This window comes from Hyla sarda, chromosome 13 (assembly GCF_029499605.1).
Source record: "Hyla sarda isolate aHylSar1 chromosome 13, aHylSar1.hap1, whole genome shotgun sequence".
Taxonomy (NCBI): domain Eukaryota; kingdom Metazoa; phylum Chordata; class Amphibia; order Anura; family Hylidae; genus Hyla; species Hyla sarda.
The window spans coordinates 36,114,439-36,178,916 of record NC_079201.1 but is presented as its reverse complement, the minus strand read 5'-3'; the positions used below and the strand labels follow the sequence as shown (position 1 = coordinate 36,178,916).

General features: G+C 42.3%; 1 protein-coding gene across 1 annotated transcript; it reads right to left on the bottom strand.

Moving 5' to 3' along the window:
• Positions 1-8,728: 8,728 nt before the first annotated feature.
• Positions 8,729-57,635, bottom strand: SLC16A5 (solute carrier family 16 member 5). Its single transcript, XM_056550304.1, has 4 exons — positions 57,403-57,635; positions 18,719-18,862; positions 10,655-11,467; positions 8,729-9,606 (listed from the first exon to the last, which is right to left on the bottom strand). Exons 1-4 carry the CDS (start codon positions 57,587-57,589, stop codon positions 9,383-9,385), a joined length of 1,368 nt encoding a protein of 455 aa, XP_056406279.1. The 5' UTR covers positions 57,590-57,635; the 3' UTR covers positions 8,729-9,382.
• Positions 57,636-64,478: the final 6,843 nt, after the last annotated feature.

The window sequence follows — 64,478 nt, the reverse complement described above, 5'->3', positions numbered from 1 at the left end:
TGGGTTTACTAAGGATAGAAGTTGTCAAACCAATCTAATTTGCTTTTATGAAGAGGTGAGTAGAAGCCTTGACAGAGGAATGGCTGTGGATATAGTGTTTCTGGATTTTGCCAAAGCGTTTGATACGGTCCCTCATAGACGTCTGACAGGTAAGTTAAGGTCCTTGGGCTTGGAAACTTTAGTTTGTAACTGGATTGAACACTGGCTCATGGATCGTACCCAGAGAGTGGTGGTCAATGATTCATACTCAGATTGGTCCCCGGTTATTAGTGGTGTACCCCAAGGTTCAGTACTGGGCCCGCTGTTGTTTAATTTATTTATCAATAATATAGAGTATGGTATTAACAGCTCTGTTTCTATCTTTGCAGATGACACCAAGCTTTGTAGCACAGTACAGTCTATAGAGGATGTGTATAGGTTACAAGATGACTTGGATAGACTAAGTGTCTGGGCATCCACTTGGCAAATGAGGTTCAATGTGGATAAATGTAAAGTTATGCATCTGGGTACTAATAACATGCATGCATCGTATGTCTTAGGGGGGATTAAACTGTCAGAGTCACTGGTAGAGAAGGATCTGGGTGTACTTGTAGATCACAGACAACAGAATAGCATGCAATGTCAGGCTGCTGCTTCCAAAGCCGGCAGGATATTGTCATGTATAAAAAGAGGCATGGACTCGAGGGACAGGGACATAATACTCCCCCTTTATAAAGCATTGGTACGGCCTCACCTGGAATATGCTGTTCAGTTTTGGTTGCCTGTTCATAAAAGGGACACTGCGGAGTTGGAAAGGGTGCAGAGACGCGCGACTAAACTAATATGGGGCATGGACCATCTTAGCTATGAGGAGCGATTAAAGGAGTTACAATTGTTTAGTCTTGAGAAGAGACGTTTAAGGGGGGATATAATAAACGTATATAAGTATATAAATGGCCCATACAAAAAATATGGAGAAAAACTGTTCCAGGTTAAACCCCCCCAAAGGACGAGGGGGCACTCCCTCCGTCTGGAGAAGAAAAGGTTTAGTCTAAAGGGGCGACACGCCTTCTTTACCGTGAGGACTGTGAATTTATGGAACGGTCTACCTCAGGAACTGGTCACAGCAGGAACAATTAACAGCTTTAAAACAGGGTTAGATACATTCCTGGAACAAAATAACATTAATGCTTATGCAGAATTATAAAACTACATCCCTTTCCCTTATCCCCTTACACCCTTCCCTTCAACTCCCTGCTTGGACTTGATGGACGTATGTCTTTTTTCAACCATACTAACTATGTAACTTTCTGGAACCAGTTGATATAAAAATAAAAAAAAATTGTTTTCCACCGGAGTACCCCTTTAATGGGTTAAATTGTCTGCATCTTAAGGCCATCTGAAACACAGCACATTTGTTTAGTCAGCATAGAACAGGTAGAAATAAAGTCATGTATTTTATAATAATCTCATGTTTAATCAAGTTGTTACAGCTCTTCCTTTTATGAAGACAGCAAATAAAGTGCATTACAATTGTATTACAGTCATATTCACTGGTCATTACATACAGATATAATATTCATTGTCTACACTGACACAATGACCCTCATTTACTATTGAATTTCCATGTAAGTTTTGAAGAAAAAAAGTCAGGGGAAATGCATTTTCCTATATTTATTAAAGGGGTACTCCGCTGGAAAAAAAAACATTTTTTAAATCAACTGGTGCCAGAAAGTTAAACAGATTTGTAAATGACTTATTTATAAAAATCTTAACCCTCCAGTACTTATCAGCTTCCACATGCTCCACAGAAAGTTATTTTCTTTTTTAATTTCCTTTCTGTCTGACCACAGTGCTCTCTGCTTCCACCTCTGTCCATTTTAGAAACTGTCCAGAGTAGAAGCAAATCCCCATAGCAAACCTATCCTGCTCTGAACAGTTCCTGACATGGACAGAGGGGTCAGCAGAGAGCACTGTGGTCAGACAAAAAGGAAATTTAAAAAGAAAATAACTTTGTCTGGAGCATACAAAAGCTGTTAAGTACTAGAAGGACTAAGATTTTTTAATAGAAGTAATTTACAAATCTGTTTGCTTTCAGTCATCAGTTGATTTGAAAAAAAAAAATGTTTGCCAGTGGAGTACCCATTTAATGTCATGCGCCTGATATGCCCCAATGTTAGCCTATTTTTCTAACCATTCAGTCATTTATGTTTATTTTTTCATGAAATGTGAGTGTGGTTTTCATTTATATCACAATCTGTGTCTTTATAGGCTGCAGATTTTTTACTTTCAATAGGTCGGTTAAATGACATGAAAAACCCCATTCATGAATATAATGGAAAAGTTAAATAAAATTCTATATATAAAAGGGAAAATCATAGTACATAAGACCCAGTGTCTTTTGGAAATTATTGTGAAATGATGACAGCAATATACAGTATTTGGGTTCATTCACATGCGCATTTGCAGGTACAGGATCTGCTGCAGATTGCATGCTGTAGACATCAATGCAACTAAATGATTAAACACAGCATCAAATCTGCAGCAAATCATGTAAGTGTGAATGTACCTTTACATTATATCTATACAGGTCAGGAGAAAAAGATAATAAATTAACACAATATAACCTTCATTTGTTACACAAGTACTATCTCTAAATGGGAACAAACAAGTAAATATACAGCTCACACATCTATGTCTGGTTTTCTTTCACAGATTATCATATGCTACTATGAAGCATCATTAAACAGGATACAGCTTTTCTGAATGTAGAGGCTGATTCTGAGTTCATGATGACAAAATGAGACACAGACCTAGAGAATTCAAAACACCTACACCAGTAACACATAAGTGTAAAACTCTTCCATCTAAGTGTATTTTTCTCAGAGATGGAAAACTCTATTTAAGTTTTTAAAATGCACCCCTTCCCACGATTTGTAAAGTGCAAAATATCTGTTGAATGGACCATCTTCAAGCCCCCCCCCAAATTGCACACTCACACAAGCGCACATACACACTCATCCTTTCCTACTAATCCCTAGCATTCATATTAATACATACTCACCAGTTTTCTTTCCCCTTTTAGGCTAGGGCTACACAGTGGCGCTGGAACTCTCTACTGTGCGCTAGTGGTCTCCAACCTGCAGACCTCCAGATGTTGCAAAACTACAACTCCCAGCATGTCCGAGCATGCTGGGAGTTGTAGTTTTGCAACAGCTGGAGGTCCGCAGGTTTGAGATCACTGGCATACAGTATAGAGTTCCAGCGCCCAGCGCTGTATCCCTATGCCCGGGCTGCAAAAGATAAAGAAAATAAACTTTAACTTACCTACGTCGGCCGCACGTTGGGGACGGGAACGTCGGACAGCCGTCAGCCTATCACCGGCCGGAGCGATGTCCCGCCCCGGCCAGTGATAGGCTGAGCCCACTGTCATGTAAGGAGCTCTGGTCGGCTTCTTACATGACAGTGCGCTCAGCCTATCACTTAATAAATAGGGGTCTTTGTATTTAAAACACGTCTCCCTAAAATTCATTGGCACCATTTACACACAAAAAAGAAGCACTATACATTTCTGCTATCATTATGCACCAGTTTATTTGTATGACCTGGCGAGATCCTAGAGGACTGGAAATGTGTTTAGTTCTTGTATTCAGTGATTTCACCGTAGGGTGAAGGTGTATATCTAGTAAACCTCGGGTATTTCAGCTGTGAGCTGCACACATATTGGCCCTGATTTACTATTGTAAACCCGACATGTTATGTCGGGATGGGCACCAGATTCTGGCGCATTGTGCCAGAATTGAAAAAAAAAAAACCTGACTGACTCTCCATTATACTGAGAGAAACCGAAAAAGGGGCATGGCCTCCGGGAAAGTGGTCGTGGTCGCCGAAAAGGGGGCATGGCCCGGCATTTTTACAAAAGAACAACATATTTACAAAGGCTTCCACAGAAAATGTAGTAGATTTGAGCTGAAGAAAACCTGACAGATCAGAGCATGTGTAAAAAAAGCAAAATGTAGGGAAAGTGTAAAATGTAGGGAAACCTTAGTAAATACCATGGAAAAAAATTGTACGGGATTAAAACCCACAAAAAAAAAAACTACACAACATTCTTTAACCCCATCCAACTTAGTATCCATTGTGGAGACTGCTAAACAGCATTTATTAACACAGCCCCTTTTGGCCTTAAAGGACATCTGCACCATTATAACACTTATATGTGTTTGATCACGAGGGGTTAGACTGCTGGAAACCCCCACGATCTCCTAAACGGGCCCCTGCATTAGCGCTCAGTGAGAGCACTAATGCGCGTAGCCTCGACCAAGAAAGGTAGACTGTTACGCCCCCTCCTCATACAGTTCTATGGGCGTGGTGGGGAGGCACGAATGCTGCCTCCCCGCCTCTCCCATAGAACTGCATGTCAGGAGAAATAAAGTATATCCGCACTCACCACCGGGATCGGCTGTAGGCGCTCCTAAGTACAGTAATCCACGGGACCGAGACTGCAGAGACGTTGTAAGCACTTTAAGGCCAAAAGGGGCTGTGTTAATAAATGCTGCTTAGCTGTCTCCACAATGGATACTAAGCTGGAATGGGGTTAAAGAAGAAAACAATGGCCCTGATTTACTAAGAGTGTTGTTTACTTTTTTTGGGTGTTTTTTTTTTGTATTTCCCTACATGGTATTTACTAAGGTTTCCCTACCTTTTTACGCTTTTTTTTTTATGCATACGATTAAATTATACCCATGTTCAAATGCTTTACTATTATTATACTACTTAAAAAATAAAAAAAACTCAAACTTTTGTAAAACAAATAAATATGTTTAAGAATGCCCTATTCTTATTCCCTGTAACTTTTTTGATCGCTATGTATTACTTTTTTATTTTTTTCTGACGGGATGCAACCAAAATTCAGCAATTCTGGTGTTTGGATTTTTTTTTACATTAATGTTGCTCACTGTGCAGGATAGAAAATAAGGGGATAGTTCATGTTTTTATTTGCTCTTATATATATTTATATATAAATTTATAAAAAAATATATATATAGATATTTTTTTCTTTTTTACTCATGTAATATGTAATATCATAGTACTGAAGAGTACTATTGGTGATCTTCTTGTGTACCCTGGCTCTCCAGGCTGCACAAGAAGCTGATCGATCCTGCACGCCGGAGGGAGGTAAGAGACGTCTAGCGACCATCTACATTTTACAGACCTGTGCAATTGCACAGTAAGGGTCCGTTAAGCCCACTGGAACCTTTGGTTTTGCTATACTGTAGATGCCGTGATCTACATTGATCATGTCATCCGTAGGGCTAATAGGGCTGATAGCAGCCAGAGCTTATCCACTATGTAGTGAGCACTAAGTTACTCGCTGCTGTGCCGTACATTTGTGGTGCGTGTCCTTAAGGGGTTAATGGCCCCTATTATGTCATGCAAGGTAGCTTATTTCACTGGATCTTCATAGACCCCAGAATACATTTTTGACTTATTCCATACAGAAACACTATCTTGCATCTTCTTACTCCCTATTACGCTGTAGTGATATCAATGCCAGCAATTAACACCTGTGACTGATTAGGTATAAAATCCTCCACATTGACAAAGGATTCTCCCTCGTCATCCAGATCATGCTTAACAAGATTAACTTGTATAGAATTGAACATAGTTTTCATGCGTTTGTAAAGACATGTGCATTTGACTAGAGCAGGTCATCTGTGCAGAATCAACCATAACTCAGTTTTTCTCACTCTCACTGCAGTCATCCAACTTATGAGCCTTTTTATGCCTACTGGTATCATTGCACTTCTGGGCCGTTTGTACAGAGCTTTTCATTTTCCAATGACTTGACTGGCAGTGTTGGATCCTTTCAAAGAAGAATCCCCTGCAAGTCTTTCCTTTTCCTCCTGTCTGGTCTGCATCTCTTCTGCCAGGGAACAAGTCACAGCAGTCCTTGCCATGAATGAATCAGCTTTTATGTCTCCTCACTTCCATACTACTCTTCTCTACAGAAACAGGGCCTGGGAAACCAACTCCTTGTGCTCACACATCTGGCCACAGCCTTGTCTTTTAAAACCGCCTTCTACACCAGACCCGTTTGGTGCCAACTCTCTCCCAAGTTCCCTGGTGAGTCAAGCTATGTGTACGCCAGCATGGTACACAGCCTCCGCCACCTCTGCACACTATTCAGCACCTCACAAACTACCCACAGCCTCCGTAGTCTAGCCCAGTCCCTTTCATAACGGTACACAACCTCTCCCTGAGCTCTGAGCACACACCAAACACAGCGGCTTTCATGCTCAGACTAGCCCCACCTGCATAAAAAAAAATCTGATGTGCCAATCTAGATAATCCTTAGTGCTTACTCAGCATTAAATGGCATGTGGCTAACTAGTTTGCTGTTGCATTATATTGCATAATTACAATCATGGCAATGCAAATGTTTCCATTCTATATACATCTCTGCAATACTGTTTGCTTACCTAGAAAAGCACATCCTGTTGCACCGACATGAAGGAGAATAACAAACATAGTTCAATACAAACATTGCAAGTATATTAGCTACCACATCATGACTACATTTATTTGTACAAGAATAAATAAATTGCAAATAACAGTTCTACTTTGTATGGAAATTTCATGTGTTGGGGGAATGGATTATCTAGGACTTTAAAATTGATGGCCTATCCTTAGGATAGGATATCAATTTCAGAGGTGTGGTGGGCCACCTGCAGACACCTCTGCTAATCAGATGACTGAAAGGACCCCTAGCTCTCCAGCTAAAAGGGATATCAGGAATTGAACTCAACACTAATCTGATATTGTCAACCTATCTTAAAGGGGTTATCCACCATAAGATGATTTTATTACGTACCTGGCATGCAGTAATGGACATGCTTAGGAAGGATCTGTGCTTGTCTTGGGGCTAAATGGCTATGTCATGAGATTACCATAACACTGTGGCTAGCTTTTTGTGAACTTGTATTTCCTGTTTGACTTTTCTTTTTTTGACTACAAATCCCACAATTCCATCTACCTCCTTCCCACACATCAGCCACCCCACCCATTGAAAGATAAATGAGCTGCATCCATACAAATCAGTGTGGTTTTCAATCAGGGTGCCTACAACTGTTGCAGATTGATCTCTCTCCCACCAAGCGATCCCTCCACCCATTGAATCAGACAGGCTCCCTGTCATCAGCTGACAAGTGAGTCAGGTCTCGGCCGCATTGCAAGCTGGGAAAAATCTGAGACAACAGTCATTGTGTATGCTGGTAAAAATAAATATTGAGTGAAAATCACAGAAGAATTGTGAGAAAACCGTCACACACAGGTACAGACACTATATTATGAAATACATAGTCAAATTAAAAAAAATCCTGGAATACCCCGTTAAGGTTAGGCCATCAATTTCACGTTATGGATACATTTCTAGCTATTAGCTGCTAGCCATACTGTGTTCATTTAATTCCACATATTTCCCTGAGTTCTTTGTAGGTTGTAATAAGGCACTTGTTTTGGGATATTATCAAAGCAATTGTCTGGTTTACAGTACCCATTTTAATATACCCTGTTAGAGCTTTCTGAGATAATAGAGGCCTCATTTGGGACCTTCATCAATTACCCCAATTGGTGAAAAGCTAATAAATAGCACTGCTGTAGTACCCAGCATGCTTGGCCACTTTACAAACATTCCATTGATCACAATAACACAATTAAATGGTTAATTTACCCTTTTTGGCACTGCAGAAAAATTGGATGCATGCTGTTAGGTTTCCCTAAAGATTACAAATTATGGACAACCCATTTAAAGAGGTTGTCCCACCAATGAAAGTTATCCCCTATCCACAAGATAATCGTAGTCTCAAGAACAGGGATCTGAGTCTTTCATCAGAAAATTGCAGTGGTTACATGCACGTACTGGCATTTCATTAAGTCTCTATTGCAGCTGCCAGAAATAGCTGAGTACAACACTGTCATAGAGAATAAGTTGAGCAGCGGTCACACATGTACACTGCCGCTCCATTCTGATGGTCCCTGCTCTCGATAACTTTCTTGAAATCTCACCCATAGGTCAGACCTCTCCCCCCCATGATAAGACTGTTATTCGCTCTCCACAACTTCTAAAGGTGTCACAACCTCATTAAAGGAATTTGTCAACAAAAAAAAAGATGGCTCTGAGCCTGTATTGCAGCCAACAGAGATTGTCAGAAATCCAAAAACAGACAAATCGGCTATCTTAAACAATTTGCATAACTACCATTAACATTAATAAGGGTTGTCTAAAAGTGTATCCCTGTGAGCTACAGTGTTTATGTGCCAGAGTTACATGAAAAGCATAGCTCCTGGTGATATGCAATTTACGCAACTCCCATTAAAGTGGTATTCCAGGAAAAAAAAAAATTCTATATCAATTGGCTTCAAAAAGTTAAACAGATTTGTAAATTACTTCTATTAAAAAATATGAATCCTTCCAGTAGTTATCAGCTTCTGGAGTCGTTCTCTGTCTGACAACAGCGCTCTCTGCTGAAATCTCTGTATGTCTCAGGAACTTTCCAAAGTAGGAGCAAATCCCCCCCATAGGAAACCACTTCTGCTCTAGACAGTTCCCGAGACAGATGGTGTCAGCAGAGAGCACTGTTGTCAGACAGAAAAAAAAACAACTCAACTTCAGCAGCTGATAACTACTGGAAGTATTAAGATTTTTTTTTAAATCAAAGTAATTTACAAATCTGTGTAACTTTCTGGAGCCAGTTGATATAGAAAAAAAAAAGTTTTTTTTTTCCTGGAATACCCCTTTAATGTCAACTAGAGTTACACAAATTGTGAAACACTGGCCATCTTATGGCACCTGCAAACAGGCTGGTTGGCTTTAGTTGGTCAGGAAAGGCCTTTTTAAGGCTTAGAGTACTGAAATTACAATGTATTAAATAACAGATGCATCATGATAATACATTTTTTTCCAAAAGAGGTAATTGATTAAGCATTTTTCATTGAACTTTTGTAGTACAAAATAGTTGACTATGCATCAAATTTACATATCATTTCAGCACTTTTTTTAAATAGCAGTTTAACACTGTGTTATTATGGGAATTTGTAACATTACATGTGTGTGGGAGAAGCTTTCTCCATTGTTTGAACCACTTGATCAGCCATCCCAAGTTAAAACATCAGTGAACTACTCTTCAGTTCTCTTGGCCCTCAGTTGCACTGTTTTGGTTTTCCAACCATAATAATGGTTCAAAAAATAAATAAAAAAAAGAACCAACTATGGAAATCTCCTGAGAGAACAGCCTTTTTTAAGGCATCTCACAGATCTCATAGATATAGACTTCCTTTATAATATCCTGGAAGATTCCATTTGGTGAGAGCATTGGCTGGCCATTCTTCATATTATGGCCACTCATATTACAAAATCTTCTTGTTTTGTTGCTGGGCGATAAATAATATTTTGGTGCTCAGTAGTAATGGGATTAGCATTAGAGTTATTGATTTTTATTTCAGTCCTCCTTTCTTTTTTGTCAAGTATGTAAGATGCCAAACACATAAACATTCCAGATGAGGTCACAGCAATACAGCTGAAGTAGAAAACTAGGTTATATTGACCAGTGATGTCCACCAGTAAACCTGTGGACAAAACAGAGGAAAAGACAGGTATCTGATAAAAGTACTAATAGAAATTTAGTTGGCAAAATATAACATCATAGGCTAGTCTTATTTTATATAGTCTCTGCAAGTAAACTTTTCATGCTACCTATTTCTTATTAGGCCACAAAGACAACTTGTATGGCAGGAAAAAATTCTTTGCAAAAATTTTTTTCCAGCCATACAAGTTTTCTTCATGTTCTACCGACCCCCTTCGAGGAGACCAGTCCAAAAATTGCAGGCTGCAGCTCGAGATCCCACATCTGTACCCCATCATGGAGGGGTTATATGCATGAACCCAAGGTTCGCCTAAGATGAGCACAACACCAACGTACGGAATTACGCGAGGCGCTGTCCTCCTCTTTTTTTTTTTCTCTCATTTTATTCAGTAATATATACAGGACAGGCATAAATGTCGCTTTCTACATTGTGACTGCATATTGACAGTAGTCACAGAAGTAAAAATATATTTTTCTTAATTCCATTGGAATTCAATTATTACAAGGGTTTACATAATAATTTGGTAGAAATAGGGGAGAACTCTAGTTAACCACTACGGGAGGCGCTGTCCTCTGTTTTTTCTCTCTCATTTTATTCAGTAATATATACAGGACAGGCATAAATGTCCCATTCTACATTGTGACTGCATATTGACAGTAGGCACAGAAGTAAAATATATTTTTCTTAATTCCATTGGAATTCAATTATTACAAGGGTTTACATAATAATTTGGTAGAAATAGGGGAGAACTCTAGTTAACCCTTTCCTATAAGCTGTGTAAATCCACACAGGTCCACTCCTCTATGCAAAGGCAGTAATATAGGCATAAAAGTAAGGTTCACATCCAAAGTAGTACATTCCTATTTGTGTATAAGGGAATGGGGTGAGTCTCCTATTCACAGAATGGAAGGTTTTAACGGTATACACCACTAGGGAAATAACACCTTTACCTCTATTATAGACATCTGCTGGATGTAGATAACTTAATGTTGATAATTATTATAATAATATAAACATTCATTTTGCTTACCTGCTAGTGGTGGTCCCATCAAGATAGTAACACTTGCCAGGATGGTAAAAAGTCCAAAAGCTCCAGGAAATCGCTTCATGCCAACTATATCCATTAGTACTTGAAATATAAGGGATCCAATCACGCTCATAGAAATTCCATACAAGGCACAATAAATAATAAATGCTGAGAAGGATGAAAAAGCTGCACACACCAAGTTGCTAAGACCATTCACAATTACTGCCCCACTAAATAAGTAAATTAGCTTTCCAGAAAATATCCGATTCTGAGACACAAGTCCTGACACTGGACGTGCAAAAATATTGATGAAGCCTATAAGTGAAAGCAGAAGTGCAGCTGTTGATTCTTCTATGCCTTTGCTGGTAGCATGTGGTACCAAGTAGAAAAGAGGCAAAACAAAGCCTAAAACCATCCAGGTGACACCTATGGTGTAAATCTGATATCGTCTATGCTGAAGAAGTAAGTCAAAAGCCATGTATCTCTGCAGGCCTTTACCACGTTCGCCTTCTTCAAGGCTGCTGGCAACTCCATTGGCTGTTGATAAGGTTCCATCTTTAGAAGGGGCCACTGGTAAAGCTTTAACAGGCCTCATCATGGCACCACACACACAGCAGTTTAGCAACACGCCACCAAAGATCATAAAGGAACCTCTCCATCCCATTGCCTCCAAGAGATGCTGGGATGCAATGGGCCAGAGGGCCATTCCTATTGAGGCCCCTGTAGAGGCCAGAGCATTGGCTAAAGTCCGACGTTTAACGAAATAGTAACCAAGTACTGTGACTGCTGCTTGAAAGCAGAAACAAAGTCCCAAGCCTGTGTGGAAAACAGTACAAGCCATTACTTCTATTTATCTTTAAATATATGAAAGATAATTTGAGTCAGTTTTAATAATGGAAGCTATAACTTTGTATGAAGTATAGTATATACCAAATGTGAAATAAACAGTACATTTGAAGAGATTACAGTACCAGAAATATGGTTGCGTTTTCAAAAACATGATGGAATCTTTTTCAGAAATTGACTTGTTCACTCCTTTCAATGTCTAGGGGTGAAATCCATGGTACATGTGCATCAACTGTGATTTATGGTAGGAAAAATCTGTTGTGTGTGGATTTACCGTAACAGAAAAACTTTTACATTTGCAATTTATTTCAATTATCTTTTAGGTAAACCAATGTAAATAAGCACCAAAACAATTAAGGTTCATATTATTTCTAATAAAATATTCAAAGAGGTTATCCAGCAAAATAGTATTTTCAATAAAAGCAAAAAAGTTCAGCAGAGACCGGATGTTGTGATGCCAGAGGCTACAGGGGGGGGGGGGGGGTGAGTACAAGATTTTTTTTATGTTATTACACATCCTGGGCACCTGTATTGAAATAAACAACAAGAAGGAAAAACGTGGTCTCAAAAAGCAGGAGGTGCTCAACCCCAAATGCAGTTGTGCATTTATGCTGGGAGAACAGATCCTGCGCTTGTGGTCTGTTGCTAAGGGCCATCCGCATACAATGGGGGATGCCTGCAGCAGACAAGTGCCACAATGGCATCCTACACCCGATGAAAAGTGTGAATGTGTAACATATAGAATAATAAATAAAATTATAATAATTTTTTATTATTCTCCTGTATTGAAAGAAACTATTTTTCTCTGTAACCCTGTATGGCCTCCCTCTAACCAGTATATTGTCATTATACCACAAAAAAAGGGATAAAATTGCTTAACCCCTTAAGGACGCAGCTTATTTTCACCTTAAGGACGCAGCCCCTTTTTGCAAATCTGACCACTGTCACTATATATATATATATATATATATATATATATATATATATATATTTATATTAATAACTCTGGAATGCTTTAACCTTTCATTCTGATTTCAAACATTTTTGTGACATATTCTATTTTAACATAGTGGAAAATTTTGTCTTTACTTTCATGCTTTCTTTGAAACTCTCTGCTTGTAGGGAAAATGGATATTCCTAATAAATTATATATTTATTCACATATACAAAATGTCTACTTTATGTTGGCATCATAAAGTTGACATGTTTTTACTTTTGGAAGACATCAGAGGGCTTCAAAGTTCAGCAGCAATTTTAAAATATTTCACGATCGGAAATTTCAAATTCAGAATTTTTGAAGTGGATTTGAAGTTCAGTTTGAAGTGGATTTGAGGGGCTTTCATGTTAGAAATACCCCATAACTTACCCCATTGTAAAAAAAAACTGCACCCCTCAAAGTATTCAAAATGACATTCAGAAAGTTTCTTAACCCTTTAGGTATTTCACAGGAATAGCAGCAAAGTGAAGGAGAAAATTCAAAATCTAAATTTTTTACACTCGCATGTTCTTGTAGAGCCACTTTTTGAATTTTTACAAGTGGTAAAAGGAGAGAAATCCCCATAAAATTTGTAACCCGATTTCTCTCGAGTAAGGAAATACCTCATATGTGGATGTAAAGTGCTCCAGAAGTGCATTAGAGGGCTCAGAAGGGAAGGAGAGACAATGGCATTTTGGAGAGTGAATTTTGCTGAAATGGTTTTTGGGGGGGCATGTCACATTTAGGAAGGCCCTATGGTGCCAGAACAGCAAAAAAAAAAAACACCGAGGAACGTAACAGGGGATACAGTGAGCCTTAACACCCCACAGGTGTTTTTAGGGGGGAGAAAATGCCCCCCAACATTTGTAACCCCATTTCTTCTGAGTATGGAACTATCCCATATTTGGATGTAAAGTGCTCTGCGGGTGAACTACAATGCTCAGAAGAGAAGGAACGCCATTGGGCTTTTGGAGAGAGAATTTGTTTGGAATGGAAGTCGGGGGCCATGTGTGTTTTCAAAGCCTCCATGGTGCCAGAACAGTGGACCCCCACCCCCCACATGTGACCCCATTTTGGAAACTACACCCCTCACAGAATTTAATAAGTGGTGCAGAGAGCATTTACACCCCACTGGCGTTTGACAGATCTTTGGAACAGTGGGCTGTGCAAATAAAAAATAAAAAATTTTCATTTTCACGGACCACTGTTCCAAAAATCAGTTTCCAAAATGGGGTCACATGTGGGGGGTTCCATTGTTCTGGCACCATGGGGGCTTTGTAAACACGTGGCTTTCAATTCCGGACAAACCTTCTCTCCAAAAGCCCAATGGCACTCCTTCTCTTCTGAGCATTGTAGTGAACCAGCAGAGCACTTTACATCCACATATAGGGTATGTTCTTACTCAGAAGAAATGGGGTTACAAATTTGGGGGGGCTTTTTTCCTATTGTGAAAATGAAAAATCTACGGTAACAAGCATTTTAGTGAAGAATTTTTTTTTTTCATTTTCCCATCCAACTTTAACATAAATTTGTCAAACACCTGTAAAGTGTTAAGGCTCACTATACCCCTTGTTATGTTACGTGAGGGTTGTCGTTTCCAAAATGGGGTCACACGTGGGTATTTTTTTTTTGCGTTTATGTCAGAACTGCTGTAAAGTCAGCCACCTCTGTGCAAATCACCAATTTATGCCTCAAATGTACATAGTGCGCTCTCTCTCCTGAGCCTTGTAGTGCGTCCGCAGAGCATGTCCACATATGGGGTATTTACATACTCAGAAGAAATTGCGCTACAAATTTTGGGGTCTTTTTTTCCTTTTACCTCTTGTGAAAATGAAAGTATGGGGCAACACCAGCATGTTAGTGTAAAAAATAAAACATTTTTACAATAACATGCTGGAGTAGACCCCCAACTTTACCTTTTCATAAGGGGTAAAAGGAGAAAAAGCCCCCCAAAATTTGTTAGGCAATTTCTCCCGAGTACAGAAATACCCCATAGGTGGCCATTAACTGTTGCCTTGAAATACAAAAGGGCTCCGAAGTGAGAGAGAGCGCCATGCGCATTTGAGGACTAAATTAGGGATTGCATAGGGGTGGACATAGGGGTATTCTACGCCAGTGATTCCCAAACAGGGTGCCTCCAGCTGTTGCTAAACTCCCAGCATGCCTGAACAGTCAATGGCTGTGTCTGAAAATACTGGGAGTTGTTGTTTTGCAACAGCTTGAGGCTCCGTTTTGGAAACACTGCCGTACGAAACATTTTTTATTGGGGGGGGAGGGGGGACAGTGTAAGAGGGTGTATATGTAGTGTTTTACCCTTTATTATGTGTTAGTGTAGTGTAGTGTTTTTAGGGTACATTTGCACTGGTGGGGGTTTACAGTGAGTTTCCCGCTAGGAGTTTGCGCTGCGGCGGGAAATTTGCCGCTGCTCATACTTGAAGCGGGAAACTCACTGTAAACCCACCCATGTGAATGTACCCTTTGCAAACCTGGGGCAAACCTCCAGCTGTTAAAAAACCACAACTAGCAGCATGCACTCACAGACCGTGCATGCTGGGAGATGTACTTTTGCTGGTACTGGTTGGAAATCCTTCATTTAGGTTCTGTTACCTAACTCAGTATTTTCCAACCAGTGTACCTCCAGCTGTTGCAAAACCCAGCATGTACTGATCCCCGAAGGGCATGCTGGGAGTTGTAGTTATGCAACAGCTGGAAGCACACAACTACAACTCCCAGCATGCCGAGACAACTGTTTGCTGTTCTTGCATGCTGGGAGTTGTAGTTTTGCAAGATTTAGAGGGCCCGGTTTAGAGACTATCGCACAGTGCTCTCCAAACCGTGGCCCTCCAGATATTGCAAAACTACAAATCCAGCATGCCCAGACAGCAAACTGCTGTGTGGACATGCTGGGAGTTATAGTTTTTGCAAGATCTAGGGGGCCATAGTTTAGAGACCACTGCACAGTGATCTCCAAACTGTACCCCTTTAAATCTTGCAAAACTACAAATCCCACCATGTCCAAACAGCAAACATCTGTCTGGACATGCTGGGAGTTGTAGTTTTGCAACACCTGGAGGGCTACAGTTTAGAGACCACTGCACAGTGGAGGATCGCCGCCCGATGATCACCGCCCGGTAAGGGACCTCCACAGCCGCCGCCGCCACTTGCATCACGGTTCCCCTGCTCTGCCCGGACTACCATGGGTAGGCAGAGCAGGGGAACCGAACTTTAACCCCCTCCCCCCCGATCTGCTATTGGTCGGTCCCTTCTGACCGGCCAATAGCAGGGATAGGAGGGGTGGCACCCCTGGCACCTCACTCCTATCCCTTCCGGGGGATCGGGGGTGTCTTAAACACCCCCGATCCCCCTTATTTTCAGGATCACCGGTGACCCGTATGTCCCGGAATCGCAGCAGATCGCCGGTCTGAGTGACCGACGATTTGCGGTGATCGCCGACCTGGGGGGGGTCTCACGACCCCCCTCAGCGATGTGCCAGGATGCCTGCTGAGTGATTTCAGGACTCAGGATGCAGGGCATATGCATACTCCCTGTGTCATAACATATTAATTTTAAATATGGTTAACACATATAATATATATACAAACAAAGGACAGGGGGGCACTCCCTCCGTCTGGAGAAGAAAAGGTTTAGTCTCAAGGGGCAACACGCCTTCTTTACCATAAGAACTGTGAACTTATGGAACAGTCTACCTCAGGAACTGGTCACAGCAGGAAAAATTAACAGCTTTAAAACAGGGTTAGATACATTCCTGGAACAAAATAACATTAATGCTTGTGAAGACATATAAAAACCCATAAACTATGAGAGACAGAATGGGGGGGGGGGGGGGGAGAATACAGGAAATCATATTGCAGGATTTCTAATGAATTAATTGGTAATTTCCTCAGTAAAATAAGTATTTGGTCACTTACAAACAAGCAATATTTTTGTCTCTCACAGACCTGTAACTTCTTTAAGAGTCTCCTCTGTTCTCCACTTGTTACTTGTAGTAATGGCACCTGTTAGAACTTATCAGTATAAAATTCACCTGTCCACAACCTCAAACAGTCACAGTCCAAACTCCACTATGGCCAAGAGCAAAGAGCTGTCAAAGGACACCAGAAACAAAATTGTAGACCTGCACCAGGCTGGGAAGACTGAATCTGCAATAGGCAAGCAGCTTGGTGTGAAGAAATGAACTGTGGGAGCAATTATTAAAAAATGGAAGACATACAAGACCAATGATAATCTCCTTCCATCTGGGGCTCCACGCAAGATCTCACACCATGGTGTCAAAATGATCACAAGAATAGTGAGCAAAAATCCCAGAACCACACAGGGGACCTAGTTAATGACTTGCAGAGAGCTGGGACCAAAGTAACATAGGCTGCCATCAGTAACACACTACACTGCCAGTGACTCAAATCATGCAGTGCCAGACTGCTTTAGCCAGTACATGTCTGAGCCCATCTGAAGTTTGCTAGAGAGCATTTGGATGATCCAGAAAAGGATTGGGAAAATGTCATATGGTCAGATGAAACAAAAGTAGAACTTTTTGGTAAAAACTCAACTCGTCGTGTTTGGAGGAGAATGAATGCTGAGTTGCATCCAAAGAACACCATACCTACTGTGAAGCATGAGGGTTGAAACATCATGCTTTGGGGCTGTTTTTCTGCCAAGGGACCAGGATGACTGATTTGTGTAGCAAAGAATGAATGGTGCCATGTATCGTGAGATTTTGAGTGAAAACCTCCTTCCATCAGCAAGGGCATTGAAGATGAAATGTGACAATGATCCCAAACACACTGCCCGGACAACGAAGGAGTGGCTTTGTAAGTAGCATTTCAAGGTCCTGGAGTGGCCTAGCCAGTCTCCAGATCTCAACCCCATAGAAAACCTTAGGAGGATTTGAAAGTCCAAGTTGCCCAGCGACAGCCCCAAAACATCACTGCTCTAGAGGAGATCTGCATGGAGGAATAGGCCAAAATACCAGCAACAGTGTGTGAAAACCTTGTGAAGCCATTGCCAACAAAGGGTATATAACAAATTATTTGCAAATAAATTCTTTTAAAATCAGACAATGTGATTTTTGGATTTTTTTTTCTCATTATAACTCTTATAGTTGAGGTATACCTATGATGAAAATTACAGGCCTCTCTTATCTTTTTAAGTGGGAGAACTTACCACAACCCTTTACCCTTGCTTATTAGCCAAGGCAGGGAAGGGAGAAGGACCCTGTGGCAGGTAGCGCACCACTGCACCACTAGGTACATAGCACACCACTGTATACAGTACTGGAGCCCGTGCTCCTAGCAGGTGTGCCCGCCACTATACAGCCTCAGGTTCAGCTCAGGCTAGACACATTGTATACCTCCTGCCCAGCAAGAACATACAGTAAAGCAGCAATCTATATAGATCGCTAGTTTACTGTAATTTCTTGTTTGGCTGAGCACTGTGCACAGGCCCAGCAGGGAAAGAGACAACACAACACCCCAGCATGGAAACAGTTGAAGAGGACCAAAAAATGAGATTGCATTGTCATTAAATAGCTTAGGCTGCCCTGATCACACACTTTTACAGTTTTTTGACATGCCCTCCCATTCCCAAGATAAGTGAGCTATATTGTTTGTCTGACAATTCAGGCAAACAGTCAGATGAGCGTTAACTAAATTTTAATAACGGGTGTGGACATTAGGTGATGGGTTGGGTTATACAGTCTGGGGGTGTGTAGGCATACACACCACTCATTGTAAAACATTCCTACCCCCTGACTGTATAATCCTGTTCATGACCTGATATTCACTCTCATTATGGAAATTAAGTTCACACCCATCTGACTGATTCCTTGAATTGTCAGACAAACTATGAACCCTCATATCTTGGAAAAGGGAGGGGATATGAAGAAACTATAAAAAATAAAATAAAAGTGTGGAATCAGGACACCCTAAGCTATTTAATGAAGTTAAAAACATGCTATGCGGTTGGCCACAGGTCCTCGTTAACTAGCGTGCTGAGCACTACTTAGGGGGTTAACATTCAGTAAAGCAGGGATCTGTATAGATCACTGGATTACTATAACTCTTTGCTGGGCTAAGTGCTCTGTTATAAATGTAAAATGTGAACAGACCCTTATGCACTTTCCCCAGGGGAAATATGTATAATATATGATATATGTCCATGAGAACTGTAAATTGCATGGAAAAATTAAATTCTGTAGTAGAAATGCTTTATTTTGAAGCACAACTCACCTCCAATAACTCCAGCACTTAGGTATAGATGAATTGTAGTCTGAGAAAAAGAACTGCTGACCATCCCAATCCCACATAAGAGACCACCAACCATTACTGTTACTCTGCAACCAAGTTTTTCTACCATAATGCTGCACAATGGACCTGTAGGAGAAAAGAACATATCAAGATCATGAGGACAAATAAAAAGACATTTTACTGGCGAAAGATACTTCAAAACATTGTTACAGACTTTGTACAAGATACTCTATGTCTGTATAATGTTCTGGAATTGCTGCTAATGCCCAAATTAAAATACCCATTTCTTTGGAATTATGTTGTTGCCTCATTAAATTCCAGCTATCCCTCTCGTACAACCAGGTATAATCCACTGAGGAATGTGCATTAAAATTTCTCTTTCAATAAAATTGTTTGCTTGCGATAAGCCCAGCATCTAGTGGCGTAGCAAAGCCCTCCCCCCCCCCCCCCCTCGGTCTAGGTAGGAGTCCCAGGCCAGCCCTACTATTAGCAATGGTCAGACTAACTAGCTGGTCCATTTGGGCGTGGTCCGAGGGCCAGGTCAGGGAAAGTTCAACAACCTTTGAGGGCTTACCCCCTCGCGGGGAATTAACCCTTCACTATAACCCCCCTTAAAATCTTTATTGATATCTTGTTAAAATATTACCCCTTTTCACAAATGTTAAAATTAAAAACAAGGTTAATGCATGAGAGATCTTTCAGATGCACATAAGATTATGTGCATAAGGTTAATGTCATTAAATGTGCATCTTATCAAATTTCTATCCTTGCTACCCATATACCCTGCTATCTCGCTACCCATATACCTGACTACCTGGCTACCTTGCTACCAATATACCTGGCTACATTGCTACCCATATACCTGACTACCTTGCTACCAATATACCTGGCTACATTGCTACCCATATACCTGACTACCTGGCTAAGGTGAGCTCAGGGAGGACAGAAACCTCTCTTGGAGAAGAAGGGCTACCCATATACCTGACTAGCTGGCTACCTTGTTATCCATATACCTGGCTATCTCACTTCCCATATATCTGACTACCTTGCTACCCATACTACCTGACTACATTGCTACTCATATACCTGGCTACATTGCTATCAATATACCTGACTACATTGCTACTCATATGCCTGGCTACCCATATACCTGGCTACCTCACTACCCATATACCTGACTACCTGGCTACCTCACTGCCCATATAACTCGCTACGTGGCTACACAGCTACCCATATACCCTGCTACCTGGCTACATAGCTACCCATATATCTGGCTACATAGCTATCCACCTGGCTACATGGCTACCTACCTGACTACATAGCCACCTTCCTGGCTATGGCTACCTACTTATTTCCTACCTACCTGGCTACCCACCTGACTACATAGCTACCCATCTGACTACATAGCTACCTACCTGGCTACACAGCTACCTACCTACTAACCTATATATAGCTACCTACCCCAATTTTTACCTACCTATATTTTTACCTACCTACTTATGTACCTAGCTACCTACGTTTTTTTTTATCTACCTACTTACATGCCAAGCTACCTACTTGGGCCCTTGTTGGCCCTTGTATACTGTTGATCTGTTTATATAATCTAATATATATCTACATACACACATTTTTTGTGTTGGGGTGGGGCATGAGAAGCGATTTGGGGGGAATAGGGGTAGGACAGAGGAGCTTAGGTCTCGCAGGGGCCCACAAATGTATTGTTACCCCACTGCCAGAATCAATGTAAGTTCACACTGGCTGAAACAAAACTTCCTAAACTATTAGCTGAGTACCCTGCGTTGCCCGTTTTTTCCTAATCCTTGTTGGGGAGGAAAATCAACAAAGGAGGAAGCTTTTCCCATCCTCATATATTGTTGTCATATCCCAACCCCATATACCGTCCTTATATCTCAACCTCATATCCCGTCCTCATATCTTGACCTCATATCTTGACCTCATATCCTGTCCTCGTATCTCTTCCTCCTATCCCGCCCTCCTATCCCAACCTCCTATTCCTACCTCCTATCTCAACCTCATATCCCGTCCTCATATCCTGACCTCCTATCCCGTCCTCATATCTCGACCTCATATCTCGTCCTCATATCTTGACGCCCTCCTATACCGACCTCCTATTCCTACCTCCTATCTCGACCTCATATCCAGTCCTCTTATTCCGTCCTTATATCCCGACCTCATAGCCCGTCCCCATATCCCGTCCGCATATTTTGTCCCTATATCCTGACCTCATATCCCATCCTCATATTCTGCCCTCATATCCCATCCTTATGTCCTATCCTCATATCCTGTCCTCAGGTGGGACTGATTTGTAATGAAGATATTGTAAGCTGAAAATAAAAGGGGACGTGGCTTTGTGGGACTTGACGTGATTTGCAAGCCAGACCAATGCACAAAAGGGTAGAGAATAAAAGGGTGGGGCTTAAGCAGTGGGCATGTCTTTTAGAGATGGGGTGTGGCTTGAAAGCCGGACTGACAGATTCACCAGGAGATGCAGAACGGAGCTTGTGGAGTAAGGTACTGGAAGCCCCATATACTTGCATGGGACTTGAAAAAAAAAACATCTTTTATATAAGGGTGTAGGTAAGGGTTAATTTAACTATCATATATTTTTATTTGATACATAAGTAATATGTGTACCAGGTATGCTTGAAATATCTCCAGCCGTACGGAAGTTATGTGGGAACATACATTTCCCATAGATTTGCATGGAACTGTAAACAAAAACCCGACCCACACAAATGGGGGTAGTTAAGGGTTAAATTAACTATCCTATATTTTAAGTGGACATATTAGTAACATGTGACCAAGTATTATCGAAATATCTCCAGCCGTTTGGAAGTTATGCAGTAACATATCTTTCCCATAGACTTCTATCGGACTTTAAACAAAAACCCTTATCCTGGCAAATGGGGGACAGTAAGGGTTAAATTACCTATCCTATGTTTGTTGTTGATGTATAAGTAGCATGTGTGGCAAGTTTAATGTTAATATCTTTAGCCGTTTGGATTTGATGCTTGAACATACATACACACAGATTTTACCCCTGTTTTGTGTTTACATTTTTGCACAAAATTTTGCACAAAATTTTGCACAAGCTGTTTTTTTTGCATCTTTTTTTTGCGTACATTCTGGTGGAGCATTTCCTCCAGATGTGTAGGTTTCGGAGTACCTTGGAGTCACATATTTAGTACGCACACATTTATTAACTGAGTACATTTCTTTTACCCACAGAAATCTTGCGCACTGACCATATTTTTTTATGCAAATATAAGCCACCTTGGACTACATGTAGCAAGATGCTCTAAATCATCGATTTCATTTTTCAAAGAGTGGAGGTATGAGATTACTATATTTGCCTGAAATTTATGAAACTCATTGTGCTTGATTGATAAATTTAGCGCTTCTGCGCATAATTTAGAATTCGGCAAAAGGGGTAAACTGCTTGTACCATACACAAATAATGATACATGTCCCCCATTGAGTTTTATATATATATATATATATATAGAGAGAGAGAGAGAGAGAGAGAGAGAGAGAGAGAGAGAGTGATAGAGAGAGAGAGTGATAGAGAGAGAGAGTGATAGAGAGAGTGATAGAGAGAGTGATAGAGTGATAGATACTAGTAATATGTGTACCAGGAAGTTATGTGGGAACATACATTTCCCATAGATTTGCATGGGACTTTAAACAAAAACCCCAACCCGCACAAATGGGGGTAGTTAAGGGTTAAATTAACTATCCTATATTTTAAGTGGACATATAAGTAACATGTGACCAAGTATTATCGAAATATCTCCAGCCACTTGGAAGTTAAGCAGTAACATAAATTTCCCATAGACTTGTATGGGACTTTAAACGAAAACCCCGACCCTGGCAAATGAGGGTGAGTAAGGGTTAAATGACCTATCCTATGTTTGTTGTTGACATATAAGTAACATGTGTGCCAAGGTTCATGTTAATCTTTAGCCGTTTGGACGTGATACTGGAACATACACACACATACACACATTGAGTTTTTTACATATAGATATAGAGCTTTTTTTTGTCAAATTTTTAACGCAAAAAATTTGCGCAAGAGTTTTTTTTTCTGATAGAATTCTTCATAGCCATGCCTACGGTTAAGTTTACCATAGAGCACTTTCTACTGTAGAATCAAATTTATTAACTGCGTGTTAATAAATTTATTAAGTGCAAATGCACTTTTCTTGCGCAAATATACACCACCTCAGAGGACATGTACCAAAGTGTTCTAAAGCATCTGAGAATTATATTAACTATTTTGGGACAGTTAGGACTACTACTCCCATCATGGACAGACTCTTCCCATGATGGGAGTTGTAGCCCAAGGGCTGAGGGGCAGATCGCACCAGGTCATTCTCCAGAGACCCGCTGCGATCCGCATTTATAAACTATAAAAGCCAGCGCACAAGCGGCTACACTGCGCTGCCCACCGGCTCCTGTATACAGCTGTCACATTTCATAATCCCCGCCCGGGAGACAGGAGCTCTGATTGGTGAAAATCTGCAAAAAAACAGCTCTACACTTAAGGGCTTACAAAAATGGAAACATATCCAGCTTGTCATTTAAGCCAAGTGGACCTTGCGCATTAAAGCGCATGATCCAGCGGGCTTCTGCCCGTAATAGTCTAGTCTTTCTATTTACTCTGCTATCTTCAGGTCTAAATATTTCAAAACCTCCAAATGTAATTTCTTCTATTCTGCCTTGATGTACGTCTCTCATGTGCTGTATAAAGCGTGGGGCTCCATGACCAGTATGTATTGAATGCAGATGCTCGCGAACTCTGATGCGGAATTGTCTTCCGCAAAATAGTTTTTCCTATATAAATCGCATGCAGCTACAGAGTAGGAAATATACAACATGAGTTGTCCGACACATAATTAGTTCAATATATGCTTCCTAGTCGACCAGAGTTAGTAGAAATATTATATTTGCATTGGGGACAGTCCCCACATAGCAAAAAAATCCATCTTACATTATAAGAGTTCACAGTCAATTCCTCTGTTTGAAAAGAAACAACGAAGACCCACAGATTTATACAGAACAAGCTATGGAGCTAGCGTCGAGATTAGAAAGAAGAGGATATCCTCGTGCCATAATCGAGAAAGGGTTACAGAAGGCCGACTCAGAACCCAGAAGCTCTCTCCTGACCACCTTGAAGAATAAGAAAATGACAGCTCAGGATAAAAGGTTTATATTTACGTTTGAGAACAGCGATATGAACTCTATTATAAGAACAGCTATAATAAAGAACTGGCACATCAATTAACTAATTATGTGCCGGACAACTCATGTTGTTTATTTCCTACTCCTGTAGCTGCATGCGATTTTATATAGGAAAAACTATTAAACAATTGCGCATCAGAGTTTGCAAGCATCTGCATTCTATACATACTGGTCATGGAGCCCCACGCTTTATACAGCACATGAGAGACGTACATCAAGGCAGAATAGAAGAAATTTAATTTGGAGGTCTAACCTGAAGATAGCATAGTAAATAGAAAGACTACACTATTACGGGCTGAAGCCCGCTGGATCATGCGCTTGAATGCGCAAGGTCCACTTGGCTTAAATGACAAGCTGGATATGTCTCCATTTTTGTAAGCCCTTAAGTGTAGAGCTGTTTTTTGTAACATAGATTTATGTTCTAGGGTAGTATTCTCAATTTTGTATTAACATTTGTATATATTACAGGGGTGTGGAAATTTTTATAAAAAACTACTTGTCCACAGGACTAAAATGGAGCAAAATCTACTTGTCCCTCATGACAATCCACTTGTCCGGCCAATTTTCGCTTTTACACTCTCGTTTTTTCCTCCTCGCCCTATAATAGCCATAACTACCTACTATAATGATACCTTTTAATTTTTCAATAACATATTCTCCGAACCAAAAATATATATATATTAAGGGAAGTGAAATTGAAATAGTAAAAGATAATTTTGCAGATTTGGTGGTTTTTCTTTCCTGCGCCATTTACCTTGTGGTTGAGGTAACATGTTAGTTTTATACTTTAGGCCGCCTGATTACAGTAATACCAGATTTGTATCGTTTACGTCATGTTTTACTAATTCTGGACTTTTTCAAAAAAATTTAATTGCCATTTTTTAACCCCTGTAGCTTAATTTTTTTTTCACATACCAGGCTGTATGAGGGCTCATGTTTTGCGCCATAATGTGTTTTTTGTATCGCTACCATCTTGGTATTGATCTGACTTTTTAATCGCTTTTTAACTTTTTTTTCTGGGATATTATAAAAATTGCAAATCTGTGATTTGGTATTTTTTTACATTTACAGTACGGGATACTTAATGTTATATTTTCATAGGTTGTACAATTACGCACAAAGCGATACCAAATATGTTTATTTTTATTATGTTTGCATGTTTTAATATAGGAAAAGGGGGTGATTTGAACTTTTAACATGGAAGGGGTTAATGCAGCGGTCTTCAAACTGTGGCCCTCCAGATGTTGCAAAACTACAACTCCCAGCATGCCCGGACAGCCAACGGCTGTCCTGGCATGCTGGGAATTGTAGTTTTGTAACATCTGGAGGGGCACAGTTTGAAGACCACTAGGTTAATGTGTGTCTTTCAAACTTTTATTAAAACTTTTTTATTTTATTTATTTATTTTTTTACACTTTATTACATTTATAGGAGGAATCATTAGATTCCTCAGGCAGATTAATAGAGTTCTATTGAACTCTATTAATCTGTGTGCTCTGCGATCCATTGATAGAGCCTGGTCCAGCCAGGATCTATCAATGACAGAGCGGGACAGGAGGAAGCAGAGGTAAGCCCTCCGGCTACCTCCATAGTGGATCGCCCCCCCTTCGATCGCACTGCGGGGGGGCGATCCACCCCCACCAGCCCACCAGGGAGCATTCACATGTCCCTTTAGACGCCGCTGTCAGCGGCGATCTAAAGGGTTAATAGCCAGCCGCGGCGATCGCCGCATGCTGGCTATTAGCGGCGGCCCCCGGCTACTGAGAACAGCCGGAGGCGGCAGAGTATGGAGCGGGCAGGAGTCCGGAGCCCGCTCCATACTCCCCTGTGAGCGCCGCATACAGTCTCCCCGTGCAGATGTGCGGGGAGCGACGGCAAAGGACGCAGGTCTGCACGGGGAGAAATAAGCCACGCCCCCTCATCTCCCCCCGCACGTCTGCAGAGCAGGGGAGAGAAGACACATACACAGCTTCTCATCTCCCCTGCTCTGCTTCCGAGGACACAGGCTGCAGCGTATGGAGCGGGCAGGAGTCGGGATCCCGCTCCATACAAACTGCAGATCGCCACCGCACTTGTCAGGTCCGGCCCTGCTTGCCCGAAGCTGGGCTAAGGGCCGGACAAATTCACCTGCCTGGCGCCCAAAACTGCTAGTCCCGGGCGTCGGGCGATAGAAATTCCACATCCCTGTATTATAACTACCTATTTTTTCTCAGTTACCCAGTGGAGCTCACCTGGACTAGTCACATGATTCATTGATGAGATCCAACACTATTTCACACGTTGAGCGCAATGACGTACTGAGGCCGGAAGAAGCGCTAGTTTGCGCGAAAGCTGGCGGTTGTTCGCCTCTGAGCGCCCACACTCTGCAGTCCGGTCCCCGATCCATCCCGTGAGAGGAGCATCGGGTTAATAGCTGAGCGGTGAGTGCAGGAGTTCTCTATGTTCTTGATTTAGAATTCCTGAATAATGACAGTGTATACAGGAGCCTGGAGCCAACAGGGAGTGTGGTTGTAGCCGCATGTGCCGCCGGCTTGCGGATTTGCAACCGCTCTCTGGAGAATGACCTGCTGTGATCTGCACCTCAGCCCCTGGACTATAACTCCCATCATGGACAGAGTCTGTCCATGATGGGAGTAGTAGTCCTAAAAGTCCCGCAGCCGGGGGATGTGCAAGTGCCATCCCTCAGTGCTGTGGTACTACAACTACTCCCATCATGGGACGGACTCTATCCCATGATGGGATGCCCATGATGAGAGTTATAGTCCAGAGGCTGAGGGGCAGATCGCACCGGGTCATTCTCCAGAGACTCACTGCGATCCGCATTTACGTGCCACAGGCTTTTACAGTTAATAAATGCGGATCTCTGGAGAATGACCCATTGCGATCTGCCCCTCAGCCCCTGGACTATAACTCCCATCATGGACAGAGTCTGTCTATGATGGGAGTAGTAGTCCTAAAAGTCCAGCAGCCAGGGAAGTGCAAGTGCCATCCCTCAGCGCTGTGCTACTACAACTACTCCCATCATGGGAAAGACTCTATCCCATGATGGGAGTAGTAGTCCAAGGATAGAGGGACAGATCGAGCTACACAGTCCAGGCCTGACTCTGTTCTGATTATGCGTTTTGCCTAATGGAAACAGAGCCTTTCTGGCAGTGTGTTCCCAAACATGGAGAGTTGTAGTTTAGCAACAATTGGAGGCTCCCTGTTAATGAACACGCTGCAGTATGTGCGCTCTCTCCAGGGGAGAGCGCAAAAAATGTACTACACCATATTTCTTGTTTTTCTTTTCTTCTCATTTCAGATACCTGAATGCAGAGGACTACTTCAGATTTGGAAGACTGTGATGATGACCAGCATTTTTTATTATTTCAATAAAATGGTTAATAAAGGCTGTGGGGGAGTGTTTTTTTTTTTAAATGAAAATCTTTTTTCCAATGTGTTGTGTTTTTCTTATAATTGAATTAATTACCATGCCAGGGCTTAGCGTTAGCCCCAAAATCAGCTAACCTCTAATTATTACTCCGGTACCCACCGCCTCAGGGGTGCCGGGAAGAGCCGGTACCAACAGGCCCGGAGCGTAAAAAATGGCGCTCCTGGGCCTAGGTGGTAACAGGCTGGCATTATTTATACCGGGGAGGGCCACCCTCGCCCACCCTGTTAACATAAGGTTGTTGCTGCTTGGTTGGTATCTGGCTGATACTGAAAATAGGGGGAACCCTATGCGTTTTATTTTTTTAAAATTATTATTTTAAATAAATGAATAAAAAAAACTCTGTGTGGTTCCCCTATTTTTTCATTATCATCCAGATACCAACCAAGCAGCAACAGCCTGACGTTACCGGGGTGCGAGAGGACCATTGTTACTGGCCCTCCCCAGCATAAATAACCCCAGCCTGTTACTGCATAGGCCCAGGAGCACCATTTTTAACCCTCCGGGCCTGTTGATACTGGCTCTTCCCGGCACCCCTGTGGCGGTGGGTACCGGGGAGCAATAATTGGGGGTTAGTGCTAACTGATTTTGGGGCTAACGCTAAGCCCTGGCTTAGCAATGAATTCTGTCTACAAGACGGCTTCCACTACTAAGCCTGAAAATTCAATTATAAAGAACACAACACATCGAAAAACAAATTGTATATAAAAAAAACACTCCCCCACAGCCCTCATTTAACCCTTTTGTTGACATTAAAAAAAAACGCTGTTCATCATCGCAATCCGCCGTATCTGACATTGTCCTCCACATTCACTTATCTAAAATGTGAAGAAAACAAAAACAATAAAACTACAACCATTTCTGTGATTTCTACACTATCAAAAAGCTGGTGTAAATTTTTGATGTAAACTGGACTCATCCCTTTGAAATTATCATGTAAAGCAGACAATTTAGGTGGACACACCCACTTTTACAAAACTGATGTGAACAGTGTAAACCGCGGCACAAAGCTCTTGTGGTCGATACTTTTCGCGCCAAAATTGGTTTGTTTGTTTTTTTTTGGTACAAAATTCTTTGAGAATCTCCCCCTCTGTGTACTTTTATAAAGATTTATGATTTTACTATTGTGCAGAGTTTTGTTTGGTACACACTGCTGCTCCAGCACTTCTAGCTATGTGAGCAGTGTACCATGGGAAAATGCCACAGCTCTGTGATGTGTGAGATAGAGAAGGAGTGCACGGTAGAGGGGGGGGGGGCTTTCTATATTTGCATAAAATTTATCAAAGGAGTGCACAACTTTAGTAAATCTTGAGCAAGAGTGTAAATTAGACAGGCAGTGTAAAGGGGTAGATCTGTGTCTAAAATAGACACCTAATGATAAATCTCCCCCCATTGAGTTTTTATATATTTATGTGTGTGTGTGTGTATATATATATATATATATATATATATATATATATATATATATATATATTATCTCCTACAAAAGACTGACACTGTCTATGAATACTACAAATCTTTATTGTGAATCAAAATACATACAAAAGGACCCTCCTACATTAAGAATACCCACCTCTAAACCACATTTCTAACACTGCCTAACAGCTGCAAAGCCCTCTCTAACACTGATAAGTATTCAAGTACTAAAGTGTAAGGCTAAGTAATGGCAACATGTGGTAACTCATGGTAACTAACAGCTTCTTGAATGCGCTGGCTGATTTTTGAGGCTTATTCACACTAAAATAAAGCTGCATCAAGTATCCCTGGTAGTCAGCAGATAACCGCCGGTATTAAAATGCACACTGAGGTATCTGAAGCAACTGTAGCTTTTTCCAAATATCCTTTTTGGGAGTAGCAAGAGCTTTTTAGTCTTCTAAGCAAAGAAGATGGCATAGATTTTTCCTGTCATTCAAAAAATGTACCCTTTTTGGGAGTAGCAAGAGCTTATTAGTCTGCCAAGCGAAGAAGATGGCACAAATTTAACCCGCTGTTCAAAAAAATTATCCCTTATTGGGAGTAGAAAGAGCTTTTTAGTCTGCGAAGAAAATGGCACGGATTTCTCCATGTGTTCAAAAAATTATCCCTTTTTGGGAGCAGACTGGTGTTACTGGCAAGCCATAAGTTTAATTTTTTATTGAAAAAGAGGAACCCTGCAAGGTCTACCTGTAAATGACAAGCCTTGGCAGTATGGGATGGAGTCAGAATAAGCCAGGCCCTCAGAAAAGCTGCCAAGGATGGCTAGCTGCATGTTTTCTTGCATGTGCAGTGACAGGCATATTGCCAGGTTGTGCTGGCAGAGGTCCCCGTTTGATGCCTAAAAGCTGTGGCAAACTGGTGACCCAGAAGTCCACGTAGTCTGGGCTCATGGTGTCAGAGAAAGTGTACTGCTGAGGTAGGCCTCAACCTGGTTGTTCAGGTGGTGGTTCACATCCCTATGATGGCGATTGATGTCAGGGGAGAATGCCGGATGCAGAAACTTTATCATGTTTTCAAGCGTGAAAATGGGGCTGGTGCTGCTGCTACTGTTCCTTCCTCTTGCAGGAGTTGTGCTGGCAGAGGGAGTGGAGCGTTGACTCAGTGGAGAGTGGAGACTGGACCCCTGTTTGATACTGAAAAGCTGTGGCAAACTGGCTGAGTAGCTTCTCTTTATAGAATTCCAATTTTGCCTTCTTCTTAGAAGGCGAGAAAAATTCCCCCATTTTGGAGTCACTTCTTTCCTTTAACCTGCCAATATGCCTGTCACTGCACATGCAAGAAAACATGCAGCTAGTCATCCTTGGCAGCTTTTCTGAGGGTCCGGCTTATTCTGACTCCATCCCATACTGCCAAGTTTGGTCATTTACAGGTAGACAATCTGGATAACCTGGCAGGGTTCCTCCTTTTCCATAAAAAATTTGACTTATGGCTTGCGGCGCATCACCCGAGTATACAAGACCGCTTTATGGACGTGTTTCAAAGTACTCTTCCTTCTTTCTCAGGTCCGTGTTACATCAAACAGAGTGATACACACGCACACACACACACACACACACACACACACACACACACACACATATATATATATATATATATATATATATATATGTATGTTAAAATTCAGGGGTCAGGAATGATGTCAGTTCCTGTGATGTGGTCTGTTACTGTTTTAGTAGTTGATAATTATAACTACTGTATATCACTTAGATAATCTGCCCATTGGTTTCAATAGGCACATTATAGCCTATGGAGGGTTGGTGGTACGGCTGTGAAGTTAAGAAGAAAATATGAAGCTGAGTTGTGCATGGGAGACCATGGGCCTGATTCAAGTCTCGGGGTATACCTACATTTTATGATGTGGTGAGGACTTGATTATAATTGAAAGTAGGTTAGTAGATTCCCCTTATAAGGAAAAAGGGGTTCATTATAACTGATACAACTAGGTCAGTAGGTTAATGGATACCCCTTAAAAGGAGAAGGTAGTTAATTGACAATAAACACATATGTAAACCAGTAGCATAGGGAGAATAAAGAACCTTCAATGTGTATATGCTTCCCTAAGACCAATATAAGCAGAGCGTAGGGAAATTTAACTCATAGTGAGTTTAAATGGCAAACAGCAGAACGTTAAGACTGTGTAGGATACATTGTAGCAGTGTGCCAAATACTAAATGTGGATACTAAATAAGTCGCTGATTGATAAAAGCTGATAATGCCCCCTCTACATGTTTCGTTGCATCAGCAACGTCTTCAGGAGGGATACTATAACTATTAAGGAGTATAACTTTATGAATATTTATTTATGGTGGAATACAAAACATCACATTTCATGTAATGAGGATTTTTATTAGAAGGTGGCTTTAGAATTGTCAGGGAGGGGAGAGGGCTGTAGTGACTGTTGGTAGGGGATCATCTGATGAGCTCCATGGCTTCATTCATCCTTAAGGGCTGGAGTGTTCCAACCTTGAAGATACAATACATTTCTCTCCTGATAAGGGTTTGGAATCTATTGTGATCATGGTTGAGGATATGGTCGATAGGACAGATAGCGATAGGATTTGAAACCTCTGGATGTTGTTTTGCACGGTGTCTTGATACACTGTGCAACTGGAATTTGCGTTTAATATTGTTCCTGTGCTTATTCAGCCTGAAATGCAGCTCTTGGGTGGTCCTTTCCACGTATTGTTGCCCACAGACACAAGTGATGACATAGATGGCCAATTTGGATTTGCAGGTTAGGTGACTTTTGATTGGGAAAGTTTCACCTGTGGATGCATTACTGAAGGTATCTCCTATTGCCACATTTGTATGCACCCTTGGGTGCAATTGAATATTCTGAGGTTTTCTGTTTGTTTTTACAGTGTAGCCATAAAGTGGGGGCTCTTCTCTATGTGATTTTAGTTGTTTTTTTGGGAGAATGGTTTTCAGGATTGGGTCAGTAAGTAATATGTGCCAGTGCTTGTCCAATAGGGAGTGGATGTGATTATGGGCAGAGTTGTATATTGTAATGAAATTGTGGTTGGCCTGTTTATTCTTTTCTTTATCCCAGGTCGGTTCACAATGGGTTTGAGGTTTTAGGCATTCGCCTTGGGTAAGGTGTTTTAGGGCTGGGCGGTATACCGGTTCATACCGAATACCGGATTTTTTGGGCTGCACGATATGAATTTTCCCCCATACCGCAATTCCGGTTTGGCCCCTCCCCACATTGGGGAACTAATCCTATGTTACCCGCCAGCACTGTTCTGCACCCCCCCCCCCCCAATTAATGATCAGCCCAGCGGGGTACTACTCACATATGTCACCCGCAAGCACTGCCCTCCTCCTCTTTATTGGGGGCCGCCGGGCGCTGAAACTCTGTACTGTACGCCAGTGGTCTCCAACCTGCAGACCTCCAGATGTTGCAAAACAGTTTTGAAACAGCTGGAGGTCCGCAGGTTTGAGACCACTGCTGTACGCTGTATCCCTATGCCTGGGCTGCAAAAGATAAAGAAAATAAACTGTAACTCACCTACGTCGGCCACACGCTGGGGACGGGAACGTCGAACAGCCGTCAGCCTATGACCGGCCGGAGCGATGTCCCGCCCCGGCCAGTGATAGGCTGAGCCCACTGTCATGTAAGGAGCTCAGCCTATCACTGGCCAGGGCGGGGCATCGCTGCGGCCGGTGATAGGCTAACGGCTGTCCGACGTTTCAATCACCAGGGTAAGGCCGACGTAGGTAAGTTAAAGTTTATTTTCTGTATCTTTTGCAGCCCGTGCATAGGGATACAGCATACAGCAGTGGTCTCCAACCTGCGGACCTCCAGCTGTTGCAAAACTACAACTCCCAGCATGCCCGGACAGCCATTGGCTGTCCGGGCATGCTGGGAGTTGTAGTTTTGCAACAACTGGATGTCCGAAAGTTGGAGAGCCCCCAACAAAGAGGGAGAGGGCAGTGCTTGAAGGTGACATATGTGAGTAGTACCCCGCTGGGCTGATCATTAATTGGGGGGAGCAGAACAGTGCTGGCGGGTCACATGAATTGGGGGGGAAGCCGAACACCGCGCGCGGGTCACATGTTTGGGGGGGGGGGGGGGGAGGTGGAAATACTGTTATATACCATAGAACCGCCGTAAGTTAAAAAAATACCGTGATACACATATTTGGTCATACCGCCCAGCCCTAAGGTGTTTTGTCTTCTTATAGGCATCTTTGAGTAGTGGTTCCGGATATCCCTTTGCTTTAAATCTATTATACAGGATTTTTGCTTGCTTGTGGAAATTCTTCTGTACATTTCTTCCTGATATGCTTATATTGACTATATTGGATGTTTGTCCGCCATTTTTTGCAGTAACCCCTGTTAAATGGTAAGCGACTATTGGAATCCACTTGTTTAAAGTGGGTTGTGGTAATAATTTTCTCCCCCTTGTGCTGTAATTCCAGGTCGAGGAATTCAATATTGTCTGCTGAATGATTGGAAGTGAGGCTGATTTCCCAATCATTTGCATTGATGTTTTGGATGAGTTCTGGAATAAGTTTGTGAGGTCTATTCCAGAGCATGAACAGGTCATCAATGTGCCAATGGTAGATGATAGCATGTTGTTTAAAAAGGTTTTGTGATGTGATAAATGTCTCCTCAAATGTCCCCATCACTAAATTAGCATAGCATTAGTCGTGCCACTCGTATGCCCGTCGCGGTGCCACGCGTCTGATGGCAGGTTGCACTTTCACTCTGTTTGATGTAACACGGACCTGAGAAAGAGTCCTTTGAAACATGTCCATGAAGCTGTCTTATATACACACCTACTAAAAGACACATTGCTCTCACCATCTTTGTGTCCTCGAGTGATGCGCCGCAAGCCATAAGTCAAATTTATTATAGAAAAAGAGGAACCCTGCCAGGTCATCCTTATCCAGATTGTCTACATCTATCCTGCACTGTAGTGACAACGGCATCGACATGGGCTGCCTCCCGACATGGCGGCAAAACTCCAAGGTGAGCAGATTCATCTATCTACTGTATTTACAGTTATCCACAAGAAATAATTGCACTATATAGCGCTGTCTCTGTTCCCTTGTTTTTTTTTATTCACATTGCACCAACGGACCCCTTTTGGGACTCCGGACCGGTCTTAGATCCCGGACAGAGGGCTGCTTTACTCCAGTGCCGCAACCATGGAATATGTTTCATCGAGACTCCATGATCGGAAGAGACTTATTACAGAACTGACAGGCTGCAATCAGCCGAGCCTTGGATGCACAGGTACCGGAGTGTCGGACACTGCCTGACACTGCAGCTATGACCAAATTATTTTATAGACTTGAAGACTTAATGCAGGAATAACTGAGACATAGTATTGACTTCCTTAATCTCTATATTTTTTAAAACCTTGCGCTGCGGGGGCTCAGATTTACTAATAAGTCAACTTTTTAAAATGATGCTGTTTATTGTTAGAATTGGGATGCCTTGTGAAACGAATGCTCTAACTTTATGATGTACCACATTGGTAAGAAAAGGGTCGTGCTACATGCAATGCAACTGGTTATCACACAATTAGATGATTATGCTGCACATCCTGAATACACCAGGTTAGACAGGGGGCTGTCAAGCAGAATTAATACAACTCAGCGGGAACCTATTGCCAAAAAAGCACAAAAAGTCAAACGTGACCATAATGACCGTACAGAAGGTACATATATAATATAGAATAAGAAATCAAATATGACCAACCCTAAACACAGTACTGTTACTCCTACAATGTCCCAGAATAATCTCACCACCAATAAAACCCACAGACCTCCATACTTCAAAAACCTTCACTACAAAACCACTCCTCCACACTTCAGCTTCCACCCAACCCTCCACCCCTCTCCTCCCACATAAATCAGCTCCACCGCTAGCGTCCGTACATCGCAAGCCTGTGATGATCACCTCTGATCAAGCATCCACTAGAACACCAGCCAAATTCAAAGTCCAAATCCCAAGTTGCACCATATCCACACACTTCCACGGCCACTTAGGTCAATCCCCAACCCCGAGACAAGCCAAAATCAAGGATATCATGTTAATCATCGAACAGCTCAAAAAAACATATACACAAATCACCTAGTCAGAATAACCCCAATGGTGGTCAAAATAGCATGTCACAGATGTCTACACTCACCATCCATGATGAACCTCTGCCATGCGACAAATCAATCATATATGAGGAATCAGACCAGTTGGTCCTATTCTCACCAGCGATAGAAGAAAAAGGACACAACATTAAAGACTTAATAACTATTCCAAACACACCAAAGAATAAGCGAATAACGATCCAATGTCCGATAATAAAAAATCTATTTTATTGTACACATGTGCTCAGAAAAAGACATACATATAAAAACTTCTAAAAGAAAAAATGCACGGTAGCATGGGTGCTGGAGGAACTGACTAATGGGAGGCTACACACAAAGGATACAGCTAATAGCTGAAGTAAATGTAATCAATGTACAAATTACAGACCATAATGGTTACTATATTTCAAGCAAGTATAAAGTGACATAGTACAAAAAAGTGCCTGTGTGTGGATCATACTGGTTGCTATCCTGTAAACAAAAATAAATAAAGTGACACAGTGCAAATGATAGATACAAATCACAAAAGGTCCGAGAAAAAAATGGACGGACCATGCAAACAAATGAGTAAAGAGGTACATTGATAAAGCACAATGTTGTTACCACAGTGGGAGAAGTGTGCGTGCCTCCACCACCCAAAGTTTCGCTCAGGGCTTCAATGTTGACGTTTTTGCGGGGACTATTTTTGTGTATATATATATTTTACAAATTTTTTCACATTTCTTTTATTTTATTTTTCCCTTTTTTATTTAATTTTTTCACATTTTTATTTTTTTCCACTTTTTATTTATTTTTTTACTTTTTTCATATTTTACTTTTTTATTTTTATTTTTTTACGCCATTTAATTATGTCTATGTCTGTCATAGACATAGGATAGAGCAGTCACTACCATCGGCGCTCTGCTTTCACTTTGCAGAGTGCAGATCGGTGACAGAGTGAGCTCCCTCCTTCTGTTACCCTAATATATGCTGCGGTCACAGTGATTAACTGTGTAAAGCAACGGAGGAGAGAGGGAAGGAGGAGACCCCGCTGGACCAGTAGCAGCGATCGCCGGCCGGGGACTGCTGCGATTGGTTCCTGGCTGGCTTCAGGGAGGCCCGGCTGTGCAGCACAGCCGAGCTCAATAAACTGTCACAGCACCTGGCAGCCCTGTTACAGTTTATTTCCATCAGGTACATATATCTGATGTTGCAGGAAGTCACTGCTAATCATAAGGTACATGTACCTGATTTTGCGTAAATGGATTAAGGAATATTCCCAAAAACATCACACATACCCAGAGCGAGGATTTTTTCTTACTAAAGCAGAACAACATGCTTTAAAAAATCTCAAGAACAACTAAGACATTGCCATACGTCCAGCAGACATGGGCGGAGGGCTGGTGATTCAAAATTATATCGATTACCACCAAGAAGCTCTCAAGATTTTGTATAATACTGAATACTACAGAAAATTGGACAATAACTCTTACCATGGATTACAGAACAAAATTATTCAACTCCTTGACTAATGGACCAAAATGTGATCACTAAAAATGAAACAAAATTCTTACAAGTCAATAACCCGGCCTATTACTACCACTTGCCAAAAATCCAAAAATACAAAAAATCCCTCTGGACGACCAATAATTTCTGGCATCAGTAGTGACACATCACAAATGTCCCACTATCTAGACCAAATTCTACCGGATTACGTACAGGCACTCCCAAGCTGGCTTTAAAGCTCTGATGATGTTATCAGACTCCTACAACGCATCAAGTGGCAGAAAGATTGTATATTCGTCACTATGGATGCCACCGCCCTGTACTCAAATATCAGACATGACATTATTCTGAATTGTATAAAACTCACTCTGGATAAGGATCCCGCAGTTCCACCACTACAGAAACAGTTCCTGATGGACTGCCTGAAAATAATGACCACGTGAACTTATTCAAGAACTCAACTTATCCAAAACTTCAATGCAAACGATTGGAAAATCAGCCTCAGTTCCAATCATTCAGCAGACAAAATTGAATTCCTGGACCTGTAATTACAACACAAGGGGGAGAAAATTACCAAGACCCACTTTAAACAAGTGGATTGCAATAGTTACTTACCATTCAACAGTGGTCACTAAAAAAAATGGCGGACCGACATCCCATATATTCAATATAAGCATATCAGGAAGATTCATAAAAAAAGGAATAAAAAGCGATCAAAAAGTCCGATCAAAACAAAAATGTTACTGATTAAAACTTAAGATCACGGCGCAAAAAATGAAGAGGACAATTTTAAATGTGTAAATTTTCGTGCATGTAGATATGATTTTTTCCAAAAGTATGACAAAATCAAACCTATATAAGTAGGGTATCATTTTAATTGTATGGACCAACAGAATAAAGATAAAGTATAATTTTTTCCCGAAAAATTTACTGCGTAGAAAAATTTACAAAATGGTGTTTTTTCTTTAATTATTTTTTTTCCTGTTTTGCTGTTGATTTTTGGGTAAAATCACTGATGTCATTACAAAGAAGAATTGGTGGCGCAAAAAATAAGCCCTCATATGGATTTTTAGGTGCAAAATTGAAAGGGTTATGATTTTTAAAAGGGGAGGAGAAAAAAACGAAAGTGCAAAAACAAGAAAATGCTTGGTCCTTAAGGGGTTAAGGCGATGCTATGTCCCAAACAGGAAGATGTAACTGATGTTTAATGAAACTAATAATATGTACATATAACATATTAACAGGGCTAATCCCTGTCAAATGCACACTCTTGTTGAGGCGATACTATTTCCCAAAAGGAAGATGTAACCGATGTTTAATGAAATCAATTATGTTCAAGAATAACGTATTAACAGGGCTAATCCCTGTCAAATGCAAGCCCTTGGTAGGGGGATGCTATGACCCAAAAAGGAAGATGTAACTGGTGTTTATTAAAACCATTGACATTCATGAATAATGTATTAACAGAGCTAATGCCTGTCAAATGCACGCCCTTGTTAAGGCAATGCTATGTCCCAAACAGGAAGAGGTAACCAGTGTTTGCGGAGTAAAGCGCAATGCTGTTTTTAGGGCGCTTTGCAGATGTTTCACTATCTTACAGGCACAACACAGCTTTGCTCAGCCACAGCACAGCTTTGCCCATTTCACTGCTTGTGTTTTTTCTTTTGTATCAGCCTTGCTGGGCTTTGTGGTACACAGTGAGACTTGTGTATGAATGGATCAGTCCACACACACAGGCTGGGGATGAGCACTTCTTTGCTGTGGATCCTTATATAGCCCCTGTAGGATTTAGGCACTGCAGAAGTTATAGATCAGGAATAGATTCTAGCTCCTGGATGAGAATTGTGTCTCCTGTTCCCACACACATGCACACTGTCTGTTATTCTTTGTTCCCTATCTATTAGTGTTGCTCGCGAATATTCGCAATGCAAATTTTATTAGCAAATATTCGTGAATATAGCACTATATATTCGCAATTGCGAATATTAGTTTTTTTTTTTCATAGTACACATCACAGTGATCATCCCTCTCTGCTTCCAGCTTGTGAAGGCTCTAATACTACTGTGTGAGACTGGCGTTCGAAAATTCGCATATGCGAAAATTTGCATCAGCGTTGTGGACAGAGAGCAGTGCTTGTTCTCACTGAGAAGGATTTTTACGCTAGCCATTAACCTCCCAGTCACTTTATTCAGCATTTTATCAGAGAGGGGCAGATAGCTTTTAGTTGTCTCATACATATCAACAAGCTGCCTTAACTTCATGAACCTTATCACAGGAGGCAGGAATGAATTTCAGCGCAATTCTGTGTATTTTTTTCCCACAAGAAATCATCTGCTGCTTATACTAGTCTTTAGATGGTATAATAACCAGCAGCAGTTCACACCATTCTTAATACTCTGTGATAGAGTGCACTTTTTTTTTCTTGTGGTGTTGCACTGTTGTGTCCTACTGCTGTGCAAAAATATGTTTTTTCAGCCGACTGTAGTACATTTTTCTGCCCTCAAATGTGCATACCACATACCTACATCAGAGCAGTCTACTATTTTGTATCTGTAAGGGTGGGTTCACACTACGTTTTCTCCCATACGGCCGGAGTGAAACGTTCGGTCCGGTCGGCTCATTTTTGCACCGTATGCGCTTTTACGACCGGACCTCAAACCGTGGTTGACCACAGTTTTAGGTCCGGTTGTAAAAGCGCATACGGCGCAAAAATGAGCCGACCGGACCGAACGTTTCACTCCGGCCGACTCACTGAAATGAATGACACACGGGAGCGCACACGAAGGCATACGGGAGCGCGAGGTTTTAGCTCCCCCCTGCCGTATGCGCTCCCGTATGGGAGAAAACGTAGTGTGAACCCAGCCTGTAATCTGTGTAAAAGATCAGTGTGTGCAGTGTTATAGGTCCCTATGGGACCTATAACACTGCAAAAAAAAAAGTAAAAAAAGTGTTAATAAAGGTCATTTAACCCCTTCTCTAATAAAAGTTTGAATCACCCCCCTTTTCCCATAAAAAAAATAAAACAGTGTAAAAAAAATTTAAAATAAACATATGTGGTATCAATGCATGCGTAAATGTCCGAACTATAAAAATATATAATTAATTAAACCACACGGTCAATGGCGTATGCGCAAAAAAATTCCAAAGTCAAAAAAAGTGCATTTTGGTCACTTTTTATACCATTAAAAAATTTATAAAAAGTGATCAAAAAGTCCGATCAAAACTAAAATCATACCGATAAAAACTTCAGATCACGGCCCAAAAAATGAGTCCTACCGCCCTGTACGTGGAAAAATAAAAAAGTTATAGGGGTCAGAAGATGACATTTTTAAACGTATAAATTTTCCTGCATGTAGTTATGATTTTTTCCAGAAGTGCGACAAAATCAAACCTATATAAGTAGGGTATCATTTTAACCGTATGGACCTACAGAATAATGATAAGGTGTAATTTTTACCGAAATATGCACTGCGTAGAAACGGAAGCCCCCAAAATTTACAAAATGGCGTTTTTTCTTCGATTTTGTCGCACAATGATTTTTTTTTCCGTTTCGATGTGCATTTTTTAGTAAATTGACTAATGTCACTGCAAAGTAGAATTGGCGACGCAAAAAATAAGCCATAATATGGATTTTTAGGTGGAAAATTGAAAGGGTTATGATTTTTAAAAGGTAAGGAGGAAAAAACGAAAGTGCAAAAACGGAAAAACCCTGAGTCCTTAAGGGGTTAATCTGTCAAGGGCCTACATACTGTGAAAGTCCAAGCACTAGTACTCACTGGCTGGTGTTTTACAAAAGTAAAGAGTTTTTCAGGCATATTGTAGTGCATTTTCTGCCCTCATCAGTGCATACCGCATACCTACATCTAAGTAGTGTACTATTTTGTACCTGTTAATCTGTTAAGGCCTAAATACTGTGAAAGGACAGCCAAAAGTAATCACCGGCTGGTGTTTCACAAAAATTACTGAGTTTTTAGGCTCATTGTATCGCATTTTTCTGCTCTCATAAGTGCATACCACAAACCTACATCAAAGCTACTATTTTGTATCTGTAACAAGTCTAGATACTGGGAAAGTCCAGGCAAAAGTAATCACTGGCTGGTGTTTTACGAAAATACGTTTTCCAAGTGTACCGTAGCGCATTTTTTTGCCCTCATACGTGCATACCACATACCTAAATCTAAGTAGTGTACTATTTTGTACCTGTTAATCTGTCAAGGGTCTACGTGCTGTAAAAAGTCCAAGCAAAAGTACTCACTGGCTGGTGTTTTACAAAAATACAGAGTTTTTTTTTTAAATACGTTTTATTGAAAAGTAAGGTGCAATCAGCCCGCAGGCCCAATAAAGTAACAGCAAGGTAGTACACGGTATGGTAAGCCAAAGGCACCTGAAAAACAGTACAATCTGACAGAATGTAAACGACAGAGGTAATTATCCTAGAATACAGTATATGAAACACTAAGTAGGTAACCTCAAACCGGGAAAACCCGGAATACTCAAGAGACAAATTACTGGAGCACCATCATGGAGCACACCCTGGACAAAAATATGAACCACCATAGTAGAGAAGAGAGGTAAGGGAGTGGAAAGAGAGAAAAGGGAAGAGGGGGAGAGAAGAAAGATGAGAGAAGGCAGACCCGTGCATGAGGAGAAAACAGAGAAGACCAACTAACAGGACACAGAAAAGAGAGAAGACGAAATACAGAGTTTTTAAAGTGTACTGTAGCGCATTTTTCTGCCCTCATCAGTGCATAGCCCATACCTACATCTAAGTAGTGTACTATTTTGTTCCTGTCAAGGGCCTACATACTGTGAAAGGAAAGCCAAAAGTAATCACCTGCTGCTGTTCTAGACAAATACTGTTTTAAGAGTAATAACATAGTAACATAGTTCATGAGGTTGAAAAAAAGACCAGAGTCCATCAAGTTCAACCTATATCCCTAATGAGTCCCTACTGAGTTAATCCAGAGGAAGGCAAAAAACCCTCATACTAGACGTAAAAATTCCTTCCCGACTCCAAATATGTCAGTCAGAATAAATCCCTGGATCAACATTCTGTCCCTATAAATATAGTATACATAACCAGCGATGTTATTACTCTCCAAGAATGCATCCAGACCCGTTTTGAACTCTTTTACAGAGTTCACCATGACCACCTCCTCAGGCAGAGAGTTCCACAGTCTCTCTGCTCTTATAGTAAAGAACCGCCGTCTGTGCTGGTGTAGAAACCTTCTTTCCTCTAAACGTAGAGGATGCCCCCTTGTTATAGATACAGTCCTGGGTACAAATAGATCATGGGAGAGATCTCTGTACTGTCCCCTGATATATTTATACATAGTTATTAGGTCTCCCCTAAGCCTTCTTTTTTCTAATCTAATTAACCCTAATTCTGATAATCTTTCTGGGTACTGTAGTCCTCCCATTCCCCATATTACTCTGTTTGCCCGTCTTTGAACCCTTTCCAGGTCCACTGCATCTTTCTTGTACACTGGTGCCCAGTACTGTACTCAGTATTCTATGTGTGGTCTGACTAGTGATTTGTACAGCGGTAGAATTATTTCCTTGTCGTGGGCATCTATGCCCCTATAGTGAAGCGTATTGTACTCCCCTCATATACGCACTAAGTATGTCAGGCAGAGAAGTGCCAGGATGTGCTCAGAGGAGTGTCAGAGGCCTAAATCTTTCAGGCAGAGGTCGCAGCAGAGTAGGGGCGAGTGGCAGCAGGAGTCGCAGCGAGAGGCCTGAGCTCCCGTTATCAGATAGCGGTTGTGTCTCGACCAGCAACCCATCTGCCGTCATCGACTGGCTAACACGGTCATCCACTTCATCACAAGTGACATCTGACACCCCCAGTCAACAGTTGGTGGGTTCCTCAGACACAACCCTCAGTTGGCATGGCCCGGGAGAAGTCCCTGTCCTCCCATTGCCTGTGTCCTATGCTGTTCCCTCTCCTACAGAAGTATCTTATGCTGTGGGTTCAGCTCCACTATTCAATGAGGACAATCTAATAGAGGACAGTCAGCAGCTACTGCCCAGCCAAGAAGGGGAGGAGACATGCGCAGCTTCCTCCGCTAGGCGGCCAAGTAGTGATGAGAGTGACGTGGGAGGTGGTGTTGCCAGGGTTCAAGGTCCTGAAGCAGACACTGTTGAGGAACCTGAGGAGGACATCAGTGACGTGCAGACACTTGTTAATTATGATGAAGCCGATCGCAATTTGGAGCCGGGTGCAGAAGGGGCATCATCATCATCAGTAGAAGAGAGTTGCAGGCTGCACTTGAGGCAGCAGCTGAGCCAATAAGGCGGTAGCATAGTTGGCAGTCAGCGTGGTGGCAGAAGTGGAAATTCTGAAGCCAAACGTGCCTGGGGGAGACCACCTGTTTCGCGGCAGCCTACCTTTCCAGGAGGTAGTGGAAAAGGGGTTCCTGGAGACGGCGGAAGTAGCAGTCAATTAGTGCGGACTGTTGGTGGGAAAATCAGCTACTTGGCGGTGTGGCAGTTTTTCATCAAGCATCCAGAGGAGGTTCATGTAGCCACATGCAAGATGTGTCAGCAGAAGGTGAAGCGTGGCCAGGGTCCCAATGTTGGCCCCACGGCCCTGTGTCAACACATGCTTTGCCACCATAAAGCGGCCTGGGAGAACCGTGGCTCCGATGTAGTGGTCCAGCCTGCTGCATCACCCAGTGGCCATCCGCTCCCTCCTTCAGCCAGCCAAGGCTCCACCACCTCAGCCGAAGGGGGCTGTGTGTCATACCCTCCTTCTGTCGGTCCAGATGCTCCTGCTTCTCCCACTTTTAGTCAGCCATTCCGCCAACAGTCCATCCGCGAAGCCATGTCCAAGAGACAACAGTATGCGCCCACTCATCCGATGGCGCAGAAGCTGAATGTCTAAGCTGTCTAAGTTGCTGGTGCTGCTGTCCCTCCCATTTCAAGTGGTGGACTCTGCACCTTTCAGAGAACTGATGGCTTGTGCCGAGCCGAGGTGGACAGTACCAAGCCGTCATTTCTTTGAGAAGAAGGCATTTTGAGAAGGTGGGCCAGTCCTTGAGCCTGTCGGTGTGTACCAAAGTTCCTGGCAGCGTCGACACCTGGAGCTGTAACTACGGTCAGGAACAATACATGTCCTTTACGGCTTACTGGGTGAATGTGGTTCCTGCACAGCCACAACCCCAACTTGGACAGGTCATGCCGCTTCCTCCTCCATGCTGTCAGCCCGTTGGTCCTGTGACCATGTGCGACTCCGCCTCCTCATCCTCCACCGTGTCCTCAGCCTCCACTACCCAGACAAGTCACAGTGGCCCTTCAGCATACCGTGTGTGCAAGGCACGGCGGTGTCACGCTGTTCTTCACATGGTTTGCCTTGGCAAAAAGAGTCACACAGGAGAGGAACTGCTAAAAGTAATTCGTAAAGAAATCAGAGCATGGCTTACTCCACGAAATCTGGAAATGGGAACCATGGTGACCGACAACGGGAAGAACATCTTGGCCGGGCTGCAACAAGTAAGGGTGAAACATGCGCCCTGCATGCACACGTGATAAATCTGGTTGTCAAGCAGTTCCCGAAGTGTCCCCCCCATTTTCAAGACATCCTAAGAATGGGAAGGAAACTTCAGCCACTCGTACACCGCAAAGCACACCCTCCTTGAGCTGCAGCGTCAGAATGGTATCCCCCAACATAGTCTGATTTGTGATGTTGCCACACGCTGGAATTCCTCCCTGCATTTGTTGTACCGTCTGTATTAACAGAGAAAAGTCATCACTGATTTCTTCATGATCCAAGCGAAAAGGGGTAATCTAGTGTGTAACTTCAATGTGAACCAGTGGCAGCTCATACGTGACACCTGTCGTTTGCTCAGACCCTTTGAGGAAGCCACATTATACGTAAGTCGCCCGGATTACGGGATTAACTACATCATTCCACTGCCTCATATCCTACAACTTGGAAACGATGGCTGCTCAGGGCAATGGAGACGTTGCGCCTACATCTCACGGCTACATGAGCCCTGTGGGGGCTCAACTGGAGGATGAGGGGCAGAGTGGAGCACAGTTTAGGTTTGATGAGATGGCTGATGTTTCTAGTGATCTGACAGTAGAGGAGGAACATGATGAACAAGAGGAGCTAGAGGGTTATGAGGAAGGCGAGACAGAGGACCCAGACACACCGTGGCAGTATGCAGTGGAGATGAAGGCAGGGAGTCCCTCTGAGTCACTTGCACAAATGGCACGATGCATGCTCACTTGCTTGCGTAGTGACAGCGGAATTGTCACCATTCGGCAGCAAGATGACTTCTGGGTCTCCACCTTATTGGACACTCGCTACCGGCACAAAATGGATGACTTTTTTACACCCACTAAGAGGGAGGACAAACTGACCTACTACAAAGAGATCCTATGCACTCAGATGGCTGATGCCTATCGCGCCATCGTCCATCCACTAGCAGGTCTTACTCGGGGGGCCCTCTGCGCTCACCATCCACTGCCATGGCTGCCAAGGAGAACTCGTCTGTCTATGAAAAATGTGGAGAGACTGATCTTTGTGAAGATGAATCAGGCATGGATCAGCCAGGATTTTCACCCACCAATGCCAGATGCATCAGAGCAGATTCATCATGGTGCTACAGCAACACTTCACAAATATGGATAGTGCAAAACAGATTTAGGGCACTGCTCCCCAGTTACAAACATTCCAGCCATCTTAATCACCGGGTACTGGTATTGCCATCCACAGCACCACTCTGTCACCCGGTCACTTTCAGGACTCCTGATGTTGCTGCTGCCACCTCCAAGCTATTTCATTCAGCCACTATTTTGTCTCCTTATGCTTCTGCCAACTCCAGGCTGTGCCATTCAGACACTATATGGGCTCCTTATGCTTTCCCCACCTCCAGTCTGTGTCATTCATTCAATATATTGATTTCTGATGCTGCTGGGACTGTCTTGGATATTACAATTTGCACTAGCAAACATACATGCTCAATAGAGATTTCAACATTGATCTTTTAACGTTAGGGGTTGTGAAGCCCTCTTATGTATGCATCCTGCTGCCTGCTCCAGGCTGTGTGTTTCAGCAACTATAAGGTTTAGTGATGCTGCTGGGCCTGTGCATAAAATTTTTTGAGGTTAGCACTAGCAAACATACATCTTGTATACAGATTAACATTAACATTTTAATGTTGGGAGTTATGGAGCCCTCTTGTAAACTCATGCTGATGCCACCTCCAGGCTCTGTCATTGTGCTTCCATGTAACATGTGACTCCTTGTTAGATTTGGCCCTTTTTACCCACATTCCGGGGCCCGGGACACAAAAACCTGGGAGTTAAAAGTTCAATTTCAAAATCCTTGATTTACATTTCAAAATCTGAAATTTAAATAAAAAAAATCATACATTTCAATGGTTTCCTCATGCTTATGCCAACTCCAGGCTGTGTCATTCAAGCAATATATGGTTTACTGATACTGCTGCTGGGCCTGGGTCTGGGAATAAGAATTTTGTTATGGTAGGTAGCACTAGGTATCCAAAATCTTCATTTTAAATTTCAAAAATTCTTATGTTTTTTCTTTGGGATTGTGAAGCCCTGGGGTCTCCTCATGCTTCAGACAACTCCAGGCTATGTCAGTCAGGCAATATATACTCTCCCAGCATTATTGCCATATTGATACCAGATCAGTAATAAAAAGAATATTGCCAAGGACTAGCAGAAACAGGGAATTGTGGATACTGACCACCGGCTGTTGGAGTTGACTCACTATCCCAGGTGGTAGATTTACCATTTTGAAGTTCCTCAGTTCCAGTAGGTTTTAAGTCGTTCATTGTTTGTTGTGGTTCTTTAGTTGCAGAATTAAGTTGTATCATGTTTTCCTGTTCCTCTGATGAGCTAATGTCACTGTAACACACAATACTCATATTGTAATCTGATGAAGGATTCTTTTCTTCAGAGAACATATCTATCATTTTATTATTTTGAATGTCAGGTGGTATTCTGACAATTTTTGTGAAGCCCTGGGGTCTCCTCATGCTTTAGCCAATTCCAGGCTGTGCCATTCAGACACTATATGGTCTCCTCCTACTGATGCCACCTCCAGGCTCTGTCATTGTGCGGACATGTGACATGGGACTCCTTGTTAGATTAGGTCCTTTGTACCCACACGCCGGGGCCCGGGCCACTAAAACTTGGGAGTTAAAAGTTCCATTTCAATATCCTCAATTTCAATTTCCAAATCTTCTATTTCTATTTAACCCCTTAAGTACCCAGGGCGTATGGGTACGCCCTGGCTTCCTGGTAGTTAAGGACCCAGGGCGTACCTGTAGGCGGGAACCGGACCGGGATGACTGCTGATATCTATCAGCAGGCATCCCATGCAAATGCCCAGGGGGGTCCTGAGACACCCCCCATGTCAGTGATCGCCGCAAATCACCTGCCAATTCGGACCGGCGACTTGCGGCGATTCGTGGTCGATCGAAACAGCCCCATTCACCCTTACCCAGCCCCATTCACCCTTACCCAGCAGGAGGGAGGTGGCACTGGTGCCACCTCACGATCATGTGATTGATTAGTCGGAACGACCGATCAATCACTGTCCTGTTGGGCGGAGACTGGGGCAGAGATCGGGGCGGAGATCAGCGCCGGCCGGGGTCTCCTGCCTTTCCCGGTCCAGCAGGGGTCTTCCCCAAGAGCGGCGGTCCCGGTGGCAGGAGTGGTGGCAGCAGCGGCGATGGTGCAGGTGGCAGGATACAGCAGGAGGTGAGGCCTGTTCACCTCCCACTGTTGCTTAGCAACAACTCTCAGCATGCACAGCCAAAGGGCATGCTGGGAGTTGAAGTTTTTCAACAGCTGGAGTTCCAACTACAACTCCCAGCATGCTAGTCTGTGCATGCTGGGGGTTATAGTTATGCAACAGCTGGAGGCACATTTTTTTTAATGAAAATGTGTATCCAGCCAAGGGCATGCTGGGAGTGCTTCCAGAAGTGTGCCTCCAGCTGTTGCAAAACTACAACTCTCAGAATGCCCTTCGACTGTCAATGCATGCTGAGTGTTGCAGTTTTGCAACAGCTGGAGACACATTGGTTGTGAAACAGAGTTTGTGTCCTAACTCAGTGTTTCGCAACCAGTGTGCCTCCAGCTGTGTCAAAAATACAAATCTCAGCATGCACTGAGAGACTGTACATGCTGGGAGTTCTAGTTATGCAACAGCTGGAGGCACACTAGTTGCAAAACACTGAGTTAAGTAACAAACTCTCATTGTTGCGCAACCAATGTGCCTCCAGCTGTTGCATAACTACAACTCCCAGCATGTATGGTCTGTAGTTGTAGTTGTGCAACCGCTGGAGGTTTGCCCCCCCCCCCAAATGTGAATGTACAGGGTACATTCACAAGGGCGGGTTTACGGCGAGTCTTTCTCCCAGCGAGAAACTCACTGTAAACCCGCCTGTGTGAATGTACACTAAAAACACTACACTAAACAAAATAAAAAGTAAAACACTACATATACATATACCCCTACACAGTTCCCCCCCCCCCCCCCCCCCCAAATAAAAAAAAAAGTCTTGTACGGCACTGTTTCCAAAACGGAACCTCCAGCTGTTGAAAAACAACAACTCCCAGTATTGCTGGACAGACACTGACTGTCAAGGCATGCTGGGAGTTTTGCAACAGCTGGAGACACCCTGTTTGGGAAACACTGCCGTAGGGTACTTTGGTGGCCGATGCAAATCCCCAAAATAGGCCTCAAATGCGCATGGCGCTCTCTCACTTTGGAGCCCTGTTTTATTTCAAGGAAATAGTTTAGGGCCACATATGGGGTATTTACGTACGAGAAATTGCGTTACAAATTTTGGAGGGCTTTTTCTCCCTTCACCCCTTATGACAAGGAAAAGTTGGGGTCTACACCAGCCTGTTAGTGTAAAAAAAAAATTTACACTAACATGCTGGTGTTGCCCCATACTTTTAATTTTCACAAGCGGTAAAAGGAAAAAAGACCCCCAAAATTTGTAATTGCAATTTCTCCTGAGTACGGAAATACCCCATATGTGGGTGTAAAATGCTCTGAGGACGCACAACAAGGCTCAGGAGTGAGAGTGCACTATGTACATTTGAGGCCTAAATTGGTGATTTGCACAGGGGTGGCTGCTTTTACAGCGGTTCTGACATAAATGCAAAACAATAAATACCCACATGACCCCATTTTGGAAACTAAACCCCTCACGGAATGTATCAAGGGGTATAGTGAGCCTTAACACCCCACAGGTGTTTGATGAATTTTCGTTAAAGTTGGATGTGAAAATGAAAAAAAATAAAATAATTTCACTAAAATGCTGGTGTTACCCTAAATTTTTCATTTTCACAAGGGAGAATAGGAAAATTATTTGTAACACTATTTCTTAAGATGAGTAAGAACATACCCCATATGTGGATGTAATAGCACTGCACACACTGATCTCCTATGCTGAACTCTGCAAAGCCATAGCTTTGCACGGATCAGTGAGATAGGGGCTCGATTGCTCAAGCCTGTAGCTCAGGCTTGGAGCAATCAATCGATGATCGGACGCCGCAGAGACAGGTAAGGAGACCTCCGCTTGCGTCCTAGCTGATCGGGACATTGCGATTTTATCGCGATGTCCCGATCAGCCCGACTGAGCTGCCGGGTAGCGTTTACTTTCGCTTTCAGACGTGGCGGTCAACTTTGGTCTCCGCGTCTGAAGGGTTAACAGCACACGATCGATGCCGCGCGCTGTTAGCCCAGGGTCCCGGCTATGAATAGCAGCCGGGACCGACCCGGTGTGATGCGGGGTCACGTTTTAAACACCGGGACCGGGCATAGGGCGTTAAGGTGAAAATGGGCTGGGTCCTTAAGGGGTTAAAATTCTTGTATTTCAAGGGTCTCCTCATGCTTCAGCCACCTTCAGGCTGTACCATTCAGACACTACATGGGCTTCTTATGCTTTCCACACCTCCAGGCTGTGTCATTCAGCCAATATATTGTTTTCTGATGCTACTGGGACTTGGATATTAACTCCAAATATGTTCTGGTAGCATTAGCTAACATAAATTCTTAATTGAAATTACAACTTTGATCTTGTAAGGGGTTATGAAACAAGCTGGTGTACTGCTGATGCCTGCTCCTGACTGCTTCTGCGCCTTTCAGGAACTACTTGGCTTACTGATGTTTCTGGGCTTGGACCTTAAATTTTTGGATGTTTAGCACGAGCTAAATACATGCTTAATATAAATGTCAACATTGATCTTTCAATGTAATGGGATATGAAACCCTCTGGTGTACTGCTGATGCCTGCTCCTGACTGCTTCTGTGTCTTTCAGGAATTACTTGGCTTACCGATGCTTCTGGGCTTGGGCCTTAAATTTTTGGATGTTTAGCACGAGCTAAATATATGCTTAATAGAAATTTCAACATTGATCTTTCAATATAATGGGTTATGAGACCCTCTGGTGTGCTGCTGATGCCTGCTCCTGACTGCTCCTGTGTCTTTCAGGAATTATTTGGCTTACTGATGCTTCTGGGCTTGGGCCTTACATTTTTGGATGGTAGCACTAGCTAACATGCATCTTCAATAGAGATTTCAACATTCCCCTTTTAATGTTAGGGGTTGTCAATCCCTCTTGTGTACTCATTCTGCTGCCTGCTCCTGTATGTGTCATATAGCAACTACATGGTTTAGTGATGCTGCTGAGCCTAGGACATTACCTATATGTATTTATTGTAGCACTAGGTACCATATATCTTCAATTGAAATTTCAAAATTCATCTTTTGTTATTAGAGATTATGAGGCCCTTTTGTCTCCTCATCTGCTGCCAATTTCAGGCTGTGCCATTCAGAAACTGTATGGTTTCCTCATGCTTCAGCCTCATCCAAGCTGTGTCATCCAGCCACTATATGGTCTCCTCATGCTGCCACCACCTCCACGCTGTGTCATTCAGCCACTATATGGTCTCTTCATGCTTGAGCCTCATCCAAGCTGTGTCATACAGCCACTATATGGTCTCCTCATGCTGCCACCACCTCCATGCTGTGTCATTCAGCCACTATATGGTCTCCTCAGGCTTCAGCCTCATCCAAGCTGTGTCATTCAGCCACTATATGGTTTCCTCAAGCTGCCAACACCTCCCCGCTGTGTCATGCAGCCACTATATGGTCTCCTCATGCTGTCAACACCTCCACTCTGTGTCATTCAGCCACTATTATGTCTCCTCATGCTGCCAACACCTCCACGCTGTGTCATTCAGCCACTAGATGGTCACCTCATGCTGCCAACACCTCCACGCTGTGTCATTAAGCCACTATATGGTCTCCTCATGCTTCAGCCTCATCCAAGCTGTGTCATCCAGCCACTATATGGTCTCCTCATGCTGCCAACACCTCCACGCTGTGTCATTCAGCCACTATATGTCCTCCTCATGCTGCCAACACCTCCACGCTGTGTCAGCCACTAAATGGTCTCCTCATGCTGCCAACACCTCCACGCTGTGTCATTCAGACACTATATGGTCTCCTCATGCTGCGCACACCTCCACGCTGTGTCATTCAGCCACTATATGGTCTCCTCATGCTGCCAACACCTCCAAGCTGTGTCATCCAGCCACTATATTGTCTCCTCATGCTGCGAACACCTCCATGCTGTGTCATTCAGCCACTATATGGTCTCCTCATGCTTCAACCTCATCCAAGCTGTGTCATCCAGCCAATATATGGTCTCCTCATACTGCCACCACCTCCACGCTGTGTCCTTCAGCCACTATATGGTCTCCTCATGTTGCCAACACCTCCACACTGTGTCATTCAGTCACTGTATGGTCTCTTCTTGTTGCCAACACCTCCACTCTGTGTCATTCAGCCACTATATGGTCTCCTCATGCTGCGAACACCTCCACGCTGTGTCATTCAGCCACTATATGGTCTCCTCATGCTGCCAACACCTCCACGCTGTGTCATTCAGCCACTAAATGGTCTCCTCATGCTGCCAACACCTCCACGCTGTGTCATTCAGCCACTAAATGGTCTCCTCATGCTGCCAACACCTCCACGCTGTGTCATTCAGCCACTATTTGGTCTCCTCATGCTTCAGCCTCATCCAAGCTGTGTCTTTTAGCCACTATGTGGTCTCCTCAAGCTGCCACGCCTCCACGCTGTGTCATTCAGCCACTATATGGTCTCCTCATGCTGCCAACACCTCCACACTGTGTCATTCAGCCACTATATGGTCTCCTCATGCTGCCAATACCTCCACGCTGTGTCATTCAGCCACTATATGGTCTCTTCATGCTTCAGCCTCATCCAAGCTGTGTCATACAGCCACTATATGGTCTCCTCATGCTGCCACCACCTCCACGCTGTGTCATTCAGCCACTATATGGTCTCTTCATGCTTCAGCCTCATCCAAGCTGTGTCATACAGCCACTATATGGTCTCCTCATGCTGATGCCACCTCCAGGCTCTGTCATTGTGCCGCTCTGCAGCATTAATTCTAAAAGCAATGCCGGTAATCTGCATGATATTCTGAATAACTGTATTATTTCACTACCCCAGCACACTCCATATACATGTTAGAACACAGCAAAGTGTTCTACACCCCTATTGAGGCTCTCTGTAGGCCATAAATAGCTGTTTTTAATAAAGATTCACCGTGAATAAATTTGTATCGAAACCAATTTTTTCTAAAAATTTGGCAAATCGTCCGAATCGAATTTTTCTAAAGTTTGCTTATCTCTAGTGGTGTCAGATCAAAGTCATACAGTGCAGTTGCCTAAAGCTCTGGTGGGCGGTAACACATTACAAGTAAGCTATGCTGGAGTCTTCAGGCTCCCATACACTGTTTTGGGGCCTCTATATGAAATATGGGGGAGTGTGACCATGTGAGGACTGTTGAGAGAGATGGTTGCATTTAGCATGTGGGGTGGAGATGGTGTACAGTACATAGGGTTGTGTGTCCCTTATACCCCCATGTGCTGTTTACCATCTCCCTCACACATGTAGTATATAGATGGTATGCAGCGCGTTGAGGGAGATGGTATGCAGCACATGGAGGTAAATGGTAAACAGCACATGGCAGTGGGTAGGGGAGACACAGTGGCTGAAATGTGTGAGTGTACAACACAATGACTAACTTTGGGGGGCAATAGGCTGGAGTTGGCCTGGTGGCTATATTTTTGATTAATGGGAAAACCCCTTTCATATATCATTTGGCCATTTGCTGGTTAAACAGGGATGCTAACATATACTATGGTGTAGTGGCAGCAGTGCTTTTCAGTTTCCTGGGATAAGCATAGTCAACTAGTGATTACGTTCAGACCATTTCCCACAAATTACTATATAAATATATGCAGCAGTACTTAAAACTATCTTCTGCTGTGTTTTGAGTCCCACTAACTAAATGTATAAATGTGGGAAATGGCCAGAAGATTATCAATAGTTCACTATGTTCAGCCAATTAATCCCTTTCCACCCCTAGAGTTTTTTGGCTTATGTTTTCTTCATCTTCCACCTTCTAATCATATAAGGGCTAATTCAGGATAAGTTTTACTTTTTACCAGAAACATGTTTTTAGTTCACCATAAAGTGTTCCATTGTCTCTGGGATCAGAATATTGTATTTGTTATTTTTTGGCATTTAGTTTGTTCACTGGTGATATAAAATATGTTTATTTTTGTACATTTTTGGGGGGCACAGCCTTAATCTGGTCCCGGACCAGAGTCTTGTCCTCACATTCTAAGAATTCTTTTGGTGGGTCTATTTATGCTTTTATATGCTTTTATGGTTCTATTTATTTAAAAATTGCTGGAGTGCTGCGGTGATGGTTTTGGAAGTTTCTCCCATCTGCAGATAGGATCTTTGGAGCTCAGCCAGAGTGACCATTGGGTTTTTGGTTACCTCACTTACCACAGAAGCATAGAATGTGTTGGCAGATAAGAACCATTCTGCCCATCTAATGTGCCAAATATTCTGAATACTATTGATAGTCCCTGGCCCTATCTTATAGGAAGGATAGCCGATGTCTATCCTGTGCATGCTTTAAATGGGTATTCCAGGAAAAAAAAATGTTTTATATCAACTGGCTCCAGAAAGTTAAACAGATTTTTAAATGACTTCTATTAAAAAATCTTAATCCTTTCAACAATTATCAGCTGCTGAAGTGGAGTTGTTGTTTTCTGTCTGGCAACAGTGCTCTCTGCTGACATCTCTGCTTGTCTTGGGAACTGCACAGAGTAGAAGAGGTTTGCTATGGTGATTTGCTTCTAAACTGGGCGGTTCCCGAGACAGGTGTCATCAGAGAGCACTTAGATAGAAAAGAACAACTCAACTTCAGCAGCTCATAAGTACTGAAAGGATTAAGATTTTTTGATAGAAGTAATTTACAAATCTGTTTAACTTTGTGGAGCCAGTTGATATATATATTTTTTCCTGGATAACCCCTTTAACTCCTTCACTGTATTTGCAACTACCACTTCTGCAGGAAGGCTACTCCATGCATCCACATGTCACAGCAAAGGGTTTAGATGCTTATGCCAATGCTTATGTCAATACGTAAGTCAAAAATGTTAGTTTTTTATTTATAATAAATGTGTTAAAGTTTCGAAATTCTGAATATATGATAAAAGTGAAAGGGTCTAAAGATATTTCAAATGCATCGTACATTGAAAATAAAGCCGCCTTGCAAATAGTCTCAACTGAAAAGCTACCATAGGTGTCTGCAGCTTATATGCGGCTCTCTGGGTCTCCATGGATACACTCTGCAAACTTTTTTGTTAACATAGTTGCATACCTTGAGCGTTTCTTATGTGTTTGAACGGAGAATAGGAAGTGCTCAGCATTGGGGGCCGACACTGTTGTAACAGCAGCAGTGGAAATCAATGACAGGTGAGCTGGGCACTTTAAACCATAAAAATAATTCCCCAGACAACCCCTTTAAGTACTTTGGCTTAATCATGGTTTGTAAGAGAACATGACAGAGGAAAATGCCAGCAATGACATTGCACACTGCCTAGTGTCATGTGAGGATTCTTATTGGTGGCAAAGGTTACATCCAAAACCACCTTGTCATGAGTGCTTTGTACAGCCTATCCCTAGAGTTAATTAAAAGATACCTACCATTGTTTACAAACTACTGAAGTCAGAAGTTTTCATTTCTGGCGGTCTGAGTGCAAGGACCCCCAACCAATTACCAAATTGAGGGCATTATTGTGCAGCTGAGCCCGAATATTTCTGCCAGGAGAGCTGAACAAAAATAAATAGGCAATACCCTTCCTTTTAAAGTCTCTTTCGGGCTATTTTAAACATTGATAATATTTGCAAATGTAAAGAACTATAGGAATAGTAAAATATTCATATTAGCTGTTTTTTTTTTTACTTATCGGCATAATATGCTGTTGTTAAGCGTAGACATGCATGCAGGTGTTTAGCTCATGTTTCTAAGCCTATGAAGAATAAGAACAGGATTTATAATCTCTAGGTGACAGAAAATACTTTACAAGACTATACTTAGTATTACTCATCTGCAGCCAAGGTAGAAGGCGGAAATCATATGTTCCTCTTGTCTTTTTTAGTTTAGGGTAGGGACAGAACACCATAACAAGATATTATGAAATACAGAGGAAAACAGGATCTTGTTTTTAACTGTTTTATGTCCAGAATATTTTTTTTCCTTCAGGACTAGAATGAGTTTAACGGTTCTCAGTATGATTTATTTTACATTTTAAAGGCAAACTGTCAGCAGGGTCACCTGCACCTTCCTTAATATACAGGTAGATAATACAGGTGACCCTGTTTCTAAGGCTTCTTATTATTGTGTGAAAATTTGTGCAATTATTCAGAAGATATTCATATTGTTGTATAATGGTATTTTCTCCTTAAATGCACTGGATGTTGGCTCCTGGTATATGTGCAATCCTTTACCCCCCCCCCCCACCTCTTTTGATAGCCCTGCACTCTTTTGCCAATAATTCCACCCCCTCCATTGACTTGCTGTGAAAGAGGGATGAATTTTTATTGAGGGGATGGAGTTATCAGCTGACGGGGGGCCGTGTTAGCGCTGGAGTGGGCAGGAGAAAGCATTGCACATACAGCAGTAGCCTGCCCACGGTTAGGAAGAAAATACCAAATTAGCAACAAGATGAATATATCCAGGATGACTGCACCAATTTTCACCGGTAAGAAGCGTTAAAAACAGGGTCAACTGCACTACCTGTATATTCAGGTTAGTGCAGGTGACCCTTCTGTCAGTTTCCCTTTAACCACAAAGCAAGTTTTGACAACATCATTTTTTTACAGAAAGCCCAGTCACTGAAACAGAGTTTCTCGTCACTGCCAATCAGAACAAGGTAGGACAATTGATAACAGTATACACTCCGCCAGCAACCGATTCCAACATTGGGTGCTCACATCAAACAGTAAGATATGATACAGTGAAAAAGAACGTAGCACAAAGCACTCTCTCCCCCACATCCCTGCCTCTATCTGCTTTCCTGCTGCTTGCTGTGTTACATAATGAAAATAAGGATTTTCTACTGAACAACAAGAGGATTTCTGGTAAGTGCTTCGTGCTACGTAATTTTTTACTGTATCATATACATTTTTTACTATTTGGTTTTCTTGATGGACCTTACATACTGGAAGCTGCTGCCAGACTCTGACAGTGGCTTCCAGTATGTGAGGTTAATACAGAAGACTAGATATCTGTTGAGAAAGGTCTCAATGACTGAAACATCCTGCTAAGGGTATTATCTATGGAAGTGGCATGATCAATGTATATAGGATGATTTTGTCTATGCGTCTTCTGTTCACAATGTGGTAATATTAAAAATATAAGCTGCATGCAAGCTACATGGATCTTTTAAATCCTCTTTGGAAAAGATTAAAATATAAAAAGAAATTCTGCATAAATACGCATGGGAAAAGATTTTCAAAATCTGTATAGAAGAAGCAATCAGATTGCTTCTTTAATTTTTAGAGGCTTTAAAAAAAAATGGCAATCTGATTGGTTGTTATGGGCAACTGCACCACTCTTCCTCTACACAGGTTTTAGTAATGCTCCCCTATGGAGTGCAGTTGTTGTTACTCTTGTATGAATTTGGTCTCACCAACCATCAACATCATCCATTTCCCAAATAGTGAAGTGCACAATTAGTTCTTTGTAAAACCTTAGTACACTCAGTGGCTAAAATCCTGTCTAACCTAGTCAAGCTCACACAACTAGATGGCTCATATGTGTTAGTAGAAAAAGATTAGGGCAGGCTTTCAACCTGTTGATGTAAATGAGAGTGATAATTCACTGACACCCTAAACCTTGAAAATATCTAAGAATTAAAGCAGTTTATTAGAAAATTGCGTATTATGTAGTTTTCATTGCATATCATGGGATTTTGGAATTGACCTTTGTGGGTGTACTGTATGTTCTATCAACACTTTCATTTTTTATTTTCACCGCTTTTTTTGTTCTTAGGATGGGTAACAGGGTCACTATGCCTGTGATTTTGGTCTGTCTGTAGAGTTGATGGGGGTGTACTAAGAGGAGTCTAGTTGAGTACTGGGTGGATCTCAAAGCAGAGACTTGAGCATAGTCTCTAAGCATGCTCAATATGAGAGAGAAGACAAAAAGAGAAAGTGAAGCATGTAAACATACAGGACAGGACTGCATATAGCTGTAACATCACAATGAAAAGAGAAAAAATCTGAAAAAGGTACATTGGGAAATTTGTCTAGTTATCTGCCATGCAGCTTGATTTTTTATTATATTTATTTAGGTCCTGGAAAAACAACACAATTTTTATAGCAGGTTAAAGTAGATCACAGTAATCACCTTTTACATTAAGTAAAATCTAAGTTATATATCACTAAAATGCTATAAAATATTTCTTTACCAGATTTAATGTTACAACCTAACATTTTTACAGATAATACAAAAATGATACAAACCTCCAGCATGCAGCACAGCCATCACGATAGATGGGAACCAGGAAATCTCGGTGTTAGATGCCCTAAAGGAGTTCTGGAGGTCTGTATAAAACACTCCAATGGAGGAAGGAAACCCAAGAGTCAACCCATGGGTTAGCATTGCAGCAACAAGAACCCACCATGCCCATGGCCCGTCAGGGGTCTCCATTCGGACTCTTCCCACTGGTGGCTCCTTATGGTTTAATCTGTGCAATGAAAAGAGGTATGTATAAATGCATACATATCATGAAACAACTTTTTCACAAACACACATATAAGACAAGAGTCCATCAAGTTCAACCTATAACCTTATTGTGTTGATCCAGAGGAAAGCAAAAACCTATTATGATTGTACACTGGAATCAGGTCACCCCTAAAACATAATTTTTCCAAACTAAATAATAATTTTATAATCTGTTATGTTAAGGCAGTAAAGTGCATTAAAAGTGTACCTGTACAAAAAGCTATAGAATGAGTGTTGACCCCTTAAAGGGGTACTCCGGCGTTTATACATCTTATCCCCTATCTAAAGGATAGGGGATAAGATGCCTGATCACGGGGGTCCCGCCACTGGGGACCCCGGGATCTTGCACGCAGCACCCCGTTACAAGCTGTCACGCCCCCTTCCATAGGCTTGCATTGAGGGGGCAGAGCGTGAAGTCACATGGGTCAGGGCTGTGATGTCACAATGCTCCGACCCCGTGATCGCCAGTAATCAGACCCAGAGCGAACATGCTCCAGGGGCTGATTGTAACACGGTGCTGCGTGCAAGATCATGGGGGTCCTCAGTGGCGGGACCCCCGCGATCAGGCATCTTATCCCCTATCCTTTGGATAGGGGATAAGATGTCTTAGCGCCGGAGTACCCCTTTAAAATGTTTTAATAGAAGTAATTTACAAATCTGTTTAACTTTTTGGCACCAGTTGAGTTAAAAAAAAAAAATTTCCACTACCAGGACACCAGGACATAAATTTACATTCTTTGTCGTTAAGGGGTTAACGTATGTGAAATAATTACAGATAGGAGAACTCTAGACTGAAGAGCGCTATGATGTGTACAGTGGGGCAAAAAAGTATTTAGTCAGCCACCAATTGTGCAAGTTCTCCCACTTAAAAAGATTAGAGAGGCCTGTCATTTTCATCATAGGTATACCTCAACTTTGAAAGACATAATGAGAAAAAAAAAATCCATAAAATTACATTGTCTGATTTTTAAAGAATTTATTTGCAAATTACGGTGGAAAATAAGTATTTGGTCAATAACAAAAGTTCATCTCAATACGTTTTATACCCTTTGTTGACAATGACAGACGTCAAACGTTTTCTATAAGTCTTCACAAGGTTTTCACACACTTTTGCTGGTATTTTGGCCCATTCCTCCATGCAGATCTCCTCTAGAGCAGTGATGTTTTGGGGCTGTCCCTGGGCAATGCGGACTTTCAACTCCCTCCAAAGGTTTTCTATGAGGTTGAGATCTGGAGACTGGCTAAAATCATTGTCTGATTTTTTTTTAAAGAATTAGGTTGCAAATTATGGTGGAAAATAAGTATTTGGTCACCTACAGACAATCAAGATTTCTGATTCTCACAGACCTGTAACTTCTCCTTTAAGAGTCTCCTCTGTCCTCCACTTGTTACCTGTATTAATGGCACCTGTTTGAACTTATCACTATAAAAGACACCTGTCCACAACCTCAAACAGTCACACTCCAAACTCCACTATGGCCTAGACCAAAGAGCTGTCGAAGGACACCAGAAACAAAATTGTAGACCTGCACCAGACTGGGAAGACTGAATCTGCAATAGAAAAACAGCTTGGTGTAAAGAAATCAACTGTGTGAGCAATTATTAGAAAATGGAAGACATACAAGACCACTGATAATCTCCCTCGATCTGGGGCTCCATGCAAGATCTCAAGAATGATCACAAGAATGGTGAGCAAAAATCCCCGTACCACACGGGGGGACCTAGTGAATGACCTGCAGAGAGCAGAGACCAAAGTAACAAAGGCTACCATCAGTAACAATGACTCAAATCATGCAGTGCAAGATGTGTCCCCCTGCTTAAGCCAGTACATGTCCGGGCCCGTCTGAAGTTTGCTAGAGAGCATTTGGATGATCCAGAAGAGGATTGGGAGAATGGTCATATGGTCAGATGAAACCAAAGTAGAACTTTTTTGGTAAAAACTCAACTCGTCGTGTTTGGAGGAGAAAGAATGCTGAGTTGCATCCAAAGAACACCATACCTACTGCGAAGCATGGGGTGGAAACATCATGCTTTGGGGCTGTTTTTAAGCAAAGGGACCAGGATGACTGATCTGTTTAGAGGAAAGAATGAATGGGGCCATGTATAATAAGATTTTGAGTGAAAATCTCCTTCCATCAGCAAGGGCATTGAAGATGAAATGTGGCTGGGTCTCTTCGCATGACAATGATTCCAAACACACCGCCCAGGCAATGAGGGAGCGGCTTCGTAAGAAGCATTTCAAGGCCCTGGAGTGGCCTAGCCAGTCTCCAGATCTCAACCCATAGAAAACCTTTAGAGGGAGTTGAAAGTCTGTGTTGCCCAGCGACAGCCCCAAAACATCACTGCTCTAGAGGAGATCTGCATGGAGGAATGGGCAAAAATACCAGCAACAGTGTGTGAAAACCTTTTGAAGACTTAAAGGGGTACTCCGGTGAAAACCCTTTTTCTTTTAAATCAACTGGTGGCAGAAAGTTAAACATATTTATAAATTACTTCTATTAAAAAATCTTAATCCTTCCAGTACTTATTAGCTGCTGAATGCTACAGAGGAAAATTCCTTTCTTTTTGGAACACTGATGACATCATGAGCACAGTGCTCTCTGCTGACATCTCTGTCCATTTTAGCAACCATGCATAGCACATATATGCTATGGGCAGCATGGTGGCTCAGTGGTTAGCACTTGCCTTGCAGTGCTGGGGACTTGGGTTCAAATCCCACTAAGGACAACAATAAATAAAGCGTTATTATTATTATTATTATTATTATTATTATTATAATAAGGTCAGCGGAGAGAACTGTGCTCGTGATGTCATCAGAGAGCATTCCAAAAAGAAAAGAATTTCCTCTGTAGTATTCAGCAGCTAATAAGTTCAGGAAGGATTAAGATTTTTTAATAGAAGTAATTTACAAATATGTTTAACTTTCTGCCACCAGTTGATTTAAAAGAAAAAACATTTCACCGGAGTACCCCTTTAAAGAAAACATTTGACGTCTATCATTGCCAACAAACGGTATATAACAAAGTATTGAGATGAACTTTTGTTATTGACCAAATACTTATTTTCCACATTAATTTGCAAATAAATTCTTTCAAAATCAGACAATGTGATTTTATGGATTGTTTTTAAATCATTATGTCTCTCATAGTTGAGGTATACATTTCATAAAAATTATAGGCCTCTCATCTTTTTAAGTGGGAGAACTTGCACAATTGGTGGCTGACTAATTACTTTTTTGCCCCACTGTATGTTAGGAAAGTTGATACAAATGTGGTAAACATTAAGGGGGAGATTTATCTAAACCTCTCCAGAGGAAAAGTTGCTGAGTTGCCCATAGCAACCAATCAGAATTCTTCTTTTATTTTTCAGAGGCCTTTTCAAAAATGAAAGAAGCTATCTGATTGGTTGCTATGGGCAATACAGCAACTTTTCCTCTGGACAAGTTTTGATAAGTCTACCACTAAATGTACATTCAATGTAATACATAATATCTCAACTCATTGTTACTTTTTTTAGGTGTTTTTTCAAATTTTTTATTTTACTGTATTATAATATAAACCTCAAGATTTGCACTTTCTAGCATGGCATAATAGGAGGGTTTTGTCCCCTAGTGTCCCCTATTGGGAGTGTTTTGTCGCCTAAGGGGAGTGTTTTGTCCCCTTTTGGGTGTGGCCGCGACTGCTATTGGGAGTGTCTCCTATTCGGAGGGTGCAAATACTTTGTCTTATGGGACTCTGCCAGGGAATTAAAAACTGTCCGCTATAGGGAGGTGTCCACTAAGGTAGATTCTACTGTACTTACCAGCTGCTGTATACTACAGAGGAAGTTGAGTTGTTCTTTTCTGTCTGACCACAGTGCTCTCTGCTGACACTTCTGTCTGTATCAGGAACTGTCCAAAGCAGAAGAAAATTCCCATAGCAAACCTCTCCTGCTCTGGACAGTTCCTGACATGGAGAGCAGTGTGGTCAGACAGAAAAGAACAACTCAACCTCCTCTGTAGTATACAGTAGCCAATAAGAACTAGAAGGATTAAGATTTTTTAATAGAAGTAATTTACAAATCTGTTTAACTTTCTGGCACCAGTTGATAAAAAGAAAAAAAAAAGTTTTCCACCAGAGTACCCCTTAACCTCTTCAGGACATAGGGCGTATGGATACGCCCTGAATTCCGAATCCTTAAGGACCGAGGGCGTATCCATACGCCTGTGGGAATTCCGGTCCCCACCGCTAGCCGGTTGGGGACCGGAGCCGGATGCCTGCTGAAATAGTTCTGCAGGCATCCCGGCATATCGCCCAGGGGGGTCATTATGCCCCCCCCATGTCAGTGATGGCCGCAGATTGCTGGACAATTCAGTCCAGCGATCTGCGGCGAATCCGGGTCAATCGGGTCTCCGGTGACCCAGAATTACTGGCTGATCGGGGCCGTCTCTGATGGCTACGAACAGCCATAGCCAGCAGGGGTAAGGTGGCACTGGTGCCACCTCACGATCGCCCTGATTCGTCGGCCGGTTTACCGGCCGACCAATCAGGGCGCCTGCTGCGGGTGTCACTCCCGCAACCCGCTCCGCCCCTCTTCCGGAGCACGTGAGCGGGTGCGGGACGTGGACCCCGGGAGCTGGGGACCTAACAGTGTTTCAAGACCAATGTGCCTCCAGCTGTTGCAAACTACAACTCTCAGCAGTCACCGTACACCATGCACCGTACATGCTGAGAGTTGTAGTTTTGCAACAGCTGGAGGCACACTGGTTGTGAAACACTGAGTTAGGTCACAAACTCAGTGATACATAACCAGTGTGCCTACAGCTGTTGCAAAACTAAAAATCTCAGCATGTACAGTCTGTCAGCATGCTGGGAGTTGTAGTTTTGCAACAGCTGGATGTTCCCCCCCCTCCCCCCCAATGTGAACGTACAGGGTACACTCACATGGGCGGAGGTTTACAGTAAGTATTCGGCTGCAAGTTTGAGCTGCGGCAAATTTTCTGCCGCAGCTCAAACTGCCAGCGAGAAACTACTGTGAACCCCTGCCCGTGCGACTGTACCCTAAAAACACTACACTACACTAACACAAAATAAAAAGTAAAAAACACTACATATACACATACCCCTACACATCCCCCCTCCCCTCCCCAATAAAAATGAAAAACGTCTGGTACGCAACTGTTTCCAAAACGGAGCCTCCAGCTGTTGCAAAACAACAACTCCCAGTATTGTCGGACAGCCGTTGACTGTCCTGGCATGCTGGGAGTTTTGCAACAGCTGGAGGCACCCTGTTAGGGAATCGCTGGCGTAGAATTCCCCTATGTCCACCCCTATGCAAGTCCCCAATTTAGGCCTCAAATGCGCATGGCGCTCTCACTTTGGAGCCCTGTCGTATTTCAAGGCAACAGTTTAGGGTCACATATGGGGTATCGCCGTACTCGGGAGATATTGTGTTACAAATTAAGGGGGGTATTTTCTGCTTTTACCCTTTTTAAAAATGTTACATTTTTGGTAAAACAAGCATTTTAGGTAAAAACATTTTTTTTTTTTTTTTTACATATGCAAAAGTCGTGAAACACCTGTGGGGTATAAAGGTTCACTTAACCCCTTGTTACGTTGCCCGAGGGGTCTAGTTTCCAAAATGGTATGCCATGTGTTTTTTTTTTGCTGTCCTGGCACCATAGGGGCTTCCTAAATGCGGCATGCCCCCAGAGCAAAATTTGCTTCCAAAAAGCCAAATGTGACTACTCCTCTTCTGAGACCTGTAGTGTGCCAGCAGAGCACTTTTCACCCCCATATGGGGTGTTTTCTGAATCGGGAGAAATTGGGCTTCAAATTTTGGGGGGTATTTTCTGCTATTACCCTTTTTAAAAATGTAAATTTTGGGGAAAACGAGCATTTTAGGTAAAAATTATATTTTTTTTTTACATTTGCAAAAGTCATGAAACACCTGTGGGGTATTAAGGCTCACTTTATCCCATGTTACATTCCCCGAGGGGTCTAGTTTCCAAAATGGTATGCCATGTGTTTTTTTTTGCTTTTCTGGCACCATAGGGGCTTCCTAAATGCAACATGCCCCCCAAAAACCATTTCAGAAAAACGTACTCTCCAAAATCCCCTTGTCGCTCCTTCCCTTCTGAGCCCTCTACTGCGCCCGCCGAACACTTTACATAGACATATGAGGTATGTGCTTACTCGAGAGAAATTGGGCTACAAATACAAGTAAAAATTTTCTCCTTTTACCACTTGCAAAAATTCAAAAATTGGGTCTACAAGAACATGAGAGTGTAAAAAATGAAGATTTAGAATTTTCTCCTTCACTTTGCTGCTATTCCTGTGAAACACCTAAAGGGTTAAAACACTGACTGAATGTCATTTTGAATACTTTTGGGGTGTAGTTTTTATAATGGGGTAATTTATGGGGTATTTCTAATATGAAGACCCTTCAAATCCACTTCAAACCTGAACTGGTCCCTGAAAAATATCGAGTTTGAAAATTTTGTGAAAAATTGGAAAATTGCTGCTGAACTTTGAAGCCCTCTGGTGTCTTCCAAAAGTAAAAACTCATCAATTTTCTGATGCAAACATAAATTAGACATATTGTATATGTGAACCAAAAAAATGTTTATTCGTAATATCCATTTTCCTTACAAGCAGAAAGCTTCAAAGTTAGAAAAATGCAAAATTTTCAAATTTTTCATCAAATTTACAGATTTTTCACCAAGAAAGGATGCAAGTTACCACAAAAATTTACCACTATGTTAAAGTAGAATATGTCCCGAAAAAACATACTCGGAATCAGAATGATAACTAAAAGCATTCCAGAGTTATTAATG

Bases quoted from the DNA above. Each gene is read 5' to 3' on its own strand.
- SLC16A5 (XM_056550304.1), bottom strand. From the start codon at position 57,589: ATGGAGACCCCTGACGGGCCATGGGCATGGTGGGTTCTTGTTGCTGCA. The intron at 18,863-57,402 runs GTTTGTATCATT...TTTCTCCTACAG, and splicing joins GGCTGTGCTGCATGCTGGAG to GTCCATTGTGCAGCATTATG. The intron at 11,468-18,718 runs GTGAGTTGTGCT...TTTTCCACACAG, and splicing joins AAGTGCTGGAGTTATTGGAG to GCTTGGGACTTTGTTTCTGC.